The sequence below is a fragment of the Pristiophorus japonicus genome, chromosome 9, assembly GCF_044704955.1.
Source record: "Pristiophorus japonicus isolate sPriJap1 chromosome 9, sPriJap1.hap1, whole genome shotgun sequence".
NCBI classification, from domain to species: Eukaryota; Metazoa; Chordata; class Chondrichthyes; family Pristiophoridae; genus Pristiophorus; species Pristiophorus japonicus.
This window is the reverse complement of record NC_091985.1, coordinates 181207864-181278922: the sequence shown is the minus strand read 5'-3', so window position 1 is coordinate 181278922 and position 71059 is coordinate 181207864. Positions and strand designations below refer to the sequence as shown.

The following is a 71059-nucleotide window of genomic DNA, read 5'->3' as shown; positions in this document are numbered from 1 at the left end:
AGCCCCGGGGATTTTCCCCTCGAGAGCCGGGCGAGGGCACCGGTCAGCTCCGCCAGGCTTAGCGGAGCTTCCAGATTTTCGGCGCCCTCCGGGCCGACCTTCGGCAGGTCCTCCCACAAAACTCTACGCGCTTCCTCGCTGGACGGATCCGGAGAGAACAGAGCCCCGTAATATTCACGGACCCTGTTGTTGATGCCCTCCGGATCCGAGACGAGAGAGCCGTCGTCGGCCAGCAGCGTCAAGAGCTGCTTACGGACACTCTGCCTTTTTTCCAGCGAGTAGAAGAAGGGGGAGCCGCGGTCCAGATCCCGCAGGAACCGGATCCGCGACCTCACGAACGCGCCTCGGGACCCGACGAGCTGCAGGTCCTTCAGCGCGGCCTTCTTCGCTTCGTACACCGTCCGCAGGGCCGGGTCCCAGACGACTTGACCGAGACGGGCTTCCAGGTCGAGCACCTCTTTTTCTAGGCGCCCGACTCTGGCCGCCCGCCTCTTGGTCGACCCCCTCGCGTACTCTTGACAGAAGACGCGGACGTGAGCCTTGCCCACGTCCCACCATAGCCTCAAGGAGGGGAAGCCCCCCTGCTTCCTTCTCCAGTCGGACCAGAATCGACGGAACGAGTCCTGGAAACGCACGTCCTCCAGCAGCCGGTTGTTAAAGTGCCAGTACGCGGACCCCGTCCTCGCGCGGAGCGAAGCGAGCTCCGCCCACACCAGGTGGTGGTCCGAACACGGCACCGGCCGCATGGAGGCCGCCGGGACGCAGGAAACGTACGCCCGAGACACGTAAAGGCGGTCGACTCTAGACCATCCAACTCCAGGCCTCACCCAAGTAAAGGCGCTGGAGTCGGGGTGAAGATTTCGCCAGACGTCCACCAAGTCGAAGGACCCGACCAGGTCCCTCAACTTCTCCATCGCCGTCATGCACTGCGGGGCACCGGAGCGGTCCCTCGCCTCGAGGGTGCAGTTAAAATCCCCCCCGAGGACAATGCAGTTGCCGACGTCGACGGAGCCAAGAAGAGCGGACACCTCTTCAAAGAAGCGCGTCTGCTGCGGGCCGGGATGAGGGGCGTACACGTTCACGAGATGGAGCGGCACGTCCCCCAGGCGAACCGTTACGTGCAGCAAGCGGCCTGGCACGGGCTCCTCGACCCCCAAGATCTCCGGCTGAAAATGCGGGCCCAGCAAGATGGCCACCCCACTAGAAATGGCGGTGAGGTGGCTCATGCGGACCTCTCCTTGCCATTCCAGGAGCCACGTGGCTTCATCTCCCGGAACGGTGTGGGTTTCTTGCAGGAAGCACACCGCATATTTCCCCTCCCGCAGGAGCGAAAAATTGTCAAATCTACGGCGTGCCCCTCTGCCGCCGTTGATGTTGAGGCTGGCTATGGTTATCTTCATGGCAAAAGCATAGTGCAACCTCTACCTTAACCTATTGTGGGGGAGGGAGCGGAGTCTTTTGTTGAACTCCGCTCCCTCCGCAGCCCAGCGAGGAGTCCCTCGAGCTCGCGCAGCTCAAGGTGTTGCGCCTTTGTCAGGGGCCCGCCCGCGGCCAAGGTTTTGACGGCGGCGCGGACGGACGCCTTGATCAGCTCTGGCTCGGACCATTTTTCCAGGGCCAGTCGGGCTTGGTTGCAGCGACCCCGGCTCTGGGCCAAAAAGTCCCGGAGTTCCTTTGCAGGAATGAGGATGGTCTCGGCGGCGGCCGCGAGCAGATCCACCGCCTCGCTGGCGGTGGTCTCTAGATCTTCACCCGCGTCCCCCACCGAGTCCCCGTCCTCCTCCGGGAGGTGGCCGCCAGCAGCCAGCCCATCGACCGCACAAGGTACGGCAAATGAACCGGCCGCTCCAACCGGCCCTGGCACTGCCCCGATCCCACCCCCAGGATCGTCGGCAGAGGAGTCCCCACTGGGCTCTTTTAAAAATGGTGCTGGGTCGGGAAATGACAGCGGAAGGGGTTTCCCCCCCCGCCCCAGGAACCGGAGAACAAGGAGAGACCCGGCCATAGGAAATCCCCAGGCTCTCCAAGTGCTCCAGCTCCACAGCAAGAGGCGAGGGTGGGTGTTCCTCCCCCTCCCCGCTGCCACCCCCCGGCCCAGCATTTACAGTGTCATATTTAATAGTTTGTGTTTCCGCCGGGTCGAGCGACTCCCGGGGGAAGTTGGGTATTGGCTGGGCGGGCTCAGGTTCGGCCTTTTCGGCCTCGCCCGCCTCAGTCCCCGGGACGCCCGGCCCGGCGGCTACGCATTCCTCCGCGGTCCCCACGCCCCCCACGACAGGCAGATCTTCCACTCCATCCCCGGGAGGCAGAGGCTGGGCAGCCTCAACTGTTTCACCCTCCCCGGGGACAGACTCCTCCCGCCTACGGCGCTGCTTGGGGGCGCTGGTTGGGGACGCGGGACACGCGGCGGGCACCAACTCCTCCACGGAGGGATGTTGTTCCTCCTCCGTCTCATCGGAGCCGTGCCTCCTTTTGTTCCTGGGGGCGCGCGGAGGCAGGGAGACCCCCATGTCTGCCGAGGCCTCCCGCTCCGCCCCCCCCTTTTCCTTTCCTTTCCCACGCCCGGGCCCCTCTGTGGTGTTATTCAAGGGCTCGGGCACGGGCTCGGGGCACCACGCGCTCGCCGGTGGCTGGGTTGGGCTGAGCGCGGTGGTCAAATGATCTGGCGCACCGAGGGGTCCCGCCTCTTGATGCTTTGCCTTCTTCCGCGCCTTCTTTCCGGTCGGACGCTCTCCCTCCCCCCCGCCGGAGGCCCTGAAAACAAAGGCCTCTGACGATGCCCGCGCACCTACGGCTCCCGGCACGCGGACGCAACTAGGGGGAGGGGTGGTGGCGGCGCCAGCCTTGGCCGCCTTCGGTGGTTTGGCGGCCTTGGAGGCGGGGCAGTTCTTGCGAACGTGCCCCACCTCCCTGCAGGCATGGCACCGCACGCCGTCCGACGTCCAAAAGACGCGGTAGGCAGTCCCCTCGTGCACCACATTAAAGTTCCCCTCCGTCGTCTCCTCCCGCGCCAGCCGGACAAAGAGCTGGCGGCGGAAGGAGAACACGTGGCGCAGGCTGTTCTCCCTGAGGCCGAGCGGTATGGGGTTGATCCCTGACCTTACCTCCCCCAGTTGTTGTAGGTGAGGGAGGAGGAGCTCAGCGGGAACAAAGGGCGGGACGTTTGAAATGATGACCCTCTGCGCGGTGGCCTCGAGAGGGTCCACCGGCAGGAACGTCCCGCCCACCGTGAGCCCCTTTTCAAGGGCCAGGGACACCGCCCGCTCCGACCCCAGGAAGAACACGGCCTTCCCAGACATCTTGGAGGCTGCGACAATGGCCGAGGGGCCGACTACCCCAGCCATCGCCCGCACGCACTCCTCGATGGTCATTGTGGGGTGAGTGTAGCTCTTGACCCCGTGTTTTTTAGTAATGAGTCTGAAAGGTGGCAGGGCAGTGGGTGGCGCAGGAGGGGCCGTGGAAGCGGTTGCCACCTGCGCATATGTCTTCGCTGGCCCTGCCACCGGCGTGGATGGGGTCGCCATCATGGGGTCCCTTTAAGGGCTACACCCACCCCAGAGTCACAGGCCTTAATGGTCTTACTTGGCCTTGTATATTTAACTGAGCAGAGGAGCCTTTAACGAGGCACCACTCCCCTCGTTGGCAATTGGGGAGGGGCCTTGCTCCCTCTGCTCAGTTGTCTCAATTGGTTTGTTTTTTTTAAAATTAAATTTGGAAGGAAGGGCTCTCAGAGAGAAAGGGGAGAAACAGAGTGTAACAGAGAAAGAGAGAGGGGGGGTGGGAAGTGGGGGGAACCGCGAGGGCAGGTCTCCCCTCGCAGCTGTGGGTGGGTGCACTCCCCAGATGGCAAAACACAAAGTCTTTGGGGTGGTCTTCAGGTGGGGGGAGAAGATGTCTTCACCTGGGGTAGCTGGAGCCACCAGGCACCCACTCCTAACGATGTTAATGGGGTGATTAAACAATCTTCAGCCTGGTAGCTCCAGCTATCCCAGGCTAGGCAAATGTGGGGGGGGGTGGGGGGGGTTCCAATTGTGGGGGGGGCCTAGTTGTAGCAAGGCCCCCACGCACACTACCACACACACACACACCCCCCGCGATGTTCCGGCCCTCAGTGGTCTTCTTTCCTCCCCCCACCGATACAACAAAGTCTGTTTGGGGAAATGCACCCACACCCACCTGTAGAATGTAGAGTCTCCCTCCTTCCACACTGGATGTTGTTGGTTTTTCCCCCTCTCTCCAACTCTTTGCAGAAATGGTAAAGTTGTTAAAGTTTTCTGCTTCCTCCTCTCCCTCTGGGTTAAAGTTGGGATGAAGCCCCTTCCTTCCTTCTCTTCCTGGGCTGGTCTCAGGGCTCTCCAGGCAGGAGCTCAAGTTGCTAGCTGCTCTCCTCACTGCTCACAGCTCCAACTGAGCAGGACACGCCTCCACTGCTCCACGATTGGTCCTTGTGCATGAAACTCTTTTTGGAGTTCACCTGCAAAACATAAAACATTAAACGGTGCCACCCGACCTGGGTGACACTCCAGACATTTACAAGGCCCTTTTTTTTTTTTGTTTTTTTTTTGTGTTTTTCTTTTTTTTTTTGTTTTTTTTTTGGGCACTAAAATCACAATTTTTCCCCAGTGCCCCCTATAAAAGGGAAGGGGACACTAAAAGCACCAGCAATTAAAACAAATTAACTTTAAAACGTAAAATCAAATTAAAATTTGGTTGCCGGGCGTGATGATGCACTCCAGTCCCTCCGGTGCCCACCTCTCGCGGAAGGCCGCGAGCGTACCGGTGGACACCGCGTGCTCCATCTCCAAGGACACCCTGGACCGGATGTAAGAGCGGAAGAGAGGCAGGCAGTCAGGTTGAACGACCCCCTCGACCGCCCGCTGCCTGGACCGGCTGATGGCACCCTTGGCCGTGCCCAGAAGCAGTCCTACGAGGAGGCCTTCGGACCTACCCGCTCCCCTCCGCACAGGGTGCCCAAAGATCAGGAGAGTGGGACTGAAGTGCAGCCAGAATTTCAGGAGCAGCCCCTTCAAATAGTGGAACAGGGGCTGCAACCTTGTGCATTCAATAAAAACATGGAACACGGACTCTTCCAGACCGCAGAAATTGCAGGCGGCCTGGGTGTCCGTGAACCGGCTTAAAAATTTATTGCACGGCACTGCTCCGTGCACCAACCTCCAGGCCAAGTCCCCGATGAATAGTGGGAGGACCCCTGCGTAGAGTGCCCTCCATCGGGGACCCCCGCCTCCTCCGGACGGCAAGATGGTACGCCATGGCGTGTCCGGACGGCCGGCGAGGATGGCAAAGTTGAGGGTGTGCAGGAGCAGCCCGTACAGGAAACCCCTCCGCGCGGAACTGAAAGGCACGGAGGGGATTTCCCCGAGGCGGCTCAAGTTGTGAGGCGCCGGCCCCCGAGGGAGGTTCCGGGGTTTGGCGCCGATGAGGAATTCCGTCCGGACGGGGGTCAGTTCGGACGGGATCTCCCCACGTGCCTGAGCCTCCTCGATGCACCTAACGGAGTCAGGGCCCAGAGCTGTTTTTAGCGGCTCGATGGCATCGGCCGTGTGGCGGACGTTGGCAGAATTTAGGCGCCGCGCCAGCGTGTCTGGCACCATCCAGCCCGCTCCTCCGCCATCGAGCAGGTCCCTGACCCTGGTCACCTCACCAGCCACAGCCCTCTCTTCCGACCGCCACATAAAGCCTCGGCCGTGGAGGTACGGATTCCCGAGCAGCGGTTCCTGCAGGACGGCCGCCACTCCAGCCGGCGGAGAGCTGCGCTTGGTGGAGACTTTGTTCCAGACCCTGATGAGTTCCCTGTAAAAGACAGGCAGCTACCGGAGGGCGGTCCTGGCACCCCCCAAGTTCACAAACAGGAGCTGCGTGTCATAATTGAGGTCGAGCTGCTGGCGGAAGAAATACCTCGCCAGAGCACACCACCTAGGAGGGGGCTCGACGTAAAGGTATCTCTGCAGGGTCTGAAGACGGAAAGTCGCGAGCTGGGCGCTGACGCACACCAACGACTGACCGCCCTCCTCAAGCGGGAGACTCAAGACCGCAGCAGAGACCCAGTGCTTCCTGTTGTTCCAGAAGAAGTCCACCAGCTTCTTCTGTATCTTGGCGACAAACGCAGGGGGAGGGGTCAAAGTGACCAGCCAGTACCACAGCATTGCGGCCACCAGCTGGTTTATGACTAGCGCTCGACCCCTGTAGGACAGCACTCGGAGCAGTCCTGTCCAGCGCCCTAGGCGAGCGGCGACCTTGGCCTCCAGCTCCTGCCAGTTCGCCGGCCAGGCTCCCTCGTCGGGGCTAAGGTAGACTCCCAGATAGAGGAGATGGGTCGTGCTCCAGGCAAAAGGCCTGAGCTCCTCCGGCAGGGAGTCCACCCGCCACTGACCCACCAGGAGTCCGGAACATTTCTCCCAGTTGATCCTGGCGGAGGACGCGGCCGAGTAAATCTCCTGGCACTCACGCATCCTCCGCAGGTCAGCGGGATCCTCTATCGCGAGAAGCACGTCATCGGCGTAAGCCGAGAGGACGACCTCCATGCCCGGCCCTTGCAGAGCCAGTCCCGTCAACCTCGTCCGCAAGAGGCGCAGGAAAGGCTCCACGCAAACGGCGTATAACTGGCCGGACATGGGGCATCCCTGGCGCACCCCTCTCCTAAAGCGAAGGGGCGCCGTCAAGGACCCGTTAACCTTAATCAGACACTCCGCGGCGGCGTACAAAAGTCGGATCCGGGCGACGAAATGCGTCCCGAACCCGAAAGCGCGCAGAGTTCCGAGCAGATAGTCGTGATCCACCCTGTCGAACGCCTTCTCTTGGTCGAGGGATAGGAAGGCGACCGACAGACCAGCCTCCTGGGAGCAATGGATGAGGTCCCGGACCAGATGGATGTTGTCGTGGATTGTCCGGCCCGGGACCGTGTAGGACTGGTCGGGGTGGATCATGTGGTCCAGCACGGCACCAAGGCGAGCAGACATCGCCCTGGCGAAAATTTTGTAGTCTGTGCTGAGGAGGGAGACCGGGCGCCAGTTCTTAAGGAGGCGGAGATCGCCCTTCTTAGGCAGCAGGACGATGACTGCCCTGCGCCAAGAGAGGGGCATCTCCCCGGTCGCCAGACTTTCCCCCAGGACCCGCGCGTAGTCGCCCCCCAGGACGTCCCAGAACGCCCTGTGGAACTCCACGGTCAGCCCGTCCAGCCCCGGGGATTTTCCCCTCGAGAGCCGGGCGAGGGCACCGGTCAGCTCCGCCAGGCTTAGCGGAGCTTCCAGATTTTCGGCGCCCTCCGGGCCGACCTTCGGCAGGTCCTCCCACAAAACTCTACGCGCTTCCTCGCTGGACGGATCCGGAGAGAACAGAGCCCCGTAATATTCACGGACCCTGTTGTTGACGCCCTCCGGATCCGAGACGAGAGAGCCGTCGTCGGCCAGCAGCGTCAAGAGCTGCTTACGGACACTCTGCCTTTTTTCCAGCGAGTAGAAGAAGGGGGAGCCGCGGTCCAGATCCCGCAGGAACCGGATCCGCGACCTCACGAACGCGCCTCGGGACCCGACGAGCTGCAGGTCCTTCAGCGCGGCCTTCTTCGCTTCGTACACCGTCCGCAGGGCCGGGTCCCAGACGACTTGACCGAGACGGGCTTCCAGGTCGAGCACCTCTTTTTCTAGGCGCCCGACTCTGGCCGCCCGCCTCTTGGTCGACCCCCTCGCGTACTCTTGACAGAAGACGCGGACGTGAGCCTTGCCCACGTCCCACCATAGCCTCAAGGAGGGGAAGCCCCCCTGCTTCCTTCTCCAGTCGGACCAGAATCGACGGAACGAGTCCTGGAAACGCACGTCCTCCAGCAGCCGGTTGTTAAAGTGCCAGTACGCGGACCCCGTCCTCGCGCGGAGCGAAGCGAGCTCCGCCCACACCAGGTGGTGGTCCGAACACGGCACCGGCCGCATGGAGGCCGCCGGGACGCAGGAAACGTACGCCCGAGACACGTAAAGGCGGTCGACTCTAGACCATCCAACTCCAGGCCTCACCCAAGTAAAGGCGCTGGAGTCGGGGTGAAGATTTCGCCAGACGTCCACCAAGTCGAAGGACCCGACCAGGTCCCTCAACTTCTCCATCGCCGTCATGCACTGCGGGGCACCGGAGCGGTCCCTCGCCTCGAGGGTGCAGTTAAAATCCCCCCCGAGGACAATGCAGTCGCCGACGTCGACGGAGCCAAGAAGAGCGGACACCTCTTCAAAGAAGCGCGTCTGCTGCGGGCCGGGATGAGGGGCGTACACGTTCACGAGATGGAGCGGCACGTCCCCCAAGCGAACCGTTACGTGCAGCAAGCGGCCTGGCACGGGCTCCTCGACCCCCAAGATCTCCGGCTGAAAATGCGGGCCCAGCAAGATGGCCACCCCACTAGAAATGGCGGTGAGGTGGCTCATGCGGACCTCTCCTTGCCATTCCAGGAGCCACGTGGCTTCGTCTCCCGGAACGGTGTGGGTTTCTTGCAGGAAGCACACCGCATATTTCCCCTCCCGCAGGAGCGAAAAATTGTCAAATCTACGGCGTGCCCCTCTGCCGCCGTTGATGTTGAGGCTGGCTATGGTTATCTTCATGGCAAAAGCATAGTGCAACCTCTACCTTAACCTATTGTGGGGGAGGGAGCGGAGTCTTTTGTTGAACTCCGCTCCCTCCGCAGCCCAGCGAGGAGTCCCTCGAGCTCGCGCAGCTCAAGGTGCTGCTCCTTTGTCAAGGGCCCGCCCGCGGCCAAGGTTTTAACGGCGGCGCGGACGGACTCCTTGATCAGCTCCGGCTCGGACCATTTTTCCAGGGCCAGTCGGGCTTGGTCGCGGCGACCCCGGCTCTGGGCCAAAAAGTCCCGGAGTTCCTTTGCAGGAATGAGGAGGGCCTCAGCGGCGGCCGCGAGCAGATCCACCGCCTCCCTGGCGGTGGTCTCTAGTTCTTCTCCCGCGTCCCCCACCGAGTCCCCGTCCTCCTCCGGGAGGTGGCCGCCAGCAGCCGGCCCATCGACCGCACAAGGTACGGCAAATGAACCGGCCGCTCCAACCGGCCCTGGCTCTGCCCCGATCCCACCCCCAGGATCGTCGGCAGAGGAGTCCCCACTGGGCTCTTTTAAAAATGGTGCTGGGTCGGGAAATGACAGCGGAAGGGGTTCCCCCTCCGCCCCAGGAACCGGAGAACAAGGAGAGACCCGGCCATAGGAAATCCCCAGGCCCTCCAACTGCACCAGCTCCAAAGTAAGGGGCGAGGGTGGGTGTTCCTCCCCCTCCCCGCTGCCACCCCCCGGCCCAGCATCTACAGTGTCATTAAAACCCATAATTTGTTTTTCCGCCGTGTCCAGCGACTCCCGGGGGAAGTTGGATAATAGCTGGGCGGGCTCAGGTTCGGCCTTTTCGGCCTCACCCGCCTCAGTCCCCGGGACGCCCGGTCCGGCGGCTACGCATTCCTCCGCGGTCCCCACGCCACCCACGACAGGCAGATCTTCCACTCCATCCCCGGGAGGCAGAGGCTGGGCAGCCTCAACTGTCTCACCCTCCCCGGGGACAGACTCCTCCCGCCTACGGCGCTGCTTGGGGGCGCTGGTTGGGGACGCGGGACACGCGGCGGACACCGACTCCTCCACGGAGGGATGTTGTTCCCCCTCCGTCTCATCGGAGCCGCGCCTCCTTTTGTTCCTGGGGGCGCGCGGAGGCAGGGAGACCCCCATGTCTGCCGAGGCCTCCCGCTCCGCCCCCCCCTTTTCCTTTCCTTTCCCGTGCCCGGGCGCCTCCGTGGTGTTATTCAAGGGCTCGGGCACGGGCTCGGGGCACCACGCGCTCGCCGGTGACTGGGTTGGGCTGAGCGCGGTGGTCAAACTTTCCGGCGCACTGAGGGGACCCGCCTCTCGATGTCTCGTCTTCTTCCGCGCCTTCCTTCCGTTCGGACGCTCTCCCTCCCCCCCGCCGGAGGCCCTGAAAACAAAGGCCCCCGACGATGCCCGCGCACCCATGGCTCCCGGCACGCGGTCGCAACTAGGGGGAGAGGTGGCGGCGGCGCCAGCCTTGGCCGCCTTCGGTGGTTTGGCGGCCTTGGAGGCGGGGCAGTTCTTACGAACGTGCCCCACCTCCCTGCAGGCATGGCACCGCACGCCGTCCGACGTCCAGAAGACGCGGTAGGCAGTCCCCTCGTGCACCACATTAAAGTGCCCTTCTGTCATGTCCTCCCGCGCCAGCCGGACAAAGAGCTGGCGGCGGAAGGAGAACACGTGGCGCAGGCTGTTCTCCCTGAGGCCGAGCGGTATGGGGTTGATCCCCGACCTTACCTCCCCCAGTTGGTGTAGGTGAGGGAGGAGGAGCTCAGCGGAAACAAAGGGCGGGACGTTTGACACGATGACCCTCTGCGCGGTGGCCTCGAGAGGGTCCACCGGCAGGAACGTCCCGCCCACCGTGAGCCCCTTTTCAAGGGCCAGGGACACCGCCCGCTCCGACCCCAGGAAGAACACGGCCTTCCCAGACATCTAGGAGGCTGCGACAATGGCCGAGGGGCCGACTACCCCAGCCATCGCCCGCACGCACTCCTCGATGGTCATTGTGGGGTGAGTGTAGCTCTTGACCCCGTGTTTTTTAGTAAGTAATCTAAATGGTGGCAGGGCAGCGGGTGGCGCAGGAGGTGCCGTGGATGTGGACACCGCCTGCGCATACGTCCTTGCTGGCCCTGCCACCGGCGTGGATGGGGTCGCCATCACGGGGTCCCTTTAAGGGCCACACCCACCCCAAAGTCACAGGCCTTAATGGTCTTAATTGGCCTCGTATATTAACTGAGCAGAGGAGCCCTTAATGAGGTACCTCTCCCCTCGTTGGCAATTGGGGAGGGGCCTTGCTCCCTCTGCTCAGTTGTCTTAATTGGTTTTGTTTTTTTTTTGTAAATTTGGAAGGAAGAGGCCTCAGAGAGAGAGGGGAGAAACAGAGTAGCAGAGAAAGAGAGAGGGGGGTGGGAAGGGGGGGGGGGGGACTGCGAGGGCAGGTCTCCCCTCGCAGCTGTGGGTGGGTGCACTCCCCAGATGGCAAAACACAAAAGTCTTTGGGGTGGTCTTCAGGTGGGGGGAGAAGATGTCTTCACCTGGGGTAGCTGGAGCCACCAGGCACTCCTAACGATCTTTAATTGGGTGATTAAGAAAAACAACAATCTTCAGCCTGGTAGCTCCAGCTATCCCAGGCTAGGCAATTGGGGGGGGGGTGGGGGGGGGTTCCAATTGTGGGGGGGGCCCAGTTGTAAGCAAGGCCCCCACACACACTACCACACACACACACACCCCCCGCAATGTTCCGGCCCTCAGTGGTCTTCTTTCCTCCCCCCACCGATACAACAAAGTCTTTTTGGGAAATGCACCCACACCCACCTGTTGAAATGTAGAGTCTCCCTCCTTCCACACTGGATGTTGTTTGTCTTTTCCCCCTCTCTCCAACTCCTTGCAGAATGGTAAAAGATGTTAAATGTTTTCTGTTCTCCTCCTCTCCCTCTGGATAGAAGTTGGTGTTGAAGCCCCTTCCTTCCTTCTCTTCCTGGGCTGGTCTCAGGGCTCTCCAGGCAGGAGCTCAAGTTGCTAGCTGTTCTCCTCACTGCTCACAGCTCCAACTGAGCAGGACACGCCTCCACTGCTCCACGATTGGTCCTTGTGCATGAAACTCTTTTGGAGTTCACCTGCAAAACATAAAACATTAAACTGTGCCACCCGACCTGGGTGACACTCCAGACATTTACAAGGCCCTTTTTTTTTTTTTTCCCCCTTTTTTTTTGTTTTTTTTTCTTTTTTTCTTTTTTTTGGTTTTTTTTTTGGGCACTAAATTCACAATTTTCCCCAGTGCCCCCTATAAAAGGGAAGGGGGACACTAAAAGCACCGGCAATGAAAACAAATTAAACTTTAAAACGTAAAATCAAATTAAAATTTGGTTGCCGGGCGTGATGATGCACTCCAGTCCCTCCGGTGCCCACCTCTCGCGGAAGGCCGCGAGCGTACCGGTGGACACCGCGTGCTCCATCTCCAAGGACACCCTGGACCGGATGTAAGAGCGGAAGAGAGGCAGGCAGTCAGGTTGAACGACCCCCTCGACCGCCCGCTGCCTGGACCGGCTGATGGCACCCTTGGCCGTGCCCAGAAGCAGTCCTACGAGGAGGCCTTCGGACCTACCCGCTCCCCTCCGCACAGGGTGCCCAAAGATCAGGAGAGTGGGACTGAAGTGCAGCCAGAATTTCAGGAGCAGCCCCTTCAAATAGTGGAACAGGGGCTGCAACCTTGTGCATTCAATAAAAACATGGAACACGGACTCTTCCAGACCGCAGAAATTGCAGGCGGCCTGGGTGTCCGTGAACCGGCTTAAAAATTTATTGCACGGCACTGCTCCGTGCACCAACCTCCAGGCCAAGTCCCCGATGAATAGTGGGAGGACCCCTGCGTAGAGTGCCCTCCATCGGGGACCCCCGCCTCCTCCGGACGGCAAGATGGTACGCCATGGCGTGTCCGGACGGCCGGCGAGGATGGCAAAGTTGAGGGTGTGCAGGAGCAGCCCGTACAGGAAACCCCTCCGCGCGGAACTGAAAGGCACGGAGGGGATTTCCCCGAGGCGGCTCAAGTTGTGAGGCGCCGGCCCCCGAGGGAGGTTCCGGGGTTTGGCGCCGATGAGGAATTCCGTCCGGACGGGGGTCAGTTCGGACGGGATCTCCCCACGTGCCTGAGCCTCCTCGATGCACCTAACGGAGTCAGGGCCCAGAGCTGTTTTTAGCGGCTCGATGGCATCGGCCGTGTGGCGGACGTTGGCAGAATTTAGGCGCCGCGCCAGCGTGTCTGGCACCATCCAGCCCGCTCCTCCGCCATCGAGCAGGTCCCTGACCCTGGTCACCTCACCAGCCACAGCCCTCTCTTCCGACCGCCACATAAAGCCTCGGCCGTGGAGGTACGGATTCCCGAGCAGCGGTTCCTGCAGGACGGCCGCCACTCCAGCCGGCGGAGAGCTGCGCTTGGTGGAGACTTTGTTCCAGACCCTGATGAGTTCCCTGTAAAAGACAGGCAGCTACCGGAGGGCGGTCCTGGCACCCCCCAAGTTCACAAACAGGAGCTGCGTGTCATAATTGAGGTCGAGCTGCTGGCGGAAGAAATACCTCGCCAGAGCACACCACCTAGGAGGGGGCTCGACGTAAAGGTATCTCTGCAGGGTCTGAAGACGGAAAGTCGCGAGCTGGGCGCTGACGCACACCAACGACTGACCGCCCTCCTCAAGCGGGAGACTCAAGACCGCAGCAGAGACCCAGTGCTTCCTGTTGTTCCAGAAGAAGTCCACCAGCTTCTTCTGTATCTTGGCGACAAACGCAGGGGGAGGGGTCAAAGTGACCAGCCAGTACCACAGCATTGCGGCCACCAGCTGGTTTATGACTAGCGCTCGACCCCTGTAGGACAGCACTCGGAGCAGTCCTGTCCAGCGCCCTAGGCGAGCGGCGACCTTGGCCTCCAGCTCCTGCCAGTTCGCCGGCCAGGCTCCCTCGTCGGGGCTAAGGTAGACTCCCAGATAGAGGAGATGGGTCGTGCTCCAGGCAAAAGGCCTGAGCTCCTCCGGCAGGGAGTCCACCCGCCACTGACCCACCAGGAGTCCGGAACATTTCTCCCAGTTGATCCTGGCGGAGGACGCGGCCGAGTAAATCTCCTGGCACTCACGCATCCTCCGCAGGTCAGCGGGATCCTCTATCGCGAGAAGCACGTCATCGGCGTAAGCCGAGAGGACGACCTCCATGCCCGGCCCTTGCAGAGCCAGTCCCGTCAACCTCGTCCGCAAGAGGCGCAGGAAAGGCTCCACGCAAACGGCGTATAACTGGCCGGACATGGGGCATCCCTGGCGCACCCCTCTCCTAAAGCGAAGGGGCGCCGTCAAGGACCCGTTAACCTTAATCAGACACTCCGCGGCGGCGTACAAAAGTCGGATCCGGGCGACGAAATGCGTCCCGAACCCGAAAGCGCGCAGAGTTCCGAGCAGATAGTCGTGATCCACCCTGTCGAACGCCTTCTCTTGGTCGAGGGATAGGAAGGCGACCGACAGACCAGCCTCCTGGGAGCAATGGATGAGGTCCCGGACCAGATGGATGTTGTCGTGGATTGTCCGGCCCGGGACCGTGTAGGACTGGTCGGGGTGGATCATGTGGTCCAGCACGGCACCAAGGCGAGCAGACATCGCCCTGGCGAAAATTTTGTAGTCTGTGCTGAGGAGGGAGACCGGGCGCCAGTTCTTAAGGAGGCGGAGATCGCCCTTCTTAGGCAGCAGGACGATGACTGCCCTGCGCCAAGAGAGGGGCATCTCCCCGGTCGCCAGACTTTCCCCCAGGACCCGCGCGTAGTCGCCCCCCAGGACGTCCCAGAACGCCCTGTGGAACTCCACGGTCAGCCCGTCCAGCCCCGGGGATTTTCCCCTCGAGAGCCGGGCGAGGGCACCGGTCAGCTCCGCCAGGCTTAGCGGAGCTTCCAGATTTTCGGCGCCCTCCGGGCCGACCTTCGGCAGGTCCTCCCACAAAACTCTACGCGCTTCCTCGCTGGACGGATCCGGAGAGAACAGAGCCCCGTAATATTCACGGACCCTGTTGTTGACGCCCTCCGGATCCGAGACGAGAGAGCCGTCGTCGGCCAGCAGCGTCAAGAGCTGCTTACGGACACTCTGCCTTTTTTCCAGCGAGTAGAAGAAGGGGGAGCCGCGGTCCAGATCCCGCAGGAACCGGATCCGCGACCTCACGAACGCGCCTCGGGACCCGACGAGCTGCAGGTCCTTCAGCGCGGCCTTCTTCGCTTCGTACACCGTCCGCAGGGCCGGGTCCCAGACGACTTGACCGAGACGGGCTTCCAGGTCGAGCACCTCTTTTTCTAGGCGCCCGACTCTGGCCGCCCGCCTCTTGGTCGACCCCCTCGCGTACTCTTGACAGAAGACGCGGACGTGAGCCTTGCCCACGTCCCACCATAGCCTCAAGGAGGGGAAGCCCCCCTGCTTCCTTCTCCAGTCGGACCAGAATCGACGGAACGAGTCCTGGAAACGCACGTCCTCCAGCAGCCGGTTGTTAAAGTGCCAGTACGCGGACCCCGTCCTCGCGCGGAGCGAAGCGAGCTCCGCCCACACCAGGTGGTGGTCCGAACACGGCACCGGCCGCATGGAGGCCGCCGGGACGCAGGAAACGTACGCCCGAGACACGTAAAGGCGGTCGACTCTAGACCATCCAACTCCAGGCCTCACCCAAGTAAAGGCGCTGGAGTCGGGGTGAAGATTTCGCCAGACGTCCACCAAGTCGAAGGACCCGACCAGGTCCCTCAACTTCTCCATCGCCGTCATGCACTGCGGGGCACCGGAGCGGTCCCTCGCCTCGAGGGTGCAGTTAAAATCCCCCCCGAGGACAATGCAGTCGCCGACGTCGACGGAGCCAAGAAGAGCGGACACCTCTTCAAAGAAGCGCGTCTGCTGCGGGCCGGGATGAGGGGCGTACACGTTCACGAGATGGAGCGGCACGTCCCCCAAGCGAACCGTTACGTGCAGCAAGCGGCCTGGCACGGGCTCCTCGACCCCCAAGATCTCCGGCTGAAAATGCGGGCCCAGCAAGATGGCCACCCCACTAGAAATGGCGGTGAGGTGGCTCATGCGGACCTCTCCTTGCCATTCCAGGAGCCACGTGGCTTCGTCTCCCGGAACGGTGTGGGTTTCTTGCAGGAAGCACACCGCATATTTCCCCTCCCGCAGGAGCGAAAAATTGTCAAATCTACGGCGTGCCCCTCTGCCGCCGTTGATGTTGAGGCTGGCTATGGTTATCTTCATGGCAAAAGCATAGTGCAACCTCTACCTTAACCTATTGTGGGGGAGGGAGCGGAGTCTTTTGTTGAACTCCGCTCCCTCCGCAGCCCAGCGAGGAGTCCCTCGAGCTCGCGCAGCTCAAGGTGCTGCTCCTTTGTCAAGGGCCCGCCCGCGGCCAAGGTTTTAACGGCGGCGCGGACGGACTCCTTGATCAGCTCCGGCTCGGACCATTTTTCCAGGGCCAGTCGGGCTTGGTCGCGGCGACCCCGGCTCTGGGCCAAAAAGTCCCGGAGTTCCTTTGCAGGAATGAGGAGGGCCTCAGCGGCGGCCGCGAGCAGATCCACCGCCTCCCTGGCGGTGGTCTCTAGTTCTTCTCCCGCGTCCCCCACCGAGTCCCCGTCCTCCTCCGGGAGGTGGCCGCCAGCAGCCGGCCCATCGACCGCACAAGGTACGGCAAATGAACCGGCCGCTCCAACCGGCCCTGGCTCTGCCCCGATCCCACCCCCAGGATCGTCGGCAGAGGAGTCCCCACTGGGCTCTTTTAAAAATGGTGCTGGGTCGGGAAATGACAGCGGAAGGGGTTCCCCCTCCGCCCCAGGAACCGGAGAACAAGGAGAGACCCGGCCATAGGAAATCCCCAGGCCCTCCAACTGCACCAGCTCCAAAGTAAGGGGCGAGGGTGGGTGTTCCTCCCCCTCCCCGCTGCCACCCCCCGGCCCAGCATCTACAGTGTCATTAAAACCCATAATTTGTTTTTCCGCCGTGTCCAGCGACTCCCGGGGGAAGTTGGATAATAGCTGGGCGGGCTCAGGTTCGGCCTTTTCGGCCTCACCCGCCTCAGTCCCCGGGACGCCCGGTCCGGCGGCTACGCATTCCTCCGCGGTCCCCACGCCACCCACGACAGGCAGATCTTCCACTCCATCCCCGGGAGGCAGAGGCTGGGCAGCCTCAACTGTCTCACCCTCCCCGGGGACAGACTCCTCCCGCCTACGGCGCTGCTTGGGGGCGCTGGTTGGGGACGCGGGACACGCGGCGGACACCGACTCCTCCACGGAGGGATGTTGTTCCCCCTCCGTCTCATCGGAGCCGCGCCTCCTTTTGTTCCTGGGGGCGCGCGGAGGCAGGGAGACCCCCATGTCTGCCGAGGCCTCCCGCTCCGCCCCCCCCTTTTCCTTTCCTTTCCCGTGCCCGGGCGCCTCCGTGGTGTTATTCAAGGGCTCGGGCACGGGCTCGGGGCACCACGCGCTCGCCGGTGACTGGGTTGGGCTGAGCGCGGTGGTCAAACTTTCCGGCGCACTGAGGGGACCCGCCTCTCGATGTCTCGTCTTCTTCCGCGCCTTCCTTCCGTTCGGACGCTCTCCCTCCCCCCCGCCGGAGGCCCTGAAAACAAAGGCCCCCGACGATGCCCGCGCACCCATGGCTCCCGGCACGCGGTCGCAACTAGGGGGAGAGGTGGCGGCGGCGCCAGCCTTGGCCGCCTTCGGTGGTTTGGCGGCCTTGGAGGCGGGGCAGTTCTTACGAACGTGCCCCACCTCCCTGCAGGCATGGCACCGCACGCCGTCCGACGTCCAGAAGACGCGGTAGGCAGTCCCCTCGTGCACCACATTAAAGTGCCCTTCTGTCATGTCCTCCCGCGCCAGCCGGACAAAGAGCTGGCGGCGGAAGGAGAACACGTGGCGCAGGCTGTTCTCCCTGAGGCCGAGCGGTATGGGGTTGATCCCCGACCTTACCTCCCCCAGTTGGTGTAGGTGAGGGAGGAGGAGCTCAGCGGAAACAAAGGGCGGGACGTTTGACACGATGACCCTCTGCGCGGTGGCCTCGAGAGGGTCCACCGGCAGGAACGTCCCGCCCACCGTGAGCCCCTTTTCAAGGGCCAGGGACACCGCCCGCTCCGACCCCAGGAAGAACACGGCCTTCCCAGACATCTAGGAGGCTGCGACAATGGCCGAGGGGCCGACTACCCCAGCCATCGCCCGCACGCACTCCTCGATGGTCATTGTGGGGTGAGTGTAGCTCTTGACCCCGTGTTTTTTAGTAAGTAATCTAAATGGTGGCAGGGCAGCGGGTGGCGCAGGAGGTGCCGTGGATGTGGACACCGCCTGCGCATACGTCCTTGCTGGCCCTGCCACCGGCGTGGATGGGGTCGCCATCACGGGGTCCCTTTAAGGGCCACACCCACCCCAAAGTCACAGGCCTTAATGGTCTTAATTGGCCTCGTATATTAACTGAGCAGAGGAGCCCTTAATGAGGTACCTCTCCCCTCGTTGGCAATTGGGGAGGGGCCTTGCTCCCTCTGCTCAGTTGTCTTAATTGGTTTTGTTTTTTTTTTGTAAATTTGGAAGGAAGAGGCCTCAGAGAGAGAGGGGAGAAACAGAGTAGCAGAGAAAGAGAGAGGGGGGTGGGAAGGGGGGGGGGGGACTGCGAGGGCAGGTCTCCCCTCGCAGCTGTGGGTGGGTGCACTCCCCAGATGGCAAAACACAAAAGTCTTTGGGGTGGTCTTCAGGTGGGGGGAGAAGATGTCTTCACCTGGGGTAGCTGGAGCCACCAGGCACTCCTAACGATCTTTAATTGGGTGATTAAGAAAAACAACAATCTTCAGCCTGGTAGCTCCAGCTATCCCAGGCTAGGCAATTGGGGGGGGGGTGGGGGGGGGTTCCAATTGTGGGGGGGGCCCAGTTGTAAGCAAGGCCCCCACACACACTACCACACACACACACACCCCCCGCAATGTTCCGGCCCTCAGTGGTCTTCTTTCCTCCCCCCACCGATACAACAAAGTCTTTTTGGGAAATGCACCCACACCCACCTGTTGAAATGTAGAGTCTCCCTCCTTCCACACTGGATGTTGTTTGTCTTTTCCCCCTCTCTCCAACTCCTTGCAGAATGGTAAAAGATGTTAAATGTTTTCTGTTCTCCTCCTCTCCCTCTGGATAGAAGTTGGTGTTGAAGCCCCTTCCTTCCTTCTCTTCCTGGGCTGGTCTCAGGGCTCTCCAGGCAGGAGCTCAAGTTGCTAGCTGTTCTCCTCACTGCTCACAGCTCCAACTGAGCAGGACACGCCTCCACTGCTCCACGATTGGTCCTTGTGCATGAAACTCTTTTGGAGTTCACCTGCAAAACATAAAACATTAAACTGTGCCACCCGACCTGGGTGACACTCCAGACATTTACAAGGCCCTTTTTTTTTTTTTTCCCCCTTTTTTTTTGTTTTTTTTTCTTTTTTTCTTTTTTTTGGTTTTTTTTTTGGGCACTAAATTCACAATTTTCCCCAGTGCCCCCTATAAAAGGGAAGGGGGACACTAAAAGCACCGGCAATGAAAACAAATTAAACTTTAAAACGTAAAATCAAATTAAAATTTGGTTGCCGGGCGTGATGATGCACTCCAGTCCCTCCGGTGCCCACCTCTCGCGGAAGGCCGCGAGCGTACCGGTGGACACCGCGTGCTCCATCTCCAAGGACACCCTGGACCGGATGTAAGAGCGGAAGAGAGGCAGGCAGTCAGGTTGAACGACCCCCTCGACCGCCCGCTGCCTGGACCGGCTGATGGCACCCTTGGCCGTGCCCAGGAGCAGTCCCACGAGGAGGCCTTCGGACCTACCCGCTCCCCTCCGCACAGGGTGCCCAAAGATCAGGAGTGTGGGACTGAAGTGCAGCCAGAATTTCAGGAGCAGCCCCTTCAAATAATGGAACAGGGGCTGCAACCTCGTGCACTCAATAAAAACATGGAACACGGACTCCTCCAGACCGCAGAAATTGCAGGCGGCCTGGGAGTCCGTGAACCGGCTTAAAAATTTATTGCACGGCACTGCTCCGTGCACCACCCTCCAGGCCAAGTCCCCGATGAATAGTGGGAGGACCCCTGCGTAGAGTGCCCTCCATCGGGGACCCCCGCCTCCTCCGGACGGCAAGATGGTACGCCATGGCGTGTCCGGACAGCCGGCGAGGATGGCAAAGTTGAGGGTGTGCAGGAGCAGCCCGTACAGGAAACCCCTCCGCACGGAACTGAAAGGCACGGAGGGGATTTCCCCGAGGCGGCTCAAGTTGTGAGGCGCCGGCCCCCGAGGGAGGTTCCGGGGTTTGGCGCCGATGAGGAATTCCGTCCGGACGGGGGTCAGTTCCGACGGGATCTCCCCACGTGCTTGAGCCTCCTCGATGCACCTAACGGAGTCAGGGCCCAGAGCTGTTTTTAGCGACTCGATGGCATCGGCCGCGTGGCGGATGTTGGCAGAGTTTAGGCGCCGCGCCAGCGTGTCTGGCGCCATCCAGCCCGCTCCTCCGCCATCGAGCAGGTCCCTGACCCTGGTCACCTCACCAGCCACAGCCCTCTCTTCCGACCGCCACATGAAACCTCGGCCGTGGAGGTACGGATTCCCGAGCAGCGGCTCCTGCAGGACGGCCGCCACTCCAGCCGGCGGAGAGCTGCGCTTGGTGGAGACTTTGTTCCAGACTCCTTGTGCATGAAACTCTTTTAGAGTCTACCTGCAAAACATAAACATTAAACTGTGCCACCCGACCTGGGTGACACACCAGACATTTACAAGGCCCTTTTTTCCTTTTTTTTTTTTTTTTTTTTTTGTTTTGTTTTTTTTTTTTTTTTTTGGGCACTAAAATCACAATTTTTCCCCAGTGCCCCCTATAAAAGGGAAGGGGACACTAAAAGCACCGGCAATTAAAACAAATTAACTTTAAAACGTAAAATCAAATTAAAATTTGGTTGCCGGGCGTGATGATGCACTCCAGTCCCTCCGGTGCCCACCTCTCGCGGAAGGCCGCGAGCGTACCGGTGGACACCGCATGCTCCATCTCCAAGGACACCCTGGACCGGATGTAAGAGCGGAAGAGAGGCAGGCAGTCAGGTTGAACGACCCCCTCGACCGCCCGCTGCCTGGACCGGCTGATGGCACCCTTGGCCGTGCCCAGGAGCAGTCCTACGAGGAGGCCTTCGGACCTACCCGCTCCCCTCCGCACAGGGTGCCCAAAGATCAGGAGAGTGGGACTGAAGTGCAGCCAGAATTTCAGGAGCAGCCCCTTCAAATAGTGGAACAGGGGCTGCAACCTCGTGCATTCAGTAAAAACATGGAACACGGACTCCTCCAGACCGCAGAAATTGCAGGCGGCCTGGGAGTCCGTGAACCGGCTTAAAAATTTGTTGCACGGCACTGCTCCGTGCACCACCCTCCAGGCCAAGTCCCCGATGAATAGTGGGAGGACCCCTGCGTAGAGTGCCCTCCATCGGGGACCCCCGCCTCCTCCGGACGGCAAGATGGTACGCCATGGCGTGTCCGGACGGCCGGCGAGGATGGCAAAGTTGAGGGTGTGCAGGAGCAGCCCGTACAGGAAACCCCTCCGCGCGGAACTGAAAGGCACGGAGGGGATTTCCCCGAGGCGGCTCAAGTTGTGAGGCGCCGGCCCCCGAGGGAGGTTCCGGGGTTTGGCGCCGATGAGGAATTCCGTCCGGACGGGGGTCAGTTCCGACGGGATCTCCCCACGTGCTTGAGCCTCCTCGATGCACCTAACGGAGTCAGGGCCCAGAGCTGTTTTTAGCGACTCGATGGCATCGGCCGCGTGGCGGACGTTGGCAGAGTTTAGGCGCCGCGCCAGCGTGTCTGGCGCCATCCAGCCCGCTCCTCCGCCATCGAGCAGGTCCCTGACCCTGGTCACCTCACCAGCCACAGCCCTCTCTTCCGACCGCCACATGAAGCCTCGGCCGTGGAGGTACGGATTCCCGAGCAGCGGCTCCTGCAGGACGGCCGCCACTCCAGCCGGCGGAGAGCTGCGCTTGGTGGAGACTTTGTTCCAGACCCTGATGAGTTCCCTGTAAAAGACAGGCAGCTCCCGGAGTGCGGTCCTGGCACCCCCCAAGTTCACAAACAGGAGCTGCGTGTCATAATTGAGGTCGAGCTGCTGGCGGAAGAAATACCTCGCCAGAGCGCACCACCTAGGAGGGGGCTCGACGTAAAGGTATCTCTGCAGGGTCTGAAGACGGAAAGTCGCGAGCTGGGCGCTGACGCACACCAACGACTGACCGCCCTCCTCAAGCGGGAGATTCAAGACCGCGGCAGAGACCCAGTGCTTCCTGTTGTTCCAGAAGAAGTCCACCAGCTTCTTCTGTATCTTGGCGACAAACGCAGGGGGAGGGGTCAAAGTGACCAGCCGGTACCACAGCATTGCGGCCACCAGCTGGTTTATGACTAGCGCTCGACCCCTGTAGGACAGCACTCGGAGCAGTCCTGTCCAGCGCCCTAGGCGAGCGGCGACCTTGGCCTCCAGCTCCTGCCAGTTCGCCGGCCAGGCTCCCTCGTCGGGGCTAAGGTAGACTCCCAGATAGAGGAGATGGGTCGTGCTCCAGGCAAAAGGCCTGAGCTCCTCCGGCAGGGAGTCCACCCGCCACTGACCCACCAGGAGTCCGGAACATTTCTCCCAGTTGATCCTGGCGGAGGACGCGGCCGAGTAAATCTCCTGGCACTCACGCATCCTCCGCAGGTCAGCGGGATCCTCTATCGCGAGGAGCACGTCATCGGCGTAAGCCGAGAGGACGACCTCCACGTCCGGCCCTTGCAGAGCCAGTCCCGTCAACCTCGTCCGCAAGAGGCGCAGGAAAGGCTCCACGCAAACGGCGTATAACTGGCCGGACATGGGGCATCCCTGGCGCACCCCTCTCCTAAAGCGAAGGGGCGCCGTCAAGGACCCGTTAACCTTAATCAGACACTCCGCGGCGGCGTACAAAAGTCGGATCCGGGCGACGAAATGCGTCCCGAACCCGAAAGCGCGCAGAGTTCCGAGCAGATAGTCGTGATCCACCCTGTCGAACGCCTTCTCTTGGTCGAGGGATAGGAAGGCGACCGACAGACCAGCCTCCTGGGAACAATGGATGAGGTCCCGGACCAGATGGATGTTATCGTGGATTGTCCGGCCCGGGACCGTGTATGACTGGTCGGGGTGGATCATGTGGTCCAGCATGGCACCAAGGCGAGCAGACATCGCCCTGGCGAAGATTTTGTAGTCCGTGCTGAGGAGGGAGACCGGGCGCCAGTTCTTAAGGAGGCGGAGATCGCCCTTCTTAGGCAGCAGGACGATGACTGCCCTGCGCCAAGAGAGGGGCATCTCCCCGGTCGCCAGACTTTCCCCCAGGACCCGCGCGTAGTCGCTCCCCAGGACGTCCCAGAACGCCCTGTGGAACTCCACGGTCAGCCCGTCCAGCCCCGGGGATTTTCCCCTCGAGAGCCGGGCGAGGGCACCGGTCAGCTCCGCCAGGCTTAGCGGAGCTTCCAGATTTTCGGCGCCCTCCGGGCCGACCTTCGGCAGGTCCTCCCACAAAACTCTACGCGCTTCCTCGCTGGACGGATCCGGAGAGAACAGAGCCCCGTAATATTCACGGACCCTGTTGTTGACGCCCTCCGGATCCGAGACGAGAGAGCCGTCGTCGGCCAGCAGCGTCAAGAGCTGCTTACGGACACTCTGCCTTTTTTCCAGCGAGTAGAAGAAGGGGGAGCCGCGGTCCAGATCCCGCAGGAACCGGATCCGCGACCTCACTAACGCGCCTCGGGACCCGACGAGCTGCAGGTCCTTCAGCGCGGCCTTCTTCGCTTCGTACACCGTCCGCAGGGCCGGGTCCTGGACGACTTGACCGAGACGGGCTTCCAGGTCGAGCACCTCTTTTTCTAGGCGCCCGACTCTGGCCGCCCGCCTCTTGGTCGACCCCCTCGCGTACTCTTGACAGAAGACGCGGACGTGAGCCTTGCCCACGTCCCACCATAGCCTCAAGGAGGGGAAGCCCCCCTGCTTCCTTCTCCAGTCGGACCAGAATCGACGGAACGAGTCCTGGAACCGCACGTCCTCCAGCAGCCGGTTGTTAAAGTGCCAGTACGCGGACCCCGTCCTCGCGCGGAGCGAAGCGAGCTCCGTCCACACCAGGTGGTGGTCCGAACACGGCACCGGCCGCATGGAGGCCGCCGGGACGCAGGAAACGTACGCCCGAGACACGTAAAGGCGGTCGACTCTAGACCATCCAACTCCAGGCCTCACCCAAGTAAAGGCGCTGGAGTCGGGGTGGAGATTTCGCCAGACGTCCACCAAGTCGAAGGACCCGACCAGGTCCCTCAACTTCTCCATCGCCGTCATGCACTGCGGGGCACCGGAGCGGTCCCTCGCCTCGAGGGTGCAGTTAAAATCCCCCCCGAGGACAATGCAGTCGCCGACGTCGACGGAGCCAAGAAGAGCGGACACCTCTTCAAAGAAGCGCGTCTGCTGCGGGCCGGGATGAGGGGCGTACACGTTCACGAGATGGAGCGGCACGTCCCCCAGGCGAACCGTTACGTGCAGCAAGCGGCCTGGCACGGGCTCCTCGACCCCCAAGATCTCCGGCTGAAAATGCGGGCCCAGCAAGATGGCCACCCCACTAGAAATGGCGGTGAGGTGGCTCATGCGGACCTCTCCTTGCCATTCCAGGAGCCACGTGGCTTCGTCTCCCGGAACGGTGTGGGTTTCTTGCAGGAAGCACACCGCATATTTCCCCTCCCGCAGGAGCGAAAAATTGTCAAATCTACGGCGTGCCCCTCTGCCGCCGTTGATGTTGAGGCTGGCTATGGTTATCTTCATGGCAAAAGCATAGTGCAACCTCTACCTTAACCTATTGTGGGGGAGGGAGCGGAGTCTTTTGTTGAACTCCGCTCCCTCCGCAGCCCAGCGAGGAGTCCCTCGAGCTCGCGCAGCTCAAGGTGCTGCTCCTTTGTCAAGGGCCCGCCCGCGGCCAAGGTTTTAACGGCGGCGCGGACGGACCCCTTGATCAGCTCCGGCTCGGACCATTTTTCCAGGGCCAGTCGGGCTTGGTCGCGGCGACCCCGGCTCTGGGCCAAAAAGTCCCGGAGTTCCTTTGCAGGAATGAGGAGGGCCTCAGCGGCGGCCGCGAGCAGATCCACCGCCTCACTGGCGGTGGTCTCTTGGTCTTCACCCGCGTCCCCCACCGAGTCCCCGTCCTCCTCCGGGAGGTGGCCGCCAGCAGCCAGCCCATCGACCGCACAAGGTACGGCAAATGAACCGGCCGCTCCAACCGGCCCTGGCACTGCCCCGATCCCACCCCCAGGATCGTCGGCAGAGGAGTCCCCACTGGGCTCTTTTAAAAATGGTGCTGGGTCGGGAAATGACAGCGGAAGGGGTTCCCCCTCCGCCCCAGGAACCGGAGAACAAGGAGAGACCCGGCCATAGGAGATCCCCAGGCTCCCCAAGTGCTCCAGCTCCAAAGTAAGAGGCGAGGGTGGGTGTTCCTCCCCCTCCCCGCTGCCACCCCCCGGCCCAGCATCTACAGTTTCATTAAAAACAGTAAATTGTGTTTCTGCCGGGTCGAGCGTCTCCCGGGGGAAGTTGGGTATTGGCTGGGCGGGCTCAGGTTCGGCCTTTTCGGCCTCGCCCGCCTCAGTCCCCGGGACGCCCGGCCCGGCGGCTACGCATTCCTCCGCGGTCCCCACGCCCACCACGACAGGCAGATCTTCCACTCCATCCCCGGGAGGCAGAGGCTGGGCAGCCTCAACTGTTTCACCCTCCCCGGGGACAGACTCCTCCCGCCTACGGCGCTGCTTGGGGGCGCTGGTTGGGGACACGGGACACGCGGCGGGCACCAACTCCTCCACGGAGGGATGTTGTTCCCCCTCCGTCTCATCGGAGCCGTGCCTCCTTTTGTTCCTGGGGGCGCGCGGAGGCAGGGAGACCCCCATGTCTGCCGAGGCCTCCCGCTCCGCCCCCCCCCTTTTCCTTTTCTTGCCCGCGCCCGGGCCCCTCCGTGGTGTTGTTCAAGGGCTCGGGCACGGGCTCGGGGCACCACGCGCTCGCCGGTGACTGGGTTGGGCTGAGCGCGGTGGTCAAATTATCTGGCGCACCGAGGGGCCCCGCCTCTAGATGTTTTGCCTTCTTCCGCGCCTTCTTTCCGGTCGGACGCTCTCTCTCCCCCCCGCCGGAGGCCCTGAAAACAAAGGCCTCCGACGATGCCCGCGCACCCATGGCTCCCGGCACGCGGACGCAACTAGGGGGAGGGGTGGCGGCGGCGCCAGCCTTGGCCGCCTTCGGTGGTTTGGCGGCCTTGGAGGCGGGGCAGTTCTTACGAACGTGCCCCACCTCCCTGCAGGCATGGCACCGCACGCCGTCCGACGTTCAGAAGACGCGGTAGGCAGTCCCCTCGTGCACCACATTAAAATTCCCCTCCGTCGTGTCCTCCCGCGCCAGCGGGACAAAGAGCTGGCGGCGGAAGGAGAACACGTGGCGCAGGCTGTTCTCCCTGAGGCCGAGCGGTATGGGGTTGATCCCCGACCTTACCTCCCCCAGTTGGTGTAGGTGAGGGAGGAGGAGCTCAGCGGGAACAAAGGGCGGGACGTTTGACACGATGACCCTCTGCGCGGTGGCCTCGAGAGGGTCCACCGGCAGGAACGTCCCGCCCACCGTGAGCCCCTTTTCAAGGGCCAGGGACACCGCCCGCTCCGACCCCAGGAAGAACACGGCCTTCCCAGACATCTTGGAGGCTGCGACAATGGCCGAGGGGCCGACTACCCCAGCCATCGCCCGCACGCACTCCTCGATGGTCATTGTGGGGTGAGTGTAGCTCTTGACCCCGTGTTTTTTAGTAATGAGTCTGAAAGGTGGCAGGGCAGCGGGTGGCGCAGGAGGGGCCGTGGAAGCGGTTGCCACCTGCGCATACGTCCTTGCTGGCCCTGCCACCGGCGTGGATGGGGTCGCCATCACGGGGTCCCTTTAAGGGCTACACCCACCCCAAAGTCACAGGCCTTAATGGTCTTTAATGGCCTCGTATATTAACTGAGCAGAGGAGCCCTTAACGAGGCACCTCTCCCCTCGTTGACAATTGGGGAGAGGCCTTGCTCCCTCTGCTCAGTTGTCTTAATTGGGTTTTGTTTTTTAAAATTAGGAAGAAAAGGGGCCTCAGAGAGAGAGGGGAGAAACAGAGGGTAACGGAGAAAGAGAGAGGGGGGTGGGAAGGGGGGGGGGCTGCGAGGGCAGGTCTCCCCTCGCAGCTGTGGGTGGGTGCACTCCCCAGATGGCAAAACACAAAAGTCTTTGGGGTGGTCTTCAGGTGGGGGGAGAAGATGTCTTCACCTGGGGTAGCTGGAGCCACCAGGCACTCCTAACGATCTTTAATTGGGTGATTAAGAAAAACAACAATCTTCAGCCTGGTAGCTCCAGCTATCCCAGGCTAGGCAATTGGGGGGGGGGTGGGGGGGGTTCCAATTGTGGGGGGGGCCCAGTTGTAAGCAAGGCCCCCACACACACTACCACACACACACACACCCCCCGCGATGTTCCGGCCCTCAGTGGTCTTCTTTCCTCCCCCCACCGATACAACAAAGTCTTTTTGGGAAATGCACCCACACCCACCTGTTGAAATGTAGAGTCTCCCTCCTTCCACACTGGATGTTGTTTGTCTTTTCCCCCTCTCTCCAACTCCTTGCAGAATGGTAAAAGATGTTAAATGTTTTCTGTTCTCCTCCTCTCCCTCTGGATAGAAGTTGGTGTTGAAGCCCCTTCCTTCCTTCTCTTCCTGGGCTGGTCTCAGGGCTCTCCAGGCAGGAGCTCAAGTTGCTAGCTGTTCTCCTCACTGCTCACAGCTCCAACTGAGCAGGACACGCCTCCACTGCTCCACGATTGGTCCTTGTGCATGAAACTCTTTTGGAGTTCACCTGCAAAACATAAAACATTAAACTGTGCCACCCGACCTGGGTGACACTCCAGACATTTACAAGGCCCTTTTTTTTTTTTTCCCCCCTTTTTTTTTGTTTTTTTTTCTTTTTTTCTTTTTTTTGGTTTTTTTTTTGGGCACTAAATTCACAATTTTCCCCAGTGCCCCCTATAAAAGGGAAGGGGGACACTAAAAGCACCGGCAATGAAAACAAATTAAACTTTAAAACGTAAAATCAAATTAAAATTTGGTTGCCGGGCGTGATGATGCACTCCAGTCCCTCCGGTGCCCACCTCTCGCGGAAGGCCGCGAGCGTACCGGTGGACACCGCGTGCTCCATCTCCAAGGACACCCTGGACCGGATGTAAGAGCGGAAGAGAGGCAGGCAGTCAGGTTGAACGACCCCCTCGACCGCCCGCTGCCTGGACCGGCTGATGGCACCCTTGGCCGTGCCCAGGAGCAGTCCCACGAGGAGGCCTTCGGACCTACCCGCTCCCCTCCGCACAGGGTGCCCAAAGATCAGGAGTGTGGGACTGAAGTGCAGCCAGAATTTCAGGAGCAGCCCCTTCAAATAATGGAACAGGGGCTGCAACCTCGTGCACTCAATAAAAACATGGAACACGGACTCCTCCAGACCGCAGAAATTGCAGGCGGCCTGGGAGTCCGTGAACCGGCTTAAAAATTTATTGCACGGCACTGCTCCGTGCACCACCCTCCAGGCCAAGTACCCGATGAATAGTGGGAGGACCCCTGCGTAGAGTGCCCTCCATCGGGGACCCCCGCCTCCTCCGGACGGCAAGATGGTACGCCATGGCGTGTCCGGACGGCCGGCGAGGATGGCAAAGTTGAGGGTGTGCAGGAGCAGCCCGTACAGGAAACCCCTCCGCGCGGAACTGAAAGGCACGGAGGGGATTTCCCCGAGGCGGCTCAAGTTGTGAGGCGCCGGCCCCCGAGGGAGGTTCCGGGGTTTGGCGCCGATGAGGAATTCCGTCCGGACGGGGGTCAGTTCCGACGGGATCTCCCCACGTGCTTGAGCCTCCTCGATGCACCTAACGGAGTCAGGGCCCAGAGCTGTTTTTAGCGACTCGATGGCATCGGCCGCGTGGCGGACGTTGGCAGAGTTTAGGCGCCGTGCCAGCGTGTCTGGCGCCATCCAGCCCGCTCCTCCGCCATCGAGCAGGTCCCTGACCCTGGTCACCTCACCAGCCACAGCCCTCTCTTCCGACCGCCACATGAAACCTCGGCCGTGGAGGTACGGATTCCCGAGCAGCGGCTCCTGCAGGACGGCCGCCACTCCAGCCGGCGGAGAGCTGCGCTTGGTGGAGACTTTGTTCCAGACTCCTTGTGCATGAATGACAGAAGGATAGTTTGCAGGTGAAGCAGGTAATCAGGAAAGCAAATGGAATGTTGGCCTTCATTGTGAAAGGGATGGAGTACAAAAGCAGGGAGGTGTTGCTGCAACTGTATAAGGTAATGGTAAGGCCGCACCTGGAGTACTGCGTGCAGTTTTGGTCACCTTACTTAAGGAAGGATATACTAGCTTTGGAAGGGGTACAGAGACGATTCACTAGGCTGATTCGAGAAATGAGGGGGTTAACTTATGATGATAGATTGAGTAGACTGGGTCTTTACTCCTTGGAGTTCAGAAGGATGAGGGGTGATCTAATAGAAACATTTAAAATCATGAAAGGGATAGACAAGATCGAGGCAGAGAGGTTGTTTCCATTGGTGGGGGAGACTAGAACTAGGGGGCACAGCCTCAAAATACGGAGGAGCCAATTTAAAACCGAGTTGAGAAAGAATTTCTTCTCCCAGAGGGTTGTGAATCTGTGGAATTCTCTGCCCAAGGAAGCAGTTGAGGCTGGCTCATTGAATGTTTTCAAGTCAAAGATAGATAGATTTTTAAGCAATAAGGGAATTAAGGGTTACGGGGAGAGGGCGGGTAAGTGGAGCTGAGTCCACGACCAGATCAGCCATGATCTTATTGAATGGCGGAGCAGGCTCGAGGGGCTAGACGGCCTACTCCTGTTCCTAATTCTTATGTTCTTATTAAGTTGTTAATATAGATTGTAAATAGTTGAGGTCCCAGCGGCACCCCACTAGTTACTGATTGCTACCCGAGAATGAACCATTTATCCCGACTCTCTGTTTTCTGTTGGCCAATCCTTTACCCATGCTAATCTATTACCCCCAACCTCATGAACTTTTATCTTGCGCAGTAACCTTTTATGTGGCACCTTGTCAAATGCCTTCTGGAAGTCCAAATACACCACATCCATTGGTTCCCTTTTATCCACCATGTTTGTTACATCCTCAAAGAATTGCAGCAAATTTGTCAAACATGACTTCCCCTTCATAAATCCATGCTGACTCTGCCTGACCGAATTATGCTTTTCCAAATATCCTGCTACTGCTTCTTTAATAATGGACTCCCAACCACAGATGTTAGGCTAACTGGTCTAGTTTCCTGCTTTTTGTCTGCCTCCTTTTTAAATAGGGGCGTTCCATTTACCGTTTTCCAATCTGCTGGGACACCCAGAATCCAAGGAATTTTGTGAAATTATAACCAATGCATCCACTATCCTTGCCGTTACTTCTCTTAAGACCATAGGATGCAAGCCATCAGGTCCAGGGAATTTACCCGCCTTTAGTCCCATTATCTCACTTCTTAGTGATTGTGATCAGTTTCTCCCCCCCACTATTTTCCCTCGACTATCCACTGTTGGAATATTGCTTGTGTCCTCTACCATAAAGACTAATACAAAATATTTGTTTAGAGTTTCTGCCATCTCCATGTTCCCCATTACTAATTCCCATTCTCGTCCTCTGAGGGACCAACATTTACTTCAGCCATCTTTTTCTTTTTATATACCTATAGAAACTCTTGCTATCCGTTTTTATATTTTGTGCTAGTTTACTTTCATAGTCTATCTTCCCTTTCTTAATGATATTTTTAGTCATTCCTTGCTGGTTTTTTAAAGCTTCCCAATCTTCTGTCCTCCCACTTGTTTTGCCCACTTTGTATGCCCTTGTTTTTAATTGGATACCGTCCTTTACTTCTTTAGTTAGCCACGGATGGCTATCTTTTCTTTTACACCCTCAATGGAACTGGAACTGGATTGCAGTGGGATTTTCAGGAGAATATTAAAGTTGGGCACCACAGAAATAATTACATCTGAGCGTCACCATCAGGGCAACCTATTCCTGGGGCATTCATTCATCGTGGGCCACCCTGACCTGTGAGAGGACAGCACCGCAGGTCGGGAGGATAAAAGATCAGCGAGTGTCCTGGAACATCGTGGGTCACCACGACCTGCGAGAGGACATATTCTCAGGAGGCACGAACCTGGTATTGCAGTACTTCCAGGAACGGTGCAGTGGCTCTAGGCCTTTTGGCTAAGAGCATTGGCGCAGAGTGATCCTTGATGTGTGCAAGGTGGCCTCTGGCGTTTGTGATTTGACAAAGAATTGGAAAGATTGACAACGAAAAATAAAAAAAAATAAAAAATATTCTCATCCATTCCATGTACTGCTTTCATCTGCATAGTGCTACATGTAACATGATTCGTGATCGGTATTGAAATGTATCCTTGAATGCAATGTAATCCTGTTATTATCTGCTCCATGTAATACCCTTATTTGCACAGTACTACATGTAACGTGATTTACGGATTGTACTAAACTGTACCTTGAAATGAAATGCACGCTAGTGCATCGTATGGAACTGCTGTCAGCATCCAAACGAATTGTATGGAATTGCTGACCGCAAGGTATTGAACTATTTTCAATGCATTGTGAAAAATTTATATGAATAAAGTATATTTTTGAAGAAAAAAAAGCCACCACGGGTCAGGAGGATAAACGAGCATACCACTGCAGCTTCCAAAGTGAACTGCTACAAGTGTGCGATGGCTTCGAGGTGGGCGACTGGATGACATCATCAAAATCCAGGTCGCAGTTTGGAGCGTGGGCAGGAATATCAGCGGGATGCAGGTACAGCGGAGAAGTGGGAAGGTCGGGGCGGATGAGTGGTGAGAGATCGTGGCGGAGGTGTGGCAAATGTTTTTGTGGCGAAGGAAGGTGAGAAATCGTGGTGGAGGTGTGGCGAATGTGTTTGTGGCGGAGGAACGGTGAGAAATCGTGGCGGAGGTGCGGTGAATGAGGGTACGGGGCCCAGAAGAGCCGAGGGCCCAGGGGCAGCACGGGCCTGCCCACACTGTGCGCGCACTAGGTCCTTGCAGCAGAGCAGGTCTCCTGCCGTCCTGGTTAACCCTTGCCGCTGGATAAAGGCCGAGCTCTGTCAATCCCGTGTGGTGGCTGATGTGCGATGGTCACCACACGTTAAAACAATCCAGGCAGAGGCATCTTCCACCCTTCAATTGGAGTTCAGGACTGGAATATCAGCTCCTTCATTGAAACATCTGCGAACCCATGTGGAAGCAAGTCATCCTGGTTCCAGGGACCGCCGATGATGATGAAGACCATTGTCGGGGAGGTTGCGGGTTTTCCCAGGATTCTGTAGATATTGTGGGAGGCCGATTAGTTCGGTGACAATCGCAGATCCGCCCCGGAATAGACAAAACAATTTGTGACCCTCCTGTGAATCGCCCGGGGACCTTTTACTGCATTAAAGGCGCAATATAAAGACAAGTTGTTGTTGTTGTCCCGCCAATCCCTCTTTTTTTTCCATAGGCAGTCCCTCAGAATCGAGGAAGACTTGCTTCCACTCCTAAAATATGAGTTCTTTAGTGGTTGAACAGTCCAATACGAGAGCCACAGACCCTGTCACAGGTGGGACAGATATTTGTCGGAGGAAGGGGTGGGTGGCACTGATTTACCACATGCTCCTTCCGCTGCCTGCGCCTGACCTCTTCACGCTCGTGGCGTTGAGATTCGAGGAGCTCAACGCCCTCCCGGATTCACTTTCTCCACTTAGGGCGGTCCTTGGCCAGGGTCTCCCAGGTGTCGGTGGGGATGTTGCACTTTATCAGGGAGGCTTTGAGGGTGTCCCTTGTAACGTTTCCTCTGCCCACCTTTGGCTCGTTTGCCGTGACGGAGTTCCGAGTAGAGCGCTTGCTTTGGGAGTCTCGTGTCTGGGGCATGCGGACAATGCGGCCTGCCCAGCGGAGCTGGTCGAGTGTGGTCAGTGCTTCGATGCTGGGGATGTTGGCCTGGTCGAGGACGCTAACGTTGGTGCGTCTGTCCTCCCAGGGGATGTGTAGGATCTTGCGGAGACATCGTTGGTGGTATTTCTCCAGCGACTTGAGGTGTCTGCTGTACATGGTCCCTGTCTCTGAGCCATATAGGAGGGCGGCTATTACTACAGCCCTGTAGACCATGAGCTCGGTGGTAGGTTTGAGGGCCTGCTCTTCGAACACTCTTTTCCTCAGGTGGCCGAAGGCTGCACTGGGGGCGGTGTTGGATCTGGTGGTCAATGCTGGCCCTTGTTAATAAGAGGCTCCCGAGGTTTGGGGAATGGTCCCCGGCCGGTGTCCAGGGCCCACGCCGTGGACCTTGCTGACTGGGGGGCGGGGCGGGGCAATGCTGTGCGGCCCGGGCCGGCGGGGACAGGCTGCTGGAGGACCTTTGTCTGACGGAGGTTTAGTGTAAGGCCCGAGCTCTGGGAGCCTCAGTAAATACGTCACAATGTCCTAGAGTTACCGCCCGTTAAACATTCAACATTTAAACCCAACCGCCAAGCTCCGAGCGCGAGCCTCGCTCAAACCACATCAGCCTCCCGGCGGCGCTGATTGGCCAGGGGCCGCCCGGGGCGGGGCTCTCCGGGGAAAGCGAATTGGCCGGAGTGCCTGTCACTCAGAGTGAGGGAGGCGGGTTTCCGGGGCGGGGCTCTCGCGGGGGGAGGGGATTGGTCGTAGTGCCTCTCACTCAGGGTGAGGGAGGCGGGTTTCCGGGGCGGGGCTCTCCCGGGGGAAGCGGATTGGCCGGAGCGCCTGTCACTCAGATTGAGGGAGGCGGGTTTCCGGGGCGGGCCCGGGCCTCAGTGGGATTCGGAGTTCGGGCAGTATGTTTGGGCCGGGCGCTGGGCCCTTGTGTCGGTGAGTTGGAGCCGGTGGGAGCGGCCGCCAGGTTTTATAATCCGCGGGGGGATGGGGGAGGTGAGGGCTGGGGTAAGCGGGGGATGGGGTGTGAGGTGAGGGCTGGGGTCAGGGGGGATGTGAGGTGAGGGTTGAGGGCTGGGGTCAGGGGGAATGGGAGGTGAGTGCTTGGGTAAGGGGGGGACGAGGGCTGGGGTGATGGGGGGGGGCGAGGGCTGGGGTGAGGTGAGGGCTGGGGTAAGGGGGGGATGGGAGGTGGGGGTTTGGGGGGCGAGGGCTGGGGTAAGGGGAGATTGGGGGGGCGAGGGCTGGGGTATGGGGGGGTGAGGGCTGGGGTAAGGGGGGGATGGGGGTCGAGGGCTGGGTTAAGGGGGGGATGGGGGGGCGAGGGCTGGGGTAAGGGGGGGATGGGATGGGGGGGGCGAGGGCTGGGGTAAGAGGGGGATGGGATGGGGGGGGCGAGGGCTGGGGTAAGAGGGGGATGGGATGGGGGGGCGAGGGCTGGGGTAAGGGGGGGGATGCGAGGGCGAGGGCTGGGGTAAGGGGGGGTGCGATGTGCCGGGTGGGGGAGGGAGTGATGGGAGGTCCCCTCTCCTTTAAAGCGCTCCTTAAAATCTACCTCTTTTAGCAGCATTTGGTCACCTGTCTTAATATCTCCTCACGTGGCTCAGTGTTGACACCAATTGAAGGTGATTCGATAAAGAAGCGGGTGAAATGAAACTTTTTAAAAAAACACAGCGAGTTGTTGTGATCTGGAACTACTTTTGAAATGTACTTGTGGTTGTAACATAGGAAACGTGACCGTCAATCTGCACACGGCAAGCTCCCACAAACAGCAATGTGTTAGCGACCAAATAATATGTTTTTGTTGTTGGTTGAGGGATAAATATTGGCCAGGGCATTGTGGATAACTTCCCCTGCTCTTCAAAATAGTGCCATGAGATCTTTTACATCCACCTGAGGGGGTAGACAGGGGCTTAGTTTAAGAGTTCATCTGAAAGACGGCACCTCCGACAGTGCAGTGCTCCCTCAGCACTGCATTGGTGTGTCAGCCTAGATTTAATGCTCAAGATTCTGGAGCAGGACTTAAACCCAAATTGGTAATACAGAAAAATAGACAGGAGGAGTTGGGGACAAGTCTTGGTGCAATTACCTCCCTCCTATCAAACTATATGAAGACACAGTTTTAAGAGGATGACTTCTTTACCCAGAGAGTGTTGAGAATGTGGAATTCGTTGCCGCATGGAGTTGTTGAGGCGAATAGCATAGATGCAATTAAGGGGAAACTAGATTCTTTATTATTCTTTATTGTCATCCTTTATTATCAGGGTCCCCCCCCCCCACCCCCCTTATCATTCGAGCCTGCTCCCCCGTTCAGTAAGATCATGGTTAATCTTCGACCTTAACTCTACTTTCCCACCCAATCCCCATATCCCTTGATTCCCCCAAAGTCCAAAAATCTATCGATCTCAGCCTTAGATATACTCAGAGACTCAGCATCCATAGCCTTTTGGGTTAGAGAATTCCAAAGATTCAGATCCCTTTCAGTGAAGAAATTCTTCCTCATCTCGGTCTTAAATGACCGACCACTTATCCTGAGACTATGTCCCCTAGTTCTAGACTGTCGAGACAGGGGAAACAACCTCTCAGCATCTACCCTGTCAGTCCCCCTCAGAATCTTGTGTTTCAATGAGAACACCTCTCTTTCTTCTTAACTCCAGAGAGTATGGGTCCAATGTACATTGGGGAAGGGGGAGAGGAAGAGGGATGAGATGAGGAGGGGGAATGGTGAGGTGGAGGAGGGATGCAAATAATCCCCATAATATAATGGTAGGTAATCTTAGTCATGGGTTAAAGACAATCTGTGCGTGGGATCTTCTGTTTTTGTGAGGAGGGCTGTCACATCTATTGTAAGGTGTGTATGTGTGTGCTTAAATTAGACTTGTAGTGTGAAGAATCTGCTCATAGCTGGAGTAAGAGTATGAAATGATGGAGTCAGCAACGAGAGGAAATGATGCTGTATCAGGACTATCTCAGTCACACACTGTCGCTGACTTGTGTCTGATAGTTTCTAACAGAGGACATGTCATGTTGCAATAATGGTGTGTGTTAATCCCGTAGAAAGAAAGACTATATCGTGTTTTTCACAAGCTCAGGACATCCCAAAGTGCTTTACAGCCAATGAAGTACTTTTGAAGCGTAGTCAGTATTGTAAAGTAGGAAACACAGCAGCCAATTTGCGCACAGCAGGATCCCACGAACAGCAATGTGACAATGACCAGCTCATCTGTTTTAGTGATGTTGGTTGAAGGATAAATATTGACCCAGGATACTGGGGAGAACTCCCCTGCTCTCCTTCCCAGTAGGAAACTTAGTGTTGCCTGACTTTGCATTTTATTTAAATTTCAGGATACCTTGTGAGCTGGAGGAGGGCAGGAATCTTACTGTGAACCTAATGTTGAAGTATAGAAAGCTCAGAACTTCTGTTCGTAGTTCAGCTGATTCTGCATGTCTTAACTCAGTATGTCCCGGCTCAGTGTGATTGGGACAGTCATGTCACATACTCTGTGTTGATGCAAAGCAGTTTGAGATTGATGGCGAGGGGAGATGTGCAGAGTAACTCTGAAGATCAATAGTTTCCAGGAGAGAGTTTGACTCCACTTTAGCTTTGTATCAACTGCAACCATTATGAAGTGAGGTTAAAACAGTTGGTCCAGCTAAGAATTTATTTTAAAATTCACATTTAATCCTTCTAATTTTAACAGAGCCCGACTCTGCTGTCAGCACCTAGAATCATAGAAACACACAGCACAGGAGGAGGCCATTCGGCCCATCGTGCCTGTGCTGGCTTGTCGAGGAAATATTTAGCTTAAATTAACTCAGGCGGAGACTTTCAGAAGTTGCTTCGAGAGAAGTTTATTACTAAAGCTAACAAGATATCTTGGAGAGCTTGCTTGGACCGTACCAAGGCAGAACTCTGTCGTACAAGCAAATTGCACTTCTCTTTATCCAGAAATTGAATACAGAAATAGAAAAGGAATCTTATTCATTAGTCCCGCGAGTACAAAGGTCGTCTCGAGAGGTACACACTATCTGTCCTTGCATAGTTTTTCTCTGTTCACAGTCTAATAAGCAGAATCAAAGGAGACTCCCTTTTAATACCAGATAGTCATTTAATTGCATCTGTAAGTTTCAAGGCTAAAAAGCGTGGCTATTTTCTAGTCTTATTATTTCTTTAAGCATAGCTAATAAAAATAATTTAACCCTTCCCTCTTTCATAAGCCATGGATTCATAGATTCTTTCTTCCACAATTCCCTCCTTGTTGATCTTTTTATTTTTTTAGATCAACACAATTTCCTATATTTTCTTCTTTAGCAAAAGGGGGTGTATACCATTCAGGATAGGGTCACATTTAGAGATAATCGTCTTCATCAACCTTTTCCTCTAAGCCACTTAACCTTCCTTTCATGCATACACCTTTTCTTTCTATTTCGGAGAGCAGGCCTATTACTTGACTAATTACGTTTTTTAATTTTATCCACATTCCGCAAAGGATTATTAATAATACAAGCATAACCACACCTACAATTACTATGGGGTGTATAGCGAGCTTCAGTACTGCTGTAGCTCTTGGGGACCATCCGGTAAACACATCCCACCAGTGGTGTACTGTCAAAGAGGTGACTTCATCTGCGATTCTCACTAGCTGCCCCTTCTTGTAACTCATTTCGACTCTAAATTGGTGGATGTCTCTGCCTTGCTTTGACAGAGCTTCCTCAATTTTCTTGTCATTCCGTATCAAATTGTGCAGTCTGGTCAGATTAATTACGGGGGGTAAGGGTTCAATCTTCTGCATAGATAGATATTTTTCTACATTTTTCCACTGCCCAAAGGTATAAGTTCTTTTTACTTCAGGATCATACAGGGTGTAGACTCTTCTCACGCATTTATTAATGGGGGGTTTATACAAAATTCCATCCAGATAGACAGGTTTATTTCCTGTCACACAGATCTCATTCTGTCCTATTTCCGTTATATCATTGTCATTGGTTAGCTTTAATTCCCATTTACATACTCCAATGGAGTGCTCCAGTGAGCATGATTCGTGTATGGTGGTCTGATAGGGACATACCATTCCGAATGGCCACCTAGCACATCCCCTCTGGTGATGTGTCATATTCTTCTCATCGACCCAATCTCCTTTAAATTCTGGGTACCAGAAGTTCTGTCCAAACAGCTGGGGCATTACTTGGAACTGACACCAAATTTATTTTCGTGTCATACTTACTATCTCCATTGTAACGTTACATCCTTTTGAATTACAACTGGTATATCTTTTTTGAGGGTTAATGGTTAAATTAAGAAGCTTGTCCCTTTTGTTAATTTCCAGCAGCTTTTCCCATGTGTTAGCATGGAAGGATAATATTTTCCTTTCTAACTCGGCTCTTAATAGTCTGATCATTTCTTTAAACAGGCAATGGGTGTACTTGTTTACTCCCTGTTGTTCTTTCATTAGGTTCTCTATTTCCTTCTCTACCCTTTCATTCTGTTCCCAGGTCATTTCATTTAGGACGTAACCTGATATCTGTAATTCCTGCTCCCACTCCACTTAACACAGTCTCTAATACATCCCGTTTCTTTCTTTGGGGTCTTTCTTTTTCAAAAGATACCTTAACACTGGTTGTGTGGCAACCATCTTCTTTCTTTGGGGGATATTTAATTCGTATTGTTAGATTTAATACACCTGGGGATCTTATCACTGGGATGCAAGTGGTCAGTATCCTTTTTAGATGTCCCGGGTCTCGGTCTTCTCGGTGGCCGGATTCTTTTACTGACCATTTTACCACAAATGGGTCTCCTCCATTCACTGTGGTGTTATTCATGCACAACATCTGCTGCCCATCTCCCATACCTGTAAATGAATAATGGAGGAAGTCTTTTCTCTCGTCCGGCCCTCCTATGTGCATCCATCTCTTGTTTTTCCCTGTGCTCCAGGTACACTTCATCCACACATCGGCCTGGTATTCTATGAACAACTGATACCCTTTCCCCAATATAAACTGGAACTCCCCTCTTTCTTCCTTCATTCCACATGCCTCACATCGTGCCGTAAAATTCCCTACTTTACAACTTTGGCCTACTGGGCATATAAAATTACCTTGCTGCCTTATACTATTACTTCTTTCCCATACCATATTTTTCCTTCTTTTAGGACTTCTTCCTCCTGCCGGGAGTTCCCTGTCGCTAAAATGATCAGTATACCTAACGTCCATTTATAATTTTTCCAAGAGTCCCTTCCCATCTTCCCTTTCTTGTTTGTTTCTATACCACTCTTGAAATAAGTCGTTACAATAACAACACGTCCACATGATAGTAACAGTGACCCAAATAATAAAGGCCCAAACTTGCACACAAATGAGCTCTGACATTCGTCCGTGAATTTTGGGCAATAATTTCAAGTCCAAATATTTAATACAAGAGCAGGTACAGTTCTTCAGCGAGAAGATGGCTGTTTTCTTAGTCAGGCGACCGTAGTATGTCCTGGTTCAATGCCTTTTCCTTCGGCTGTAATTCGTCGGGGAAATAATATTTACAGCGGGTCGCATGCACCCAGTTCGGGTGCTTTTCCAACTTCAAAGCGGTTCGTGTTGTGAGAATTATCTGATACGGTCCTTTCCACCTAGGAGAAAAAGATTCTTTATTTAATGTTTTTACTAACACTTGATCTCCAGGTCTGAAAGGGTGCATATTTCCTTCCGACGGGGGCACCTGTGTCTGCTTTATTTGTTCATGCAGACTTCTTGCTATTTCACACATGGCCTGAGCATACTTTAGTGATTTTTTATCGTTCCAAATTAACGCTATTTTTTCATCTGACAGTGGTGGTTTTACGCCAGTAGGCATTGGTCTTCCCAATAAGGCTTCATGTGGTGTCAAACCAGTGTTTCGGTTTTTCTGGTTTCTCATTGTATACAATACTAATGGTAAGGCTTCTGGCCACTTCAGTCCAGTCTCCTGACATACCTTGGTAAGGGTAGATTTTATTTAGTCTTTCTACCATTCCCGAGGACTGTGGCTGATATGGTATATGTAACTTCCACTGGAACCCTAACGCTTCTGCAAGGTTTTGCACTATTTTTCCGGTGAAGTGTGTTCCCCTATCACAGTTGATTCCCATAGGTATCCCATATCTTGGTACTATTTCTTTAAATAGAATTTTTACTACTGTTCGGGCATCGTCTCTCCTAGTGGCGTACGCTTCTACCCACCTTGTGAACATGTCTACTATGACTAATAGATACTTAAGACCTGATACTGGAGGCATGTGGACAAAATCAATTTGCAAATTTTCAAAGGGCATACTTGGCTGGGGTAGATGATCATATTCAGCAGGTGTTTTACCTCTGTTACAAATTTGGCATGTTCTAGCAACTTTCTCAATTACTACTGTTATTCCTGGTGCATACCACTGTGCATTAATAGCATGTATCATCCCTCCTTTGCCCATGTGAGCCTGACCGTGTGCTAGGCGAGACAGGGGCAAAAATAGAGATCTAGGGCAAACAGTTTGCCCATCAGGGTGATACCAAATGTCGTTTTTTAGAAAACAACCCTGGTTTTCCCAAGTTCTTCCTTCCTGCATGGTAACTTGTTGTTGGGCTGTTTTAAGTTGCTGGATGTCAAGTACCTGTGGAGGGGAGACTGAGACTGCTTGAAGGCAGTCTGTCTGTGCTGAAGCGGCCTGTTTGGCTGCCTCGTCAGCCCTCCTATTTACTACTGATACTTCATCCTCACCGGTTGTATGAGCTGCATATTTGATAACGGCTACCTTACTTGGCAACTGAATGGCGTCTAATAGATTAAGCACCAGTTGAGAGTGCTTAATATGCTTTGCACCAGAGGTGATAAAGCCTCTGTTTTTCCACAGTTGTCCAAAATCATGGACCACACCGAATGCATATCTAGAATCAGTATAGATATTAGCAGTATGATCTTTAGCTATTATACAAGCTCGAGTGAGGGCAAACAATTCAGCAGCCTGAGCCGAGGTTCCGGGAGGCAGGGCGAATGCTTCAACAGTTTCGTGGGGGTTTACAATAGCATAGCCTGCCAAAAGCAAATCATCCGATGGCCTATGTGATGATCCATCCGTATAGAGAATAAGATCTGGATTGTCCATGGGCTCTGAGCAAATCTGGTCTTGGTAAGGTGTCTACTTCCACCGTTAACAGACAATCATGCTGGTCTGGATCCTCTACTTCTCTAGTAGGAAGAAAGGTGGCTGGGTTCACTACCGGTGCACGTCGAAAGGTATAGTTAGGGTGTGACAGCAGTAATACTTCATAACCTGTTCTTCGAGACGCTGTAAAGTGTTGTGTGGCAGCTGAATTCAAAAGTAATAACACAGCATGGGCTGTAATGACAGTACATGGATGATCCAAAACAATAGGTACCGACTTCTCCACTATGACCGCAGTAGCAGCTACAGCACGTAGACATGCTGGCATTCCCCTTACTACTGCAGACAGCAAAACCGAATAATAAACAACTGGTCGATTTCCCCCACCATGTTCTTGGGTTAGTACTGCTGTTGCAAATCCTTCTTTCTCATTCACATACATCTGAAAGGGTTTACCATAATTCGGAAGTCCCAACGCCGGAGCATTAGTAATGGCTTTCTTTAACTGTTTAAATGCCTCCTCTCTCTCTGGGCACCACTCCACCTTGGGTGGGGCATCTTTAAGGCAGCTGATCTTAGGACCGCATCCCATTCTCGATAATCGGGGATCCATTGTCTACAGTACCCAACCATCCCCAAAAATGACAAGATTTCCTTCTTTGTCTTTGGTATGGTGGCCCTTTGAATTGTCTGAATTCTTTCTGGTCCTAACTGCCTCTGCCCTTTAGATATGTGAAAACCCAGGTACTGGACTTGAGTCTGACAAAATTGTAACTTTGGTAACGACACTCGGTGCCCTCTTTCACATAGGTGCTGTAACAGTTTTAGGGAGTCTTGCATGCACCTGTATCCGTGGCTAGAAGCCACAAGCAAATCGTCCGCATACTGCAGCAGTACAGACTGGTCTGATAATGAACAGTCTTCGAGGTCTCTTTACTGCTGCTGCATATACTGCGGGGCTTTCGGTGTATCCTTGGGGCAACCTGGTCCATGTGCACTGCTGCTTCTTGTGGGTGAAAGCAAACAGATACTGACTCTCTTGATTTAACGGGATGGAGAAAAAAGCTGAACACAGGTCTATTACAGTAAAGACAGTTGCTGTTGGTGGTATAGCCGATAGTATAATGTTGGTGTCCGGTACCACAGGGGTGATAGCGACTACTATCTTATTAATAGCTGTCAGATCTTGCACAAATCTCCATTCATTCGGCCTATTAACCTTTGGTATGGGCAGTATCGGAGTGTTACACGGGCTCTGTGTCTTTTCTAAAACTCCTTGTTCCAACAATGCAGAAATGACTAGCTCTATCCCATTTTCTGCCTCTCGAGGCAGTCTGTACTGCCTAATGCTTGGTAACACGGCGTTCTTTATCAATTGTACCCGATGGGGTACTGCAGAATGTACTTGCCCAACATGATTCTTATGCTTTGCCCAAAGTTCAGAAGATACTTGATTCAATGCCATTGGCAGCTTAGGGCTTGGTTGTTCCGGGGGTTGCTGTTTTTCAAAAGTGGAGGCATGATTTTTACCTTTCCACTGGAGAATCCCCCTGTTGTGGGTGATAAAGTCTATCTGAACATTTTGCAGTTTTATTACTGCCCAAGGTTGATAGCCGTGTTGCTGTTTTTCTCTTTCTATTCCTACAATCATCGGACCCATATCTTTAGGTTTCGCTGGCAGTTTTCCAGCCAAGGTCAGATGGGGTGTCGAGTTCGCTTCTCTAAACCGCTGCTGCTGTAAGGGTGTCAAATCGATGGCTACCCCCAATCCTTCTGGTCCAAAATAAATGCGGGGCATAGCTTCTACTATTTCTTCTCTATTTAAAAAGGATTGTACCAAACACTGGTAAGTTTCAGCTTTTTGTCGAGTGTACCAGGCTGTACAGTGAAGCTGAACTGCCTCAAAGCTTGTCAAAATTATAAACATCAATTCTTCAGTATTAGAGTCAAATTTAGCTTTTAAGTTTTGTATAACTTCATGTATCAAGGGGGAATAGAAGTTGCCAATCAATTGCCAACAATAGAGGGTAGCCTTTTCTTTGTTATCCTCCCTTTTCTCTTCTTTAATCCCATTAAAGAACTGATGAATATTATTTGGAGGGAGCTCCATGTATATTCCTTCCTTTGTGCAATAAATTGTGGCTCCTAGTTTGCACAAAGTCTGTCTTCCTAATAAAGGGAGCGGTGTTGTTTTAGAGACTATCAAAGTCTCATCATTAACTGATTGTCCTTCAATTATCAATTTGGTAGGTTCAGATAAAAATTCTTTCATGGGGATACCGGCCACACCCATACTTAAGAAGGTGTTGCTTACAGATAATCCCACAGAGGATGGTACAGAAGACATAGTAGCACCGGTATCCACCAGGAACTTCACATAAGTGTCTCCTACTTTTACTACTGCCAGAGGGTTTTCTTCTATGTCTGCCGATAAGCGGAGGGCTGGCGCCTGTACCACTAAGCCTCAGGGGCATCCCTATACTGATTATTCTGTGCCTGTCCTCGTCCCTTTTGCTGATTTACTGACCTGTTTTAGCCTTATTTTCCTTATAGGTAAATAGTCCCTCTCTATCCATGTTAGCCAGTACTGTAACTGTCTCTTTCCAACTTTTTCCTTGCCAATCCAAAACCCTTATTTTGTATGTTCTTGCTTGTTGTGGCAACATACAATTTAACAAGGTTTGCACTGCCAAAGGTTCATTTTGATCCATTGGTATTCCTGCATGCTCGTCCCAACTATGTTTCCATCTGCCTGCAAAATCTATTCTTCTGCTTTCTGCAAGCAGCGGGTAACTTCCCCTATATCTCCATGCTTTTTAGCTCCCTTTAATAAATGGTACAGGTTTGCTCAAGCCAGTTGTGAAAGGCTACTGGCTTCTAAACAGGATTAGGGGCAGCTGATATCATATCCCGAGCTTCTCCCGGTGTCCAGGGCTTTATGACAGCCGTTGTTCTGATCATTACACGGGGGCTTGTGTCGTGGGGGTAGTGGAGGAATCGGCATGTCTTATCCAGCTGAGCGGCCATTATTTCTATAATCTCCTGCCAATCATCCGGCTTGGTGGTTGGAAGACGGGGGTATAAGCCGACAGGGGAAGCGGTCAAAACCGGGGCACTCGGGGGGGGGGGGGGGGGGGGGGGCTGTAAGAGGGAGGGGGCTTCTCCTTAACCCCCCTCCTCTTTCTTTTTATTTTTTAAAACAATTCTCCATATAATCTTTATCCCAACTGGGGTCCCCTGTCCCATTTTTGGTGGTCTGTCTCCATTCCTCAATTAAGGACAATTTAAAACTTCCTCCATATGGCCAATCCCCATCAGACCAACCGTACAAATCGCTACTAAACGTTACCGCGTATCTGTCGCCTCCTGTTTCTTTAATTACAGTGTCCGCCGGCGAGCCGGGCGGCGCAATGGGATCTCCTACCTTCTCTCGTTGCTTTACTATCTTACTGATTCTTTTCTCAGTTTTAGGATGTACTTTCATTCTTTCAGTTGAGAGGTCGTCCTTCTTTCCTTTTCTAGGAGCTGGGCACGAGCGCCCTGCTCGACTAGAGCCGTTTCCCATTCTTCCGGGTGCAACGTCTCGCGATCTTTTCTGAAATGAGAGTTAGGACACTCCTACAAAATATACAATAATTTACAAAGCGCTCACCGGTGTTCTCTTTTCTACTCAGCTTGGGGTCTCCTTTTGCCGCCTTGTTATTTTAGCTTCTTAGCGGTAGCTACCTTATGCCTCACCCTCTCGGGGATCTCGGCGGCCCGTCCCCCTTTCAGCTAGGACGGCCTAGGCACCTTCCTCCTTTCAGCTAGGAAGGTCCTTAAAAATTCCTCTTTTCTTTAGAATCTGTCGAGGAAATATTCCTCTTTTCTCTTTAAAAGTTAAATTTAGTTCTTTTGGATCTCGTTTTTTTTTAAGAGATCCTGCCGGACTACGCCAGAATCTGTCGAGGAAATATTTAGCTTAAATTAACTCAGGCGGAGACTTTCAGAAGTTGCTTCGAGAGAAGTTTATTACTAAAGCTAACAAGATATCTTGGAGAGCTTGCTTGGACCGTACCAAGGCAGAACTCTGTCGTACAAGCAAATTGCACTTATCTTTATCCAGAAATTGAATACAGAAATAGAAAAGGAATCTTATTCATTAGTCCCACGAGTACAAAGGTCGTCTCGGGAGGTACACACTCTATCTGTCCTTGCATAGTTTTTCTCTGTTCACAGTCTAATAAGCAGAATCAAAGGAGACTCCCTTTTAATACCAGATAGTCATTTAATTGCATCTGTAAGTTTCAAGGCTAAAAAGCGTGGCTATTTTCTAGTCTTATTATTTCTTTAAGCATAGTTAATAAAAATAATTTAACCCTTCCCTCTTTCATAAGCCATGGATTCATAGATTCTTTCTTCCACATGGCTCTTTGAAAGAGCTGTCCCATTAGCCTCACTCCCCTGCTCTTGCCCCAGAGCCCTGTGAATGTCTCCTAGTCAACAATTTATCCAATTCTCGATTGAATCTGCTTCCACCACCCTTTCAGGCTGGGCACTCCAGATCACCATAAAATGTATAAAAATGTATCCCCTCATTTACCCCCTGAACTCACTGCCTCAGAGAGCTGTGGAAGCTGGGACATTGAATACATTTAAGACAGAAATAGACAGTTCCTTAAACGATAAAGGAATAAGGGGTTATGGGGAGCGGGCAGGGAGGTGGACCCGAGTCCATGATCAGATCAGCCATGATCATATTGAATGGTGGGGCAGGCTCAAGGGGCCATATGGCCTACTCTTGCTCCTATTTCTTATGTTATACCAGACAAGAGTACACGTAAATATTATTCATATGGACTTCAAATAAGAAGATAAATGAAATGGAAGCATGTAATGTCTGATGCAGGACTTAATGCAATTATCAAATAATAATCACGACTATTGTAAAAGCAATCGACCAATCTATTCAATTCATTAGTAAGAAAAACTGATCTAAATAGTTAACCTGTGGGCTCTTTCATGGCATAAAACTGGAAAATTAATGCACAAGGTTATTCACAACTGATTTTACACAGGGTGTATGGCACAGAAACAGGCCTTTCGGCACAACTAGTCCGTGCTAATGTTTATGCTCCACTCGCGCCTCCTCCTGTCTTTCCTCATCTAAATCTAACAACATAACCCTCTGTTCCCTTCTCCCTCTTATGCTTGTCCTGATAATATCGCATTTCTGGTATTGTCCTTGTAAATCTTCTTTGCGCCCTCTCCAGTGCCTCGATATCCTTTTTATAATCTGGTGACCAGAACTGCATGCAGTACTCTGCAAATATGGTCTAACCAAGGTTTGATACAGGTTCAGCATAACTGCCCTACTTTTCAATTCTGTCCCTCTAGAATTAAAGCCTAGTGCTTGGTTTGCTTTTTTTAATGGCCTTGCTAACTTGTGGCACAACTTTTAGTGATTGGTGTATCTGTACTCCAAGATCCCTTTGTTTCTCTACCCCACCCAGACTTGCACCTTCCAAGTAATAAGTGACCTTCCTATTCTTCCTACCAAAATGTACTACATCGCATTTATGTGTTGAACTTCATTTGCCAATTATTTTCCCATTCTGCAAGTTAATTAATGTCCTCCTCTAATTTGTTGCATTTCTCAGTATTCACTCCCCCCCCCCCCCCCCCCCCCCCCCCCAAAATTTGGTACCATCCGCAAATTTAGAAATTGTGTTTTTGATTTCAAAGTCTAAATGGTTAATGTGAACAGCATTGGTCCCAGCCCTGATCCTTGTGGAAGACCATTACTCACCATCTGCCACTGTGAATAGCTACCCTTTCCAGCCACTCTCTGCATTCTGTCTTGCAGCCAGCTTGCATCCCATTTTTCTACTTGTCCCCTGACTCTCTATTGTCTGACCTTATTCATTGGTCTATTATGTGGTACCTTATCGAAGCCCTTTCAAAAATCTAGATAAATTACACCTACTCCATTACCATTGTCTACTCTCTCTGTTTTGAAGTAGTAACATTTAATAAGTTTGGTCAAGCAGGGTTTTCCCTTCTTTGAAATCCATGCTGACTAGTCATTATTATACTTTTCGTTTCTTGACGTTCTATTTTCTCCTATAGTAGGGATTCCATCATTTTTCCTACCACCGATGTTAAGCTGACTAGTCTGTAATTACCGAGACATGTTCTATTCTCCTCCTTAAATATAGGTACTCCGTTAGCTGTTCGCCAGTCCTCTGGCAATACACCTTTTTCTGAAGAATTACTAAATATGTGCAGTAATGCGTCTGATATCTCTTCCTTAGATTCTTTTAAAATACGTGGATGCAGGGGTCTTATCCTGAGTTTGATTCGTTTATTTAATGTATCCCCTTTCTTTATTTTAAACGCACTTCTCATTACTCATTTCATGTCCACCTGTTCTATCTAATACCAAAGCGAAATAATGATTTAATATTTCTGCCATCTCGCTATCGTTACTTGTGGCCTTGCCTGTCTATCCTTTAATAGCCCTATTCCCACCCAACCTTCCATTTCTATTACCTTCCTGTAAAATATTTAATTTTGTTTTATGTTCCTTGATAATTTCATTTCATATTTCCTCTTTGCCTTCCTCATTTTTTTTTTTTTACTTCTCTCCTGATCCCATTGTATTCTCCCTTATCATGCCCTACCCTGTTGTTTATCCACTTAATGTATGCTTCTTTCCTTACTCTCAATTGGTCAAATCACTTTCGATCACCTGACGCCCCAAATCCTTTCTACCATCTACAAGGTACAAGTCAGGAATGTGATGGAATACTCTCCACGTACCTGGATGAGTGCAGCAGCTCCAGCACCACTCAAGATGCTCGACAGCATTCAGGACAAAGCAGTCGCTTGATTGGCACCCCACCCACCACCTTCATCATTCACTCCCTAGACCACTTTCGCACTGGGAGGGAGGAACTATCACTAAAGTAGTAGTACTCGGTAAAATAATGGGACTAAAGGCGGCCAAGTCTCTTGGACCTCATGGCTTGCATTGTAGGGTCCTAAAAGAAGTGGCTGTAGAGATAGTGGAGGCATTGGTTGTAATCTACCAAAATTCCCTGGATTCTGGAGAGGTCCCAACGGATTGGAAAACCACAAATGTAACTCCCTATTTAAAAAAGGAGGCAGACAAAAAGCAGGAAATATAGCCTAACATCTGTCGTTCGGAAAATGTTGGGAGTCCATTATTAAGCAAGCAGTAGCAGGACATTTGGAAAAGCATAATTCAATCAAGCAGAGTCAGCATGGGTTTATGAAAGGGAAATCATGTTTGACAAATTTGCTGGTGTTCTTTGAGGATGTAATGAGCAGGGTGGATAAGGGGGAACCAGTGTATTTGGATTTCCAGAAGGCATTTGATAACGTGCCACATAAAAGGTTACTGCACAAGATAGAAGTTCCCGGGGTTATCATAGATTGAGGATTGGCTCATGAACAGAAAACAGAGAGTCGAAATAAATGGATCATTTTCCAGTTGGCAAATGGTAACTAGTGGGGTGCTGCAGGGATCGGTGCTGGGGCCTCAACTATTTACAATCTATATTAATGACTTGGATGAAGGGACAGAATGTAATGTAGCCAATTTGCTGATGATACAAAAAGGATGGGAGAGCAAATTGTGAAATCTGCAAAGAGATATAGATAGGTTGAGTGAGTGGGCAAACATTTGGCAGGTGGAATACAATGTGGCACAATGTGAGGTTGTCCACTTTGGCAGAAAAAATAGAAAAGCACATTGCAATTTTTCTCCATTTAAATTGTAGAGTGCTGTAGTACAGAGGGACCTGGAGGTCCTTGTACATGAAACGCAAAGTTAGTATGCAGGTACAGCAAGTGATCAGGAAGGCAAATGGAATGTTGGTCTTTATTGCAAGGGGGATAGAGTATAAAAGCAGAGAAGTCCTGCTACAACTATACAGGGTATTGGTGAGGCCACACCTGGAGCACTGCATACAATTTTGGGCTTCTTATTTAAGGATATACTTACATTGGAGGCCGTTCAGCGAAGACTCACTAGGTTGATTCTGGAGATGAGAGGGTTGACTTATGGAAGGTAGGTTGAGTAGGTTGGGCCTATACCCATTGGAGTTTAGAAGAATGAGAGGTGATCTTATTGAAACATATGATATGAAGGGGGCTCGACAAGGTGGATGCAGAGAGGATATTTCCATTCATAGGGGAAACTAAAATTAGGTGACATAGACTTAGAATAAGGGGCCGCCCATTTAAAACTGAGATAAGCAGGAATTTCTTCTGAGGGTTTTAAATCTGTGGAATTCTCCGTCCCAGAGAGCTGTGGAGACGGGGTCATTGAATATATTTAAGGCGGAGATAGACAGATTTTTGAGTGATAAGGGAGTAAAAGGTTATGGGGAGCGGGCAGGGAAGTGGAGCTGAGTCCATGAGCAGATCAGCCATCATATTGAATGGCGGAGCAGGCTCCAGGAGCCAGGTGGCCGACTCCTGCTCCTATTTCTTATGTTATGTTCTTAATTGGAGACCCTGTCCATTTTATTGATGTCTCTCTCAAAATGTGAGCCAGTGCGTTGTGAGCCCCAGAGCCTTGTGTCCACTAAGAGCAATAAAGGCCCCCAGCCTCGCCAGCTCGCTGCTCCAGGCCGCTCCACTCGCTCCCCATTGGTCAGAAGCTCCCGTCAATCAGGCCGTTGTCCCGTGATACGTGTCCTTCGAGCGCGCTCCGCCAAACTGGTGGAAACTGGTCTCGGGACCTGGATGTGCGGACTCTTGGATTTGGATTTCCCTTTATTCTCTCCCTATCTCCCCCATCAAGAAGGAAAAAATGCTGGAGATGATGTAATGGGTTTGGATTTCAGCATGGGGAGTAGGGATACTGTGTGTGATAGGGATTTACAGCTGTGGGGACACCAGAGAGGAATGTGTGTACCATAGAAACTAGAATTGACTGTTCTGAATTTCTATCCTGTCCTTAGTGATGACTTTTGTAAACTCCTTTTACAGGGGATTAGAAAGGGAAGATTTGTAGATGGGAAACTCACACCAAACATCACCAAGATCTGGCAGTCACTTGATCCACCGCAACATGAATATCATCGGCCTTTGAATGTGGAAAAATAAATGTTTGTCTGTTGTCCGTGGGAAAAGCGTGAGCCGACCAAAAGTGGCAGTAAGGAATGCAAAATTCCTAAGGCGCTTTACCCGCTGCCCGAAACACCAACAACAACCTCAAAAAACGCACTCAGATTTGTCAAGTATAATTTCCCCTTTATAAATCCGTGTTGATTCTGCCCAATCCTGTTATTACTTCCGAAGTGCCCTGTTACCATGTGCTTAATAATAGATTCCAGCATTTTCTCTACTACTAATTTCATGGCTACTGGTACAGCACGGCTTAGATACAGAGTAAATCTCACTCCATCCTGTCCCAAACAATACCAGGGTTGATACAGAGCAAATCTCAGTCCACAATATCCAAAATACTCCCAGGGCACGTACAGCATGGGTTAGATACAGAGTAAAACTCCCTCTACACAGTCCCATCAAACACTTCCCGGGCAGGTACAGTACAGGTTAGACACAGTATATCTTCCTCTACCCTGCCTCAAATACTCCCAGGGCACGTACAACACGGGTCAGATACAGAGCAATCTCCACCCATGACTAGACCACAGCCACTGACAGCTTAACCAGAAGGCAATGCAGGTCAGGGGTGATGGGTGAGCTTGACTTGTTGCGAGTTAGGGCATGGGCAGCCGAGTTTTGGATCAACTCTAGTTTATGTCGGGTAGAATGTGGGAGGAGTGCGTTAGAATCGTCATGTCCAGAGATGACAAAGGCATGGATGAGGGCTTCAGCCGTGGCTGACCTGAGGCAAGAGTGTAGACAGGCGATGTTTCAGCAAGTGGATTAATCAATCTTAGTTGTGCTGCGGATAGGATATGTGGTCAAAAACTAATTTCGGGGTCAAGTATGACACCAAGGTTGTGAATAGTCTGGTTGAGCATCAGACAGAAGTTGGGGAAAGGGATGGAGTCGGTGGCTCAGGAACGGAGTTTGTGACAATGACAATGACAAATATTAAAATATTTCACAGGCTGTCACGTGCAAAATGTGTGGATGAGTTTTTAAAATGAAATCGGTTCCAAAAATGGGTTAACTGATACAGAAAGTAACGGATTTCAAATATTATGCAAGACAGTCCAATAAAGGGATGGTTCAAAGGATTTCAGCTGAGTTTACAGTGAGGCACTGCAGTTAAGTCCACTACAACCACAAGTTATGTACTCCAACGGAAGAAGTTTGAGGTTTGATATGATAGAAGGCGAACTAGGTGAGAAGTGATCTAAGTTAGAGTAAGAAAAAACACTAAAATGGAACAGTCGGTAACAGAAAATCAGCTACTCTCCTCTGATCACGGAGAAACATAAAAACATAGAAAATAGATGCAGGAATAGGCCATTCGGTCCTTTGAGCCTGCACCACCATTCAATAAGATCATGGGTGATCATTCACCTCAGTACCCCTTTCCTGCTTTCTCTCCATACCCCTTGATCCCTTTAGCTGCAAGGGCCATATCTAACTTCCTCTTGACTATATCCAATGAACTGGCATCAACAACTCTCTGTGGCAAAGAATTCCACAGGTTAATAACTCTCTGAATGAAGAAGTTTCTCCTCAGCTCAGTCCTAAATGGCTTATCCCCTTATCCTTAGATTATGTCTCCTGGGGTCCCAGCAATGAGCCTTGCAGCACCCCACTAGTCACTGCCTGCCATTTTGGAAAGGATCCATTAATCCCGACTCTTTGCTTCCTGTCTGCCAACTAGTTCTCTATCCACGTCAGTACATTGCCCCCAATACCACGTGATTTAATTTTGCACACAAATGTCTTGTGTGGGACTTTGTCAAAAGCCTTTTGAAAGTCGAAATACACCAAATCCACTGGTTTTCCCTTGTCCACTCTACTAGTTACATCCTCAAAAAATTCCAGAAGATTTCTCAAGCATGATTTCCCTTTCATAAATCCATGCTGACTTGGACCAACCAATCCTGTCACTGCTTTCCAAATGCGCTGCTATTATTTCTTTAATAATTGATTACAACATTTTCCCTGTTTTCTCTCTCCATTCTTTTTTTTAAAGTGGTGTTGCATTAGCTACCCTCCAGTCCATAGGAACTGATCCAGTGTCGATACACTGTTAGATAATGATCACCAATGCATCCACTATTTCTCGTGCACTTCCTTAATTACTCTGGTATGCAGACTATCAGGCCCCAGGATTTATCGGCCTTCAATCCCATCAATTTCCCTAACACAATTGCCCACCTAATAAAGATTTCCTTCAGTTCCTCCTTCTCACTAGATCCTCTGTCAGCTGGTATTTCCGGAAGGTTATTTGTGTCTTCCTTCGTGAAGACAGAACCAAAGTATTTGTTCAACTGGTCTGCCATTTCTTTGTTCCCCATTATAAATTCACCTGAAGCTGACTGCAAGGGAACCTATGTTTATCTTCACTAATCTTTTTCTCCTCACATATCGATAGAAGCTTTTGCAGTCAGTGTTTATGTTCCCAGCAAGCTTCCACTTATACTCTATTTTCCCCCTCCTAATTTAACACTTTGTCCTCCTTTGCTGGATTCTAAATTTCTCCCAGTCCTCAGGTTTGTTTCTTTTTCTGGCCAATTTATATGCCTCTTTCTTGGATTTAACACTATCCTTAATTTCCCTTGTTAGCCACGGTTGAGCCACTTTCCCCGATTTATTTTTACTCCAGACAGGGATGTGCAATTGTTGAAGTTCATCCATATGATCTTTAAATGAATGCCATTACCTATCCACCATCAACCCTTTAAGTATCATTCGCCAGTCTATTCTAGCCTATTCACGTCTCATACCATCGAAGTTACCTTTTCTTATGTTCAGGACCCGTCTCTGAATTAACTGTGTCACTCTCCATCTTGATAAAGAATTCTACCATATTATGGTCGCCCTTCCCCAAGGGGCCTCGCACAACAAGATTGCTAATTAGTCCTTTCTCATTACACACCACCCAGTCCAGGAAGTCCAGCCCTTTAATTGGTTCCGCAATATATTGGTCTAGAAAACCATCTGTAATACACTCCAGGAAATCCTCCTCCACTGTATTGCTACCAGTTTGGTTAGTCCAATCTATATGTAGATTAAAGTCGCCCATGATAACTGCTGTACCTTTATTGCACGCATCCCTAATTTCTTGTTTGATGCTGTCCCCAACCTCACTCCTACTGTTTGGTGGTCTGTTCACAACTCCCACTAGCATTTTCTGCCCTTTGGTATTCCGCAGGTCCACCCATACAGATTCGACATCATCCAAACTAATGTCCTTCCTTACTATTGCGTTAATTTCCTCTTCAACCAGCAACGCTACCCCACCTCCATTTCCTTTCTGTCTATCCTTCCTGAATGCTGAATATCCCTAGATGTTGAGTTCCCAGCTTTGGTCACCCTGGAGCCATGTCTCCGTGATGCCAATTATATCATATTCATTAATTGTTGCCTTCGCAGTTAATTCGTCCACCTTATTCCGAATACTCCTCGCATTGAGGCACAGAGCCTTCAGGCTTGTCTTTTTAACACACTTTGCCCCTTTAGAATTGTGCTGCAATGTGGCCTTTTTTGATTTTTGCCTTGGGTTTCTCTGTCCTCCACTTTTACTTTTCTTCTTTTTCTCTTTTGCTTCAAATATTCGACACACTGTGTTTGAAACAACGCTGATTTATTCCATATTTATACACAATATTAATCCCTCTCTCATATATAGGAATTATTAAGATCATCAGAAACAAACAATAACTGCCAGAATGAACATGGTTCAGTGCCCAGTGCAATCACAGTAAATCCTGCTCCAGTCACAAATTCAGGGTGGCAATGGCAGTGTTTTTGGCCAGCAAGGCAAAAAACAAAAAAGGCCACTGAATGTAAAGGGGCTACAGGAGGGATCAAAACTAAAAATCATGGTTTAAAAACTAGTATTAAAACACTCTACCTAAACGCACGCAGCATTCGAAATAAAGTAAATGAGTTGATGGCACAAATCATTACAAATGGGTATGATTTGGTGGCCATTACAGAAATGTGGTTGCAGGGTGGCCAAGACTGGGAATTAAACATACAGGGGTATCTGACGATTCGGAAAGATAGACAAGGAGGTGGGGTAGCTCTGTTAATAAAGGATGATATCAGGGCAGTTGTGAGAGATGATATTGGCTCTAAATAACAAAATGTTGAATCATTGTGGGTGGCGATTAGAGACAGTAAGGGGAAAAAGTCACTGGTGGGTGTAGTTTATAGGCCCCCAAATAATAACTTCATGTTGGGGTGGACAATAATCAAGGGAACAATGGAGGCATGTGAAAAAGAAACGGCAGTAACCATGGGGGATTTTAACCTACATATCGATTGGTCAAATCAAATCACACAGGGTGGCTTGGAGGAGGAATTCATAGAATGCATACGGGATTGTTTCTTAGAACAGTATGTTACAGAACCTACAAGGGAGCAAGCTATCTTAGATCTGGTCCTGTGTAATGAGACAGGAATAGTAAACGATCTCCTAGTAAAAGATCCTCTCGGAATGAGTGATCACAGTATGGTTGAATTTGTAATACAGATTGAAGGTGAGGAAGTAGTGTCTCAAATGAGCGTACTATGCTTAAACAAAGGGGACTAAAGTGGGATGAGGGCAGAGTTGGCTAAAGTAGACTGGAAACACAGACTAAACGGTGGCACAATTGAGGAACAGTGGAGGACTTTTAAGGAGCTCTTTCATAGTGCTCAACAAAAATATATTCCAGTGAAAGAGAAGGGATAACCAGCCATGGATAACCAAGGAAATTAAGGAAGAGTATCAAATTAAAAACCAATGCGTATAAGGTGGCCAAGGTTAGTGGGAAAATAGAAGATTGGGAAAATTTTAAGAGAGCAAAGAATACTAAGAAAGCAATAAAGAAAGGAAAGATAGATTACGAAGGTAAACTTGCGCAAAACATAAAAACGGATAGTAAAAACTTTTACAGATATAGAAAACGGAAAAGAGTGACAAAAGTAAATGTTGGTCCCTTAGAAGATGAGAAGGGGGATTTAATAATGGGAAATGTAGAAATGGCTGAGACATTAAACAATTATTTTGCTTCGGTCTTCACAGTGGAAGACACAGAAACCATGCCAGAAATTGCTGGTCACAGGAATGTGGGAAGGGAGGACCTTGAGACAATCACTATCACTAGGGGGGTAGTGCTGGGCAGGCTAATGGAACTCCAGGTAGACAAGTCCCCTGGTCCTGATGAAATGCATCCCAGGGTATTAAAAGAAATGGCGGAAGTTATAGCAGATGCATTCGTTGTAATCAACCAAAATTCTCTGGACTCTGGGGCGGTACCAGCGGATTGGAAAGCAGCTAATGTTTAAAAAAGGGTGCAGACAAAAGGCAGATAACTATAGGCCGGTTAGTTTAACATCTGTAGTGGGGAAAATGCTTGAAGCTATCATTAAGGAAGAAATAGCGGGACATCTAGATAGGAATAGTGCAATCAAGCAGACGCAGCATGGATTCATGAAGGGAAAATCATGTTTAACTAATTTACTGGTATTCTTTGAGGATATAACGAGCATGGTGGATAGAGGTGTACCAATGGATGTGGTGTATTTAGATTTTCAAAAGGCATTCGATAAGGTGCCACACAAAAGGTTACTGCAGAAGGTAAAGGTACGTGGAGTCAGTGGAAATTTATTAGCATGGATAGAGAATTGGCTGGCTAACAGAAAGCAGAGAGTCGGGATAAATGGGTCCTTTTCGGGTTGGAAATCGGTGGTTAGTGGTGTGCTACAGGGATCGGTGCTGGGACCACAACTGTTTACAATATACATAGATGACCTGGAAGAGGGGACAGAGTGTAGTGTAACAAAATTTGCAGATGACACAAAGATTAGTGGGAAAGCGGGTTGTGTAGAGGACAGAGAGAGGCTGCAAAGAGATTTAGATAGGTTAAGCGAATGGGCTAAGGTTTGGCAGATGGAATACAATGTCGGAAAGTGTGAGGTCATCCACCTTTGGAAAAAAAAACAGTAAAAGGGAATATTATTTGAATGGGGAGAAATTACAACATGCTGCAGAGCAGAGCAGAGGGACCTGGGGGTCCTTGTGCATGAAACTTTTTGAGTTTACCTGAAAAACATAAACATTAATCCGTGCCCCCTGACCTGGATGACACACCAGACATTTACAAGGCCCTTTTTTCCTTTTTTTTTTGGGCACTAATATCACTTTTTTTTCCAGTGCCCCCTATAAAAGGGGAGGGGGACACTAAAAGCACCGGCAATTAAAACAAATTAAACTTTAAAACGTAAAATAAAATTAAAATTTGGTTGCCGGGCGTGATGATGCACTCCAGTCCCTCCGGTGCCCACCTCTTCCTTGTGCATGAAACTCTTTTTGGAGTTTATCTGCAAAACAAAAGACATTAAACCGTGCCACCCGCCCTGGATGACACAGCAGACATTTACAAGGCCCCTTTTTTTTTCTTTTTTTTTGGGTTTTTTTGGGCGCTAAAATCAAATTTTTTCCAGTGCCCCCTATAAAAGGGGAGGGGGACACTAAAAGCACCGGCAATTAAAACAAATTAAACTTTAAAACGTAAAATCAAATTAAAATTTGGTTGCCGGGCGTGATGATGCACTCCAGTCCCTCCGGTGCCCACCTCTCGCGGAAGGCCGCGAGCGTACCGGTGGACACCGCGTGCTCCATCTCCAAGGACACCCTGGACCGGATGTAAGAGCGGAAGAGAGGCAGGCAGTCAGGTTGAACGACCCCCTCGACCGCCCGCTGCCTGGACCGGCTGATGGCACCCTTGGCCGTGCCCAGGAGCAGTCCTACGAGGAGGCCCTCGGACCTACCTGCTCCCCTCCGCACAGGGTGCCCAAAGATCAGGAGTGTGGGACTGAAGTGCAGCCATAATTTCAGGAGCAGCCCCTTCAAATAATGGAACGGGCTGCAACCTCGTGCACTCAATAAAAATGTGGAACACGGACTCCTCCAGACCGCAGAAATTGCAGGCGGCCTGGGAGTCCGTGAACCGGCTTAAAAATTTGTTGCACGGCACTGCTCCGTGCACCACCCTCCAGGCCAAGTCCCCGATGAATAGTGGGAGGACCCCTGCGTAGAGTGCCCTCCATCGGGGACCCCCGCCTCCTCCGGACGGCAAGATGGTACGCCATGGCGTGTCCAGACGGCAGGCGAGGATGGCAAAGTTGAGAGTGTGCAGGAGCAGCCCGGACAAGAAACCCCTCCGCGCGGAACTGAAAGGCACGGAGGGGATTTCCCCGAGGCGGCTCAAGTTGTGAGGCGCCGGCCCCCGAGGGAGGTTCCGGGATTTGGCGCCGATGAGGAATTCCGTCCGGACGGGGAATCCCAAAAAGTTAGTTTGCAGGTGCAACAGGTAATCAGGAAGGCGAATGGAATGTTGGCCTTCATTGCGAGAGGGATGGAGTACAAAAGCAGGGAGATCCTGCTGCAACTGTACAGGGTATTGGTGAGGCCGCACCTGGAGTATTGCGTGCAGTTTTGATCACCTTACTTAAGGAAGGATATACTAGCTTTGGAGGGGGTGCAGAGACGATTCACTAGGCTGATTCCGGAGATGAGGGGGTTACCTTATGATGATAGATTGAGTAGACTGGGTCTTTACTCCTTGGAGTTCAGAAGGATGAGGGGTGATCTTATAGAAACATTTAAAATAATGAAAGGGATAGACAAGATAGAGGGTGAGAGGTTGTTTCCACTGGTCGGGGAGACTAGAACTAGAGGGCACAGCCTCAAAATACAGGGGAGCCAATTTAAAACCGATTGAGAAGCAATTTCTTCTCCCAGAGGGTTGTGAATCTGTGGAATTCTCTGCCCAAGGAAGCAGTTGAGGCTAGTTCATTGAATGTATTCAAGTCACAGATAGATAGATTTTTAACCAATAAGGGAATTAAGGGTTATGGGGAGCGGACGGGTAAGTCGAGCTGAGTCCACGGCCAGATCAGCGGAGCAGGCTCGAGGGGCTAGATGGCCTACTCCTGTTCCTAATTCTTATGTTGTTATGTTATGTTCTTATGCCTCGCGGGGAGAATGAGCCGCATCCAGACTACAGGAGGTCAGTGCGCAGGCGCGGATCCAGGCTGGGGTTTGGAGCATGCGCGGTTCGTGTAATGGCGGAAGAGACATGTTTCGCATTGGCTGCTCAGAATTGTCATTTTCAGCGGGTTGGAGGGGAGCAATGGACCAGCGGGGAGCCGGGGTGGCTTCATAAAAAACCGGTGCCCGCCGCCAGCCCGGAATAATAACCGCAGTATCGGCGGTTGCATCTTCGGGGCTTTCTGCCGCTCACAGGCCCAGGCTAACGGTGGCCATCTTAGTATAGGAAGGCAGGTTCAGCGCTCTGCCATCTTGATTCAGTGAATAGCACAGTGCATGTGTAGCCATCTTGGTGTAGGAACAAAGTGAATGATGTCAGTGTCTGTTTCCAACCGGGTCCTAGTGGGGAAAGGAATGGCTCAGATATTTTATTCTCAGTCTCCACACCTCGGATTTCTCACCATCTCCCCTAAAGGCGATGCTCAGTTCTGAGCTTACGGTTTATGTTTACACAATTACATAAGAACATAAGAAATAGCAGGAGTAGGTCATTTTGCCCTTCGAGCCTACTCCGCCATTCAATAAGATCATGGTAGGCCTGATCCACTTCCCTGCCCGCTCTCCAGAACCCTTTACTCCCTTATCGCTCAAAATTCTGTCTATCTCCACCTTAAATATATTCAATGACCCAGCCTCCACAGCTCTTTGGGGCAGAGAATTCCACAGATTTACAACTCCCTGAGAGAAGAAATTCCTCCTCATCTGAGTTTTAAATGGGCGGCCCCTTATTTTAAGATGATGTCCTCTAGTTTTAGTTTCCCCTATGAGTGGAAATATCCTCTCTGCCTCCACCTTGTCGAGCCCTCTCATTATCATTAAGTTTCAATAAGATCACCTCTCATTCTTCTGAACTCCAATGTGTATAGGCCCAACCTACTCAACCTATCTTCATAAGTCAACCCCCTCATCTGAATCAATCTAGTGAACCTTCTCTGAACTGCCTCCAATGCAAGTATATCCTTCCTTAAAGATGGAGATCAAAACTGTGCACAGTACTCCAGGTGTGGCCTCACCAGTACCATGTACAGTTGTAGCTAGACTTCCCTGCTTTTGTACTCTATCCCCCTTGCAATAAAGGCCAACATTCCATTTGCCTTCCTGATTACTTGCTGTACCTGCATACGAACTTTTTGTGTTTTCATCACAAGGACCCCCAGGTCTCTCTCTAATGCAGCTCTTTTCAATTTTTCTCCATTTAAATTATAATTTGCTTTTCTATTAATTCTGCCAAAGTGGATAACCCCACATTTTCCCATATAATACTCCATCTGCCAAATGTTTGCCCACTCACTTAACCTGCCTATATTCCTTTGTGTCCTCACAATTTTTGTATCAACAGCAAACTTGGCCCCTTCATCCAAGTCATTAATATAGATTGTAAATAGTTGAAGACCCAGCACCGATTCCTACTTGTCATGTTTGCCAACTGGAAAATGACCCATTTATCCTGACTCTCTGTTTTCTGTTTAGTCAATCCTCTATCCATGCTAATATATTACCCCCAACCCTGTGAGCTTTTATCTTGTGCAGTAATCTCTTATGTGGCACCTTATCGAATGCCTTCTGGAAATCCAAACACACCACATCCACTGCTTCCCCCTTATCCACCCTGCTGATTACATTCTCAAAGAACTCCAGCGAATTTGTCAAACATGATTTCCCTTTCATAAAACCATGCTGAATCTGCTTGATTGAATCATGCTTTTCCAAATGTCCTGCTACTGCATCCTTAATAATGCACTGCAGCATTTTCCCAATAAGAGATGTTAGGTTAACTGGTATATAGTGTCCTGCTTTTTGTCTGCCTCCTTTTTCAAATAGGGGCGTTACATTTGCGATTTTCCAACCTGTTGGGACTGCCCTAGAATCCAGGAAATTTTGGTAGATTAAACATAGAAACATAGAAATTAGATGCAGGAGCAGGCCATTCGGCCCTTTGAGCCTGCACCGCCATTCAATAAGATCATGGCTGATCATTGAATCTCAGTACCCCTTTCCTGCTTTCTCTCCATACCCCTTGATCCCTTTGGCCGTAAGGGCCATATCTAACTCCCTTTTGAATATATCTAACGAACTAGCCTCAACAACTTTCTGCAGTAGAGAATTCCACAGGTTAACCACTCTCTGAGTGAAGAAGTTTCTCCTCATCTCGGTCCGAAATGGCTTACCCCATATTCTTAGACTGTGAGCCCTGGTTCTGGAACTCCCCAGCAACAGGAACATTCTTCCTGCCTCTAACCTGTCCAGTCCCGTCTGAATTTTATGTTTCTCTGAGATCCCCTCTCATTCTTCTAAACTCCAGTGAATAAAGCCCCAGTTGATCCAGTCTCTCCTCATATGTCAGTCCTGCCATCCAGGGAATCAATCTGGTGAACCTTCGTTGTGCTCCCTCAATAGCAATAATGTCCTTCCTCAGATTAGGAGACCAAAACTGAACACAATATTCCAGGTGCGGCCTTACCAAGGCTCTGTACAACTGCAATAAGACCTCCCTGCTCCTATACTCAAATCCTCTAGCTATGAAGGCCAACATTCCATTTGCCGCCTTCACCGCCTGCTGTACCTGCATGCCAAACTTCAATGACTGATGTACCATGACACCCAGGTCTCGTTGCACCTCCCCTTTTTCTAATCTGTCACCATTCAGATAATATTCTGTCGTCTTGTTTTTGCCACCAAAGTGAATAACCTCACATTTATCCACATCATACTGCATCTGCCATGCATTTTCCCACTCACCTAACCTGTCCAAGTCACCCTACAGCCTCTTAGCATCGTCCTCACAGCTCACACTGCCACCCAGCTTAGTGTCATCTGCAAACTTGGAGATATTACATTTAATTCCTTCATCTAAATCATTGATGTACATTGTAAATAGCTGGGGTCCCAGCACTGAACCCTGCGGCACCCCACTGGTCACTGCCTGCCATTCTGAAAAGGACCTGTTTATTAAAACCAATGCATCCACTATCTCTGCAGTCACTTCTCTTAAGATCTTAGGATGCAAGCCATCTGGTCCAGGGGACTTGTCCGCCTTTAATCCCATTATTTTATCTAGTACTACGTCATTAGTGATAGTGATTGTATTACATTGCTCCCTACCTATAGCCCCTTGATTATCCACTATTGGGATGTATTTAGTGTCTTCGACCATGAAGGACTCTTACTATCTGTTTTTATATTTTGTGCTAGTTTACTTTCATAATCTTTCTTCCCTCTCAATCATTTCTTAGTTCTCTGCTGGCTTTTAAACATTTCATAAATCTCTGGCCTCCCACTAGTCTTGGCCACATTGTATGCCTTTGTTTTCAATTTGATACCCTCCCTTAATTCTTTAGTTAGCCATGGATGGTTATCCCTTCTCTCACAGTCTTTCCTTCTCATTAGGATATATTTTTGTTGTAGGTTATGAAATATCTCCTTAACTGTCTGCCACTGTTCATTAACCGTCCCATTCTTTAGTCTATTTTCCCAGTTCACTTTAGCCAACTCTGCCCTCATACCATTGTAGTCTCCTTTATTTAAGCTTAGGACCCTGGTTTGAGAACCAACTTTCTCACCCTCCAACTGAATTTGAAATTCAACCTGTTAACGCGAGCGAAATCCTGGAAGAATCACTCGTCACTCTGGGTCGGTTCCAAACATCACAACGGTCTTTATTACACCGGCGGGGAGAATGCCTCTGGGTTACTTTCAGCACTACTCTCCGCCGAACAAAGAAAGTCATCGATATTTATATGTTTTACAACAGTTCAATACAATTACTCAGCTCATGTCGGCTGGACAGAATCCAATCATAACGATTATAAATTATAAATCTGTTTATTTGGGCCAATGGGATTGGCCCTCGGGCACCTGGGGACTGCGTGATCATTTCATGTTTAGCTGGGAGCTTACTCATGGCCTTGTGATATTCGCCAGACCCCCTTATCTCTACTGTCCTTGGGTTCTGCCTGCGCCTAATCTTCTTATCGTAACACAGTTACAGGAATTCCTTTCTTCAGTATTCTGCTAGGACATCTTGTCTGCGGGTTGCTGATTAGAGACATTCTGCTGAGCTCACCCTTTCCAGTGTTCCTGTACACGGAACTGCAGTGTCATCAGCTACCCAGAAATTTAGTCGAGCTGGTTAGCTGAATTCCCCTAGTGCTTTGCGGAATCCCTGGCAGCTATTTTATATCTGGCTGCCATTTTACACGTACATACATACATATATTCAGCAGGTGCCTTTGCCTTTGGAAGTGCCCCACAACAAACCATATTATGGTCACTCATTCCTCTTTTACTACGAGATCATTTATTAATCCTGCCTCATTACACAGTACTAGATCTAAGATAACCTGATCCCTAGTTGGTTCCGCAATGTACTGTTCAAGGAAACTATCCCGGATACGCACTATGAACACCTCCCCAAGGCTACCCTGGCCAATTTGCTTTGTCCAATCAACATGAAGTTTAAAATCACCCAAAATTATTGCCGTTCCTTTATTGCAAGCCTCCATTATTTCTTGATTGATACTCCGTCCAACAGTGTAGCTGCTGTTAGGGGGCCTGCAGACTATGCCCACCAGCGACTTTTTCCCTTTATTATTCTTTATCTCCACCCAAACTGATTCAATATCTTGATCCTCTGAGCAAATATCATTTCTCACGAACTCACTGATCCCACCCTTTATTAACAGAGCTACCCCACCTCCTTTTCCTTTCTGTCTGTCCTTCCGAATTGTCAAATACCCCTGAATATTGTGTTCCCAGTCCTGGTCACCTTGCAACCATGTCTCTGTAACGGCTATCAGATCAGACCCATTTGTATCTATTTGTGCTGTCAATTCATCTATTTTGTTACGAATGTTATGTGCATTTAAACAGCTTGTAAATTTGTTTTTTTACCCTTTTTTCCTGCTTTTTTCCTCTGTTCTTCAAACTCACTTTCTACATTTTTCTTTCTAATTCCAGCTTTACTTCCCTCCCTAATGAATCTATTTTCAGTTCCCATCCCCCTGCCAAGCTAGTTTAATCCCTCCCCAACAGCACTAGCAAACCCCCCTGCGAGGATATTGGTCCCGGCTCTGTTGAAGTGCAACCCGTCCGGTTTGTACATGTCCCACCTCCCCCAGAAGTGGTCCCAATGCGTCAGGAATCTAAAGCCCTCCCTCCTGCACCATCTCTCCAGTCACAGTCATCTGCTCTATCCTCCTATTTCTGTACTCACTAGCTCGTGGCACCGGGAGTAATTTTACATATTACCCTAGATCATGTCACTGTTTATAATTACAGAAGACCCTGTCTCGGTTTGTATTACATTCAACCCTGTCCCTGTTTATATTACACCAGACCCTGTCCCTGTTTATATTACACTCGACCCTGTCTCTGTTTATATTACACTAGACCCTGTCCCTGTTTATATTACACTAGACCCTGTCCCTGTTTATATTACACTAGACCCTGTCTCTGTTTATATTACACTGGACCCTGTCTCTGTTTATATTACACTGGATCCTGTCTCTGTTTATATTACACTGGGCCCTGTCTCTGTTTATATTACACTGGGCCCTGTCTCTGTTTATATTACACTAGACCCTGTCTCTGTTTATATTACACTAGACCCTGTCCCTGTTTATATTACACTAGACCCTGTCCCTGTTTAGATTACACTAGACCCTGTCCCTGTTTAGATTACACTAGACCCTGTCCCTGTTTAGATTACACTCGACCCTGTCCCTGTTTAGATTACACTAGACCCTGTCCCTGTTTAGATTACATTAGACAGTATCTCTGTTTATAAATAGAAGTATAGAGTACTAAAGTGTGGATATTATGATAAACCTGTTCAAAGCACTGGTTCGGCCTCAACTGGAGTATTATGCCCAATTGTGAGCAACACACTTTAGGAATAATGTGAAGGCCTTAGAGAGTGTGCAGAAAAGATTTATGAGAATGATTCCAGGGATGAGGGACTTCAGTTACCTGGAATGACTGAAGAAGCTGGGGTTGCAAGGGGGTTAGAGTATAAAAGCAGAGAAGTCCTGCTACAACTGTACAGGATATTGATGAGGTCACACCGCGAGTACTGCATTGAGTTTTGGTCTCCATATTTAAGGAAGGATATACTTTCATTGGAGGCGATTCAGAGAAGGTTCACTAGGTTGATTCCTGAGATGAGGGGGTTGACTTCTGAAGAAAGGTTGAGTAGTTTGGGCCTATACACATTGGAGTTCAGAAGAGTGAGAGGTGATCTTATTGAAACATAAAAGACACTGAGTGGGCTTGACAAGGTGGATGCAGAGAGGATGTTTCCACTCATAGGGGAATCTAGAACCAGGGGGCATAGTTTCAGAATAAAGGGTTGCCCATTTAACAGAGATGAGGGGGAATTTCTTCTCGAGTATTATAAATCTGTGGAATTCTCTGCCCGAGAGAGCTGTGGAGGACTGGGTCATTGAATATATTTAAGGCGGAGATAGACAGATTTTTGAGCGATATGGCTGTAAAGGGTTATGTGGAGTGGGCAGGGAAGTGGAGCTGAGTCCATGATCGGATCAGCCATGATCTTATTGCAGGGTCGAGGACCAGAGGACACAGATTTAAGGTGATGGGCAAAAGAACCAAAGGCGACTCAAGAAAAAACGTTTTTGAGTAGCGAGTGGTTAATATCTGGAATGCGCAGCCTGAAAGGGTGGTGGAGGCAGACTCAATCACGGCTTTCAAAAAGGAGTTGGATAAGTGCCTGAAAGAAAAACAGTTGCAGGGCTGTGGGGTAAGGGCGGGGGAGTGGGACTAGCTGAGGTGCTCTTGCAGAGAGCTGGCACGGGCTTGACGGGCCGAATGGTCTACTTCCATGCTGTAACCATTCTCTGATTCTATGGTTCTAACTCGATCAGCAGAAGCCTCTTCCCTTCTCCCTCATATGCTGATCTTAAGTGCATCGATACTGGAAACACAGAGCGACCAATCCAGAGCCACTCTGTATCAGGGTGGGCACTGGATGCGGAAGTCGCTCCCTGGCCTCCTGTGTGGGTCTGTTTGTTGCATCAGTTTGAGCTAGAATGGAGAGGGAAGGGTGGGGGGGAGAAGCTGCTGGGTTTAACCCCAGTACCTCTGAGCCCAGTCGGGCCCAACAATTTCCGATGAGAGACTGTCAACGGCAGTGGATTCTAGGGGAGATTAGATTGTGAAACAGACACTGCCCGCACAATGTAAAAGAGTATTGGTTCAGAAACAAGTATTTCTGTAGAGGCTTTCAATGTACAGATTTGTTTTACTCTGTTCTTGGGATGTGCATGTCGCTAGTAAGGCCAGAATATATTTCCAATTTCCATTTGCCCCTTGACAAGGTGATGGTGGGCCTGCTTCTCGAACCGCTGCAGTCCGTGTGGTGACAGTCCTCCCACAATGCTGTTAGGTGAGGAGTTCCAGGATTTTCACCCAGTGACGATGTAGGAACGGTGATATATGCCCAAGTCAGGATGGTGTGAGACTTGGAGGGAAACTTGGAGGTGAAGGATTTCCCAAGCACCTGGTGCCTTGGTCCATCTAGGTGGGAGAGGTTGTGGGTTTGGGAGGTTCTGTCAAAGTTCGGGTTGAGTTGCAGATGTATAAAGTCCCTCCCCTCCACCCCGCCTACCTGTCCCTCCACCCATAGAGGCCAGAGTCTTGTGTAGGCCCAGACCGGGTGGTGGGTTCCCGTCCCTGAAGGACATTAGTGACCAGTTGGGTTATTACCACAATCCGACAGCTTTCATGGTCACTTTTTTTCTGCAGACGGCCGCACAAATAGCCAGGTTAATTCAGCTCAATTTCACAACCCACCTTTGTGTTTTTGTGGGTTTTCTCTCACCCAACCTTTTTCCTGTTTGAAATTCACTTTACAGGATATTAAACGGGGAGGATTTGTCGACCGGAGGCTCAAACCAAACATCACATTAAGATCTGACGGAGTCACTCGAATCATCAGGAGCTGAATATCATCGGCCTTTGACCATGGAAGCAAAAAGCACTGTTCACAGCGGGGAGAAACGATACACGTGCTCTGTGTGTGGACAAGGCTTCAGCAGATCATCCAACCTGGAGAGACATAAGCGCAGTCACACTGGGGAGAAACTGTGTAAATGTGGGGATTGTGGGAAACGTTTCAAATGCCAGTCCCAGCTGGAAACACATCGGCGGGGTCACTCTGGGGAGAGGCCGTTCACCTGCTCCGACTGCGGGAAGGGATTCACGACATCATCCGACCTGCTGAGACACCAGCGAGTTCACACTGGGGAGAGGCCGTTCACCTGCTCTGAATGTGGGAAGAGATTCACTCAGTCATCCAACCTGCTGATACACCAGCGAGTTCACACTGGGGAGAGGCCGTTCACCTGCTCCGACTGCGGGAAGGGATTCACTGTGTTATCCAACCTGCTGATACACCAGCGAGTTCACACTGGGGAGAGGCCGTTCACCTGCTCCGACTGCGGGAAGGGATTCACTCAGTCATCCGGGCTGCTGGAACACCAGCGAGTTCACACTGGGGAGAGGCCATTCACCTGCTCTGAATGTGGAAAGGGATTCACTGCATCATCCCACCTGCTGATACACCAGCGAGCTCACACTGGGGAGAGGCCGTTCACCTGCTCTGAATGTGGGAAGGGATTCACTGCATCATCCCACCTGCTGATACACCAGCGAGGTCACACTGGGGAGAGGCCATTCACCTGCTCTGAATGTGGGAAGGGATTCACTGCATCATCCCACCTGCTGATACACCAGCGAGGTCACACTGGGGAGAGGCCATTCACCTGCTCTGAATGTGGGAAGGGATTCACTGCATCATCCCACCTGCTGGTACACCAGCGAGTTCACACTGGAGAGAGGCCGTTCACCTGCTCTGAGTGTGGGAAGGGATTTACTCAGTCATCCAACCTGCTGAAACACCAGCGAGTTCACACTGGGGAGAGGCTGTGCACCTGCTCCGATTGTGGGAAGGGATTCACTGAGACATCCAGCCTGCTGATACACCAGCGAGTTCACACTGGGGAGAGGCCGTTCACCTGCTCTGAGTGTGGGAAGGGATTTACTCAGTCATCCAACCTGCTGAGACACCAGCGAGTTCACACTGGGGAGAGGCCATTCACCTGCTCCGATTGTGGGAAGGCATTCACTGAGACATCCAGCCTGCTCTCACACCAGCGAGTTCACACTGGGGAGAGGCCATTCACCTGCTCTGAGTGTGGGAAGGCATTCACGGAGTCATCCAACCTGCTGAAACACCAGCGAGTTCACACTGGGGAGAGGCCATTCACCTGCTCTGAGTGTGGGAAGGGATTCACTCAGTCATCCACCCTGCTGAGACACCAGCGAGTTCACACTGGGGTGAGGCTATGCACCTGCTCCGATTGTGGGAAGGGATTCACTGAGACATCCAGCCTGCTCTCACACCAACGAGTTCACACTGGGGAAAGGCCGTTCATCTGCTCTGAGTGTGGGGAGGGATTCACTCGGTCATCCCACCTGCTGACACACCAGCGAGTTCACAAGTGACTGCAGGGGTTGGATTCTGCTGTTATTGCTGATGTTAATCACATCCCGGACTGAATCGTGTTCATTCTGACAGTTGGGGTTTGTTTCCGCTGATGTTAATAACTCCTGTAACTGGACTGGAGTTTGATATTTGGGATATATATAAATAAATTAGAGTTGCTTTCAACACATTGCTGTAGATTTTTGACTTTCCCACCCGAGTGTTTAGCATCACCTGGATGGAGCACAGAGAGGACAATCTGGGAGGAGGATTGTATGGGGGGAGAACTTCAGCCTGGACACAGTCCTTCAGGGTCACACTGAGAGGGGCAAACCGCACTTTGGTCTTTCTCGTCTCTCTTCACTGACAGCAAAGTCACCGTGCGGGTTAATCTTGACTGCAAGGTGCGGATGTTATCCACCCAAGGGTGTTTAAAGAGATGGGACGGGTGCTCTGTCAGCCCCTTGTCCATATCTCCAACAGCTCAGTCGAGCCATGGGTTGTTCCCTGAGATGGAAGGTAGCACACGTAGTTTCCACTTTGCAAATTGGGCACAAATCAGAGATCGGGAACTGAAGGCCCATCAATATGACCTCAATCACCGGGAAGATGCTTGAAGGGATCCTGAGAGATGCTGTTTTCGATCATGGGGTAAGGGAAGAGGACATTAGAGATACTGAACACGGATTCCAGTAAACAAGGTCATGTCTTACAAACTAGCTTGACTTTGTAAAGAAGTTGTTAGGTTGGTGGATGGGGGAATCCGGTTGACATTGTCTACCTCAGGGTGTCAAACTCATTTTCTATGGTGGGCCTGATCCAATATCCTGACACTTGGTATGGGCCACATTCAGCAAAAGCTATTAAAATAGGAATAAATGAAGATAAACTACATCGGAATTTACATTTAGATTGTATTTACTGTCGCTGCTGCTGATACCTGGCAACTCTTAGCTCGAGCATTGGTGAACTGACCCTGCTCAAACCATAACCACAAGGATATCGGTGCCTGGTTCACCCTGTGACCACAAGGCTGTGTCACTGCCACACACACAGATACCGTTTCCTTGTTTCACATCTCCATACAAACACCATCACTTCACACATTCCCTTTCTACACAACTGCAGCAGACATGAGCAAGGACGTGAGGCTTATTAAAAGACACATTTCATTACAGCAAAGGTTACACTGGGAGAAATGTTCAGTTATTTTCCATTACAGGCAAAATGTTGGGCAAGCCAGCAGCACACTGGCACCTGAACAGTTTCTCATCGGCCTACAGACTTTTCTTAAATATATTTGCTGCGTGGATATAAACTTAAACCAACTTTGCAGGCATGATGCTCTATTCACACATTGAAGGTGGAAGAGATGCTCTGTGGCACACACTAAGTTCAGTAGCTGAAAATGATTAACAGACTGGGTTTTGTGTTTAGTGATAGAAACATAAAAACATAGAAAATAGGTGCAGGAGTAGGCCATTCGTCCCTTCGAGCCTGCACCGCCATTCAATGAGTTCGTGGCTGAACATGCATCTTCAGTACCCCATTTCTGCTTTCTCGCCATACCCCTTGATCCCCCTAGTAGTAGTGGGGAACAAAGAAATGGCGGACCAATTGAACAAGTACTTTGGTTCGGTATTCACGAAGGAGGACACGAACAACCTTCCGGTTATAAAAGGGGTCGGGGGGTCTAGTAAGGAGGAGGAACTGAGGGAAATCCTTATTAGCCGGGAAATTGTGTTGGGGAAATTGATGGGATTGAAGGCCGATAAATCCCCAGGGCCTGATGGACTGCATCCCAGAGTACTTAAGGAGGTGGCCTTGGAAATAGTGGATGCGTTGACAGTCATTTTCCAACATTCCATTGACTCTGGATCAGTTCCTATGGAGTGGAGGGTAGCCAATGTAACCCCACTTTTTAAAAAAGGAGGGAGAGAGAAAACAGGGAATTATAGACCGGTCAGCCTGACATCGGTAGTGGGTAAAATGATGGAATCAATTATTAAGGATGTCATAGCAGTGCATTTGGAAAGAGATGACATGATAGGTCCAAGTCAGCATGGATTTGTGAAAGGGAAATCATGCTTGACAAATCTTCTGGAATTTTTTGAGGATGTTTCCAGTAGAGTGGATAAGGGAGAACCAGTTGATGTGGTATATTTGGACTTTCAGAAGGCGTTCGACAAGGTCCCACACAAGAGATTGATGTGCAAAGTTAGAGCACATGGGATTGGGGGTAGTGTACTGACATGGATTGAGAACTGGTTGTCAGACAGGAAGCAAAGAGTAGGAGTAAATGGGTACTTTTCAGAATGGCAGGCAGTGACTAGTGGGGTACCGCAAGGTTCTGTGCTGGGGCCCCAGCTGTTTACACTGTACATTAATGATTTAGATGAGGGGATTAAATGTAGTATCTCCAAATTTGCGGATGACACTAAGTTGGGTGGCAGTGTGAGCTGCGAGGAGGATGCTGTGAGGCTGCAGAGCGACTTGGATAGGTTAGGTGAGTGGGCAAATGCATGGCAGATGAAGTATAATGTGGATAAATGTGAGGTTATCCACTTTGGTGGTAAAAACAGAGAGACAGACTATTATCTGAATGGTGACAGATTAGGAAAAGGGGAGGTGCAAAGAGACCTGGGTGTCATGGTACATCAGTCATTGAAGGTTGGCATGCAGGTGCAGCAGGCGGTTAAGAAAGCAAATGGCATGTTGGCCTTCATAGCAAGGGGATTTGAGTACAGGGGCAGGGAGGTGTTGCTACAGTTGTACAGGGCATTGGTGAGGCCACACCTGGAATATTGTGTACAGTTTTGGTCTCCTAACCTGAGGAAGGACATTCTTGCTATTGAGGGAGTGCAGCGAAGGTTCACCAGACTGATTCCCGGGATGGCGGGACTGACCTATCAAGAAAGACTGGATCAACTGGGCTTGTATTCACTGGAGTTCAGAAGATGAGAGGGGACCTCATAGAAACATTTAAAATTCTGACGGGGTTAGACAGGTTAGATGCAGGAAGAATGTTCCCAATGTTGGGGAAGTCCAGAACCAGAGGTCACAGTCTAAGGATAAGGGGTAAGCCATTTAGGACCGAGATGCGGAGGAACTCCTTCACCCAGAGAGTGGTGAACCTGTGGAATTCTCTACCACAGAAAGTTGTTGAGGCCAATTCACTAAATATATTCAAAAAGGAGTTAGATGAGGTCCTTACTACTAGGGGGATCAAGGGGTATGGCGAGAAAGCAGGAATGGGGTACTGAAGTTGAATGTTCAGCCATGAACTCATTGAATGGCGGTGCAGGCTAGAAGGGCCGAATGGCCTACTCCTGCACCTATTTTCTATGTTTCTATGTTTCTATGTTTCTATGACTACATCTAACTCCTTTTTGAATATATTTAGTGAATTGGCCTCAACAACTTCCTGTGGTAGAGAATTCCTCAGATTCACCACTCTCTGGGTGAAGAAGTTTCTCCTCATCTCGGTCCTAAATGGCTTACCCCTTATCCTTCGACTGTGCCCCTGGTTCTGGACTTCCCCAACATCGGGAACATTCTTCCTGCATCTAACCTGGCTAAACCCATCAGAATTTTGAACGTTTCTATGAGATCCCCTCTCATTCTTCTGAACTCCAGTGAATACA

At 52.0% G+C, this 71059-nt stretch overlaps 1 protein-coding gene and 1 long non-coding RNA gene across 4 annotated transcripts; one reads left to right on the top strand and one right to left on the bottom strand.

Annotated features, from left to right (window-relative positions):
* The first annotated feature begins 33434 nt into the window (after window positions 1-33434).
* LOC139273357 (zinc finger protein 420-like) lies at window positions 33435-67590 on the top strand. Of its 3 annotated transcripts, XM_070890182.1 has the most exons (3): window positions 33435-33520; window positions 49702-49867; window positions 65785-67590. In XM_070890182.1, exon 3 carries the CDS (start codon window positions 65894-65896, stop codon window positions 67433-67435), a length of 1542 nt encoding a protein of 513 aa, XP_070746283.1. In that variant the 5' UTR covers window positions 33435-33520; window positions 49702-49867; window positions 65785-65893; the 3' UTR covers window positions 67436-67590. The 3 variants fall into 3 exon arrangements, with proteins under 3 accessions (XP_070746283.1, XP_070746282.1, XP_070746284.1); XM_070890181.1 differs by lacking the exon at window positions 49702-49867 and having other exon boundaries at window positions 33440-33520; XM_070890183.1 differs by lacking the exons at window positions 33435-33520; window positions 49702-49867 and adding an exon at window positions 55361-55444.
* LOC139273366 (uncharacterized) lies at window positions 36421-45031 on the bottom strand. The gene is made up of 2 exons (XR_011595086.1): window positions 44354-45031; window positions 36421-39201 (listed from the first exon to the last, which is right to left on the bottom strand). It is a non-coding gene; the product is annotated as an uncharacterized lncRNA (long non-coding RNA).
* Window positions 67591-71059: the final 3469 nt, after the last annotated feature.

Coding starts and splice junctions, on each gene's coding strand:
- LOC139273357 (XM_070890182.1), top strand. CDS start 65,894: ATGGAAGCAAAAAGCACTGTTCACAGCGGGGAGAAACGATACACGTGC.